Source organism: Oncorhynchus nerka, linkage group LG26 (assembly GCF_034236695.1).
Source record: "Oncorhynchus nerka isolate Pitt River linkage group LG26, Oner_Uvic_2.0, whole genome shotgun sequence".
Classification (NCBI taxonomy): domain Eukaryota; kingdom Metazoa; phylum Chordata; class Actinopteri; order Salmoniformes; family Salmonidae; genus Oncorhynchus; species Oncorhynchus nerka.
In genome coordinates this window covers 7,842,480-7,914,568 of record NC_088421.1, presented here as the reverse complement: position 1 = coordinate 7,914,568, position 72,089 = coordinate 7,842,480, and the positions used below count along the sequence as shown (strand labels likewise).

Sequence of the window (72,089 nt, the reverse complement as noted above, 5' to 3'; positions counted from 1 at the left end):
ATGCACGTCACTTTGTCACTATGCCGACAGCTACACTGTAACAGAGTACCAGTACCAGATCACTCCACGTGGAGTCATGTGCAGGATGTGTTGAGTGCTAAAAGTGGCATCTGAGCCTTGTAGCCTATCGTAGTTAGCCAGGCAAAGAAAACACACCAGATTTAGTTTCAGATCAACTTTATTATCCCACCAGGGAAAATTTATTTGGTCATGTGCTTATACCAACAGGGATAGGAAAAACAATGTACTCTTCATATGACATAATTGTTCCTTTGCCTTCTCAACAAGTTGTAGGGAGAGACAGGAGCAGGTTGTTAGTAGGTGTGAACAGTCAGTCCTGTTGAATTGATTTGGGTGTTAATAAGATTTCAGATAGATTTTAATTAAATGTTCACCATTCAAGGGAATGCAGTATGAATAGCACCCGTAATTAAATCCAATACCTTCAACACATACACTTCATACTGTACATGTACATTACATCAGGTCCTATGGGTAATTTATTACTAATTGCGTTTGGAAATGTTTCTATAGTGATTTACACTTAATTGACAGCAAAAGTAAATCTGAGCATAGGTATTGCAAGCGTTGATTATCAAAAGTGTTTATTATTCAAGTTGTTTCTCATGGCGTAGCAGTCAGACGTCTTTTGTCCTTGTCTTGTCGTGTCCCGTGTTTATTTTGTGTATATATCTTTTTATACTTTTTTTCTTCGCATATATTTTTGATATTTTTCTTAACCTCAACTTCAACATAGTCTCCTGCAATCTGCCTCATCCAATGTGGTATGGATCTGCTATTTTCTTAACTTTGAATCGGAATCCCCAACAGAAGCTAGCCAGCTAACTACCTACTAGCTAGTAGTCAGCTAGCCAATGCTAGTGGTCATCAGCTACCTTTAGCACGGACAACTCTCACCAGTCTGCACAGCGCGACTCAAACCAGAGCAAATCTGACTTATTTTTCTCCATATCTCCGGATACCTACAGCAAGCTCTGAACCTTTTCACCTGGATCATCGCAACTAGCTAGCTGCTATCCGAGTGGCCTCATCCCTTTACACTTGTGTGTATAAATTAGCTGTTGTGATATTGTTAGGTAAGATTATTCGTTGGTTATTACTGCATTGTTGGAACTAGAAGCACACGCATTTCGCTACACTCGCATTAACATCTGCTAACCATGTGTATGTGACAAATAAAATTTGATTTGATTTGATTTGACTGTCCTTACAGCACAGACCTGGTAGTTAACAGAGATTTTCTTATGTCAAGAGGCAAGTACGGGACCCAATGCTGTATTCCTGGAAACACTTTGCTTTTCCTGTCAACCTGTCAAGGAAGTGATATTTATGTCAATGTATCTTTGAATCCACCCTAAGGGTTACTTAAATACTCTTTGTCGGAAAAGTTCCAGATGAAATGGCTGCATACAATAATATGATAGTGATTTAACATCAAGCTGCCAGAAATAGATACTTCAATAGATACTTTTCCTTTAACTGATATGTAAAATTGTGGTCGCCGGTGTAATTAACCAGACTCATCTCCTAAAAAAACAGCTGTCCTTTTTAGCACAGGGCCCAACAGGAAGTGTTAGCCTCATTTGGTATGGACAGTCTTTATTTAAAAATCATCACTTTAAAGCTAAATAATAGGCATGAGAGACATGCCATTACACTCAACAGATATCACCAAAGCAGCCCTACTTTCTTTCACTGAGCTTGCATTGAATACCATTGGATAACAATTAAATGTTGTTCTAGTCTAATGCAAAGATTCCTCAAATCCATGCCTAAATCAATATCAAATCAAATCAAATGTTTTTTTGTCACATACACATGGTTAGCAGATGTTAATGCGAGTGTAGCGAAATGCTTGTGCTTCTAGTTCCGACAATGCAGTGATAACCAACAAGTAATCTAACTAACAATTCTAAAACTACTGTCTTATACACAGTGTAAGGGGATAAAGAATATGTACATAAGGATATATGAGTGAGTGATGGTACAGAGCAGCATACAGTAGATGGTATCGAGTACAGTATATACATATGAGATGAGTATGTAGACAAAGTAAACAAAGTGGCATAGTTAAAGTGGCTAGTGATACATGTATTACATAAGGATGCAGTCGATGATGTAGAGTACAGTATATACGTATGCATATGAGATGAATAATGTAGGGTAAGTAACATTATATAAGGTAGCATTGTTTAAAGTGGCTAGTGATATATTTACATCATTTCCCATCAATTCCCATTATTAAAGTGGCTGGAGTTGGGTCAGTGTCAATGACAGTGTGTTGGCAGCAGCCACTCAATGGTGGCTGTTTAACAGTCTGATAGCCTTGAGATAGAAGCTGTTTTCAGTCTCTCAGTCCCAGCTTTGATGCACCTGTACTGACCTCGCCTTCTGGATGATAGCGGGGGTGAACAGGCAGTGGTTCGGGTGGTTGATGTCCTTGATGATCTTTATGGCCTTCCTGTAACATCGGGTGGTGTAGGTGTCCTGGAGGGCAGCAATGGAGTTTGCCCCCGGTGATGCGTTGTGCAGACCTCACTACCCTCTGGAGAGCCTTACGGTTGAGGGCGGAGCAGTTGCCGTACCAGGCGGTGATACAGGCCAGGATGCTCTCGATTGTGCATCTGTAGAAGTTCGTGAGTGCTTTTGGTGACAAGCCGAATTTCTTCAGCCTCCTGAGGTTGAAGAGGCGCTGCTGTGCCTTCTTCATGACGCTGTCAGTGTGAGTGGACCAATTCAGTTTGTCTGTGATGTGTATGCCGAGGAACTTAAAACTTGCTACCCTCTCCACTACTGTTCCATCGATGTGGATAGGGGGTGTTCCCTCTGCTGTTTCCTGAAGTCCACAATCATCTCCTTAGTTTTGTTGACGTTGAGTGTGAGGTTATTTTCCTGACACCACATTTAGTTTCAGGGCCCTCACCTCCTCCCTGTAGGCCGAAAATGTTGTTGGTAATCAAGCCTACCACTGTTGTGGGATAGGAAAAACTTGATGATTGAGTTGGATATGACATAATTGGCCACGCAGTCGTGGGTGAACAGGGAGTAGGTTGGAGAGGGCTCAGAACAGTCTTGTGGGGCCCCGTGTTGAGGATCAGCGGGGAGGAGATGTTTTAATTAAACCCTCACCACCTGGGGGCGGCCCGTCAGGAAGTCCAGTACCCAGTTGCACAGGGCGGGGTCGAGACCCAGGGTCTCGAAAGCTTGATCTATAGTGAGCTTGGAGGGTACTATGGTGTTGAATGCCGAGCTGTAGTCGATGAACAGCATTCTCACAGGTATTCCTCTTGTCCAGGTGGGTTAGGGCAGTGTGCAGTGTGGTTGAGATTGCATCGTCTGTGGACCTATTTGGGCGGTAAGCTTTTGGAGTGGGTCTAGGGTGTCAGGTAGGGTGGAGGTGATATGGTCCTTGACTAGTCTCTCAAAGCACTTCATGATGACGGAAGTGAGTGCTGCGGGGCGGTAGTCGTTTAGCTCAGTTACCTTAGCTATTTTTTTGGGAACAGGAACAATGGTGGCCCTCTTGAAGCATGTGGGAACAGCAGACTGGTATAGGGATTGATTGAATATGTCCGTAAACACACCGGCCAGCTGGTCTGCGCATGCTTTGAGGGCGCGGCTGGGGATGCCGTCTGGGCCTGCAGCCTTGCGAGGGTTAACACGTTTAAATGTCTTACTCACCTCGCTGCTGCAGTGAAGGAGAGACCGCATGTTTTCGTTGCAGGCCGTGTCAGTGGCACTGTATTGTCCTCAGCGGGCAAAAAGTTATTTAGTCTGCCTGGGAGCAAGACATCCTGGTCCGTGACTGGGCTGGGTTTCTTCTTGTAGTCCGTGATTGACTGTAGACCCTGCCACATGCCTCTTGTGTCTGAGCCATTGAATTGAGATTCCACTTTGTCCCTGTACTGGATTTAGCTTGTTTAATAGCCTTGCGGAGGAACAAGCATTGTTTATATTCGGACATGTTACCAGACACCTTGCCCTGATTAAAAGCAGTGGTTTGGCTTATCAGTTTCACGTGTAATGCTGCCATCAATCCACGGTTTCTGGTTTGGGAATGTTTTTATAAAGACTGTCTATGGGAACGACATCTTCGACGCACGTTCTAATGAACCCGCACAAAATCAGCTGTTTTTCAATATTTTCATCTGACGCAATTTTAACCACGAAACATGTCCCAGTCCACGTGATGGAAGCAGTCTTGGAGTTGGAGTCAGCTATTGGTCTGACCAGCGTTGGACAGACCTCAGCGTGGGAGCCTCTTGTTTAAGTTTCTGCCTGTAGGCAGGGATCAACAAAATGGAGTCGTGGTCAGCTTTTCCTTAGGGGGCAAAGATAGGGCATTGACAAATATATCACTTCCTTGAAGTTAGAGTAACAATGATCCAAGGTTTTACCACCCCTGGTTGCGCAATCGATATGCTGATAAAATTTAGGGAGTCTTGTTTTCAGATTAGCTTTGTTAAAATCCAGTAGCAATGGAATGATGTTCTCTGATTCTTTCCACCACTCTACATAAGGCTTGTCGACAAGTGTTTACTGCAATGCTCTACCAACTTGTCAAGGGAATTTTTCAGAAGGCCCCACAAGGTGTGCCAACGGTATACCCGTGCTGCCAGAAAACACAAAGCATGTGTCCCTTTCACCCAGTGGGCTGGGACACCGATGACCTCAAATATGCACGTCACTTTGTCACTATGCCGACAGCTACACTGTAACAGAGTACCAGTACCAGATCACTCCACGTGGAGTCATGTGCAGGATGTGTTGAGTGCTAAAAGTGGCATCTGAGCCTTGTAGCCTATCGTAGTTAGCCAGGCAAAGAAAACACACCAGATTTAGTTTCAGATCAACTTTATTATCCCACCAGGGGAAAATTTATTTGGTCATGTGCTTATACCAACAGGGATAGGAAAAACAATGTACTCTTCATATGACATAATTGTTCCTTTGCCTTCTCAACAAGTTGTAGGGAGAGACAGGAACAGGTTGTTAGTAGGTGTGAACAGTCAGTCCTGTTGAATTGATTTGGGTGTTAATAAGATTTCAGATAGATTTTAATTAAATGTTCACCATTCAAGGGAATGCAGTATGAATAGCACCCGTAATTAAATCCAATACCTTCAACACATACACTTCATACTGTACATGTACATTACATCAGGTCCTATGGGTAATTTATTACTAATTGCGTTTGGAAATGTTTCTATAGTGATTTACACTTAATTGACAGCAAAAGTAAATCTGAGCATAGGTATTGCAAGCGTTGATTATCAAAAGTGTTTATTATTCAAGTTGTTTCTCATGGCGTAGCAGTCAGACGTCTTTTGTCCTTGTCTTGTCGTGTCCCGTGTTTATTTTGTGTATATATATTTTTATACTTTTTTTCTTCGCATATATTTTTGATATTTTTCTTAACCTCAACTTCAACATAGTCTCCTGCAATCTGCCTCATCCAATGTGGTATGGATCTGCTATTTTCTTAACTTTGAATCGGAATCCCCAACAGAAGCTAGCCAGCTAACTACCTACTAGCTAGTAGTCAGCTAGCCAATGCTAGTGGTCATCAGCTACCTTTAGCACGGACAACTCTCACCAGTCTGCACAGCGCGACTCAAACCAGAGCAAATCTGACTTATTTTTCTCCATATCTCCGGATACCTACAGCAAGCTCTGAACCTTTTCACCTGGATCATCGCAACTAGCTAGCTGCTATCCGAGTGGCCACATCCCTTTACACTTGTGTGTATAAATTAGCTGTTGTGATATTGTTAGGTAAGATTATTCGTTGGTTATTACTGCATTGTTGGAACTAGAAGCACACGCATTTCGCTACACTCGCATTAACATCTGCTAACCATGTGTATGTGACAAAAAACATTTGATTTGATTTGATATTGATTTAGGCATGGATTTGAGGAATCTTTGCACTAGACTAGAACAACATTTAATTGTTATCCAATGGTATTCAATGCAAGCTCAGTGAAAGAAAGTAGGGCTGCTTTGGTGATATCTGTTGAGTGTAATGGCATGTCTCTCATGCCTATTATTTAGCTTTAAAGTGATGTTTTTTAAATAAAGACTGTCCATACCAAATGAGGCTAACACTTCCCGTTGGGCCCTGTGCTAAAAAGGACAGCTGTTTTTTTAGGAGATGAGTCTGGTTAATTACACCGGCGACCACAATTTTACATATCAGTTAAAGGAAAAGTATCTATTGAAGTATCTATTTCTGGCAGCTTGATGTTAAGTCACTATCATATTATTGTATGCAGCCATTTCATCTGGGACTTTGCCGACAAAGAGTATTTAAGTAACCCTTAGGGTGGATTCAAAGATACATTGACAAAAATATCACTTCCTTGACAGGTTGACAGGAAAAGCAAAGGGTTTACAAGAATACATTATTGGGTCCCGTACTTGCCTCTTGACATAAGAAAATCTCTGGTAACTACCAGGTCTGTGCTGTAAGGACAGTAGCAATGGAATGATGTTCCCTGATTCTTTCCACCACTCTACATAAGGCTTGTCGACAAGTGTTTACTGCAATGCTCTACCAACTTGTCAAGGGAATTTTTCAGAAGGCCCCACGAGGTGTGCCAACGGTATACCCGTGCTGCCAGAAAACACAAAGCATGTGTCCCTTTCACCCAGTGGGCTGGGACACCGATGACCTCAAATATGCACGTCACTTTGTCACTATGCCGACAGCTACACTGTAACAGAGTACCAGTACCAGATCACTCCACGTGGAGTCATGTGCAGGATGTGTTGAGTGCTAAAAGTGGCATCTGAGCCTTGTAGCCTATCGTAGTTAGCCAGGCAAAGAAAACACACCAGATTTAGTTTCAGATCAACTTTATTATCCCACCAGGGGAAAATTAATTTGGCCATGTGCTTATACCAACAGGGATAGGAAAAACACTGTACTCTTCATATGACATAATTGTTCCTTTGCCTTCTCAACAAGTTGTAGGGAGAGACAGGAACAGGTTGTTAGTAGGTGGGAACAGTCAGTCCTGTTGACTTGATTTGGGTGTTAATAAGAATTCAGATTGATCTTAATTAAATGTTCACCATTCAAGGGAATGCAGTATGAATAGCACCCGTAATTAAATCCAATACCTTCAACACATACACTTCATACTGTACATGTACATTACATCAGGTCCTATGGGTAATTTATTACTAATTCCGTTTGGAAATGTTTCTATAGTGATTTACACTTAATTGACAGCAAAAGTAAATCTGAGCATAGGTATTGCAAGCGTTGATTATCAAAAGTGTTTATTATTCAAGTTGTTTCTCATGGCGTAGCAGTCAGACGTCTTTTGTCCTTGTCTTGTCGTGTCCCGTGTTTATTTTGTGTATATATATTTTTATATCTTTTTTCTTCGCATATATCTTTGATATTTTTCTTAACCTCAACTTCAACATAGTCTCCTGCAATCTGCCTCACCCAATGTGGTATGGATCTGCTATTTTCTTAACTTTGAATCGGAACCCCCAACAGAAGCTAGCCAGCTAACTAGCTACTAGCTAGTAGTCAGCTAGCCAATGCTAGTGGTCATCAGATACCTTTAGCCCGGACAACTCTCACCAGTCTGCACAGCGCGACTCAAACCAGAGCAAATCTGACTTTTTTTCCTCCATATCTCCGGAAACCTACAGCAAACTCTGAACCTTTTCACCTGGATCATCGCAGCTAGCTAGCTGCTATCCGAGTGACCCCTCCTGGCTAACGTCTCTGTCCCAAAGCAAGAGCCAATTAGCCTGGAGCTAGCCTTTGCTAGGCCCATCTCCCAGTTGGCCGAAGAGGTCCATCAGCCACTCCTTGGGCTACAATAACTATTTTGCCAATTGGCCTGGACCCCCGCCGACCCTTCACAACTGGACTACCGACGTAATTAATCCGAGGGGCTTTTCAACTGGCTCCTCCGTCACGACGTCCCCTGAATGCACATCTGCTAGCCGTAGCCCGCTAGCTGTCTAGAGCATATCGGACTGTTAGCTTAAGAGGCCCATCGGACAGATTCTTTGGCCACGATACCTATTTTGCCAATTGGCCTGGACCCTTTTACCACACTGAGCTCTGCGGATCCTCAACGACTGGTATGCCAAAGCAACAGCACGAGGGTGCTACAACTGACTTATTTCGTTGTGACGTCCCTCTAAGGCCCTTCTGCTAGCTTGCTATTACCCGGCTTGCTAGCTGCCTGAATCGCCGGCCCGCCAAGCCACTCACTGGACCCCTATGATCACCTGGCTACGCATGCCTCGCACTAATGTCAATATGCCGTGTCCATCGCTGTTTTGGTTAATACACTTTAGTTAACCCTTTAGTTCCACCTCCCACACATGTGGTGACCTCACCTGGTTTAAATTATATTTCTAGAGACAATATCTCTCTCATCGTCACTCAATGAATAGGTTTACCTCAACTGTATTCACATCCTACCATACCTTTGTCTCTACATTGTGCCTTGAATCTATTCTACCGTGCCCAGAAACCTGCTCCTTTTACTCTCTGTTCCAAAAGTATTATACGACCAGTCATGATAGCCTTTAGCCGTGCCCTTATCCTACTCCTCCTCTGTTCCTCTGGTAATGTAGAGGTTAATCAGGCCCTGCAATGCCTAGCTACACTCCCATTCTCCAGGCGCTCCCATTTGTCGACTTCTGTAACTGTAAAAGCCTTGGTTTCTTGCATGTTAACATTAGAAGCCTCCTCGCTAAGTTTGTTTTATACACTGCCTTAGCACACTCAGCCAACACGGATGTCCTAGCTGTGTGGGAATCCTGGCTTAGGAAGACCACCAAAAACCCTGAAATTTCCATCCCTAACTATAACATTTTCCGACAAGATAGAACTGCCAAAGGGGGCGGAGTTGCAATCTACTGCAGAGATAGCCTGCAGAGTTCTGTCTTACTATCCAGGTCTGTGCCCAAACAATTTGAGCTTCTACTTCTAAAAATACACCTTTCCAAAAACAAGTCTCTCACCGTTGGCACTTGCTATAGACCACCTTCTGCCCCCAGCTGTGCCCTGGACACCATATGTGAATTGATTGCCCCCATCTATCTTCAGAGCTCGTGCTGTTAGGTGACCTAAACTGGGACATGCTTAACACCCCGGCCAGCCTACAATCTAAGATTGATGCCCTCAATCTCACACAAATTATCAATGAACCTACCAGGTACAACCCCAAATCCATAATCACGGGCACCCTCATAGATATCATCCTAACCAACCTGCCCTCCAAATACACCTCTGCTGTCTTCAACCAGGATCTCAGCGATCACTGCCTCATTGCCTGCATCCGTAATGGGTCTGCGGTCAAACAGCCACCCCTCATCACTGTCAAACGCTCCCTAAAACACTTCAGCGAGCAGGCCTTTCTAATCAATCTGGCCTGGGTATCCTGGAAGGATATTGACCTCATTCCGTCAGTAGAGGATGCCTGGATATTTTATAAAAGTGCTTTCCTCACCATCTTAAATAAGCATACCCCGTTCAAAAAATGTAGAACCAGGAACAGATATAGCCCTTGGTTCACTCCAGACCTGACTGCCCTTGACCAGCACAAAAACATCCTGTGGCGTACTGCACTAGCATCGAATAGCCTCTGCAATATGCAACTTTTCAGGGAAGTTAGGAACCAATATACACAGGCAGTTAGGAAAGCAAAGGCTAGCTTTTTCAAACAGAATTTGCATCCTGTAGCACAAACTCCAAAAAGTTCTGGGACACAGTAAAGTCCATGGAGAATAAGAGCATCTCCTCCCAGCTGCCCACTGCACTGAGGCTAGGAAACACTGTCACCACCGATAAATCTGCGATAATTGAGAATTTCAATAAGCATTTTTCTACGGCTGGCCATGCTTTCCACCTGGCTACAACTACCCTGGTCAATAGCCCTGCGCCCCCCAAAGCAACTTGCCCAATCCTCCCCCATTTCTCCTTCACCCAAATCCAGATAGCTGATGTTCTGAAAGAGCGGCAAAATCTGGACCCCTACAAATCAGCCGAGCTAGACAATCTGGACCCTCTCTTTCTAAGATTATCCACCAAAATTATTGCAACCCCTGTTACTAGCCTGTTCAATCGCTCTTTCCTATCGTCTGAGATCCCCAAAGATTGGAAAGCTGCTGTGGTCATCCCCCTCTTCAAAGGGGGAGACACTCTAGACCCAAACTTCTACAGACCTATATCTATCCTACCATGCCTTTCTAAGGCCTTCAAAAGCCAAGTTAACAAACAGATCACTGACAATTTCGAATCCCTATGCAATCTGGTTTCCGAGCTGGTCATGGGCGCACCTCAGCCACGCTCAAGGTCCTAAACGATATCATAACCGCCATCAATAAGAGACATTACTGTGCAGCTGTATTCATTGACCTGGCCAAGGCTTTCAACTCTGTCAATCACCACATTCTTATCTGCAGACTCAACAGCCTTTTTTTCTCTCAAATGACTGCCTCGCCTGGTTCACCAACTACTTCTCTGATTGAGTTCAGTGTGTCAAATCGGAGGGCCTGTTGTCCGGACCTCTGGCAGTCTCTATGGGGGTGCCACAGGGTTAAATCTTCGGGACGACTCTTTTCTCTGTATACATCAATGATGTCGCTCTTGCTGCTGGTGATTCTCTGATCCACCTGTACGCAGACGACATAATTCTGAATACTTCTGGCCCTTCTTTGGACACTGTGTTAACCTCCAGACGAGCTTCAATGCCATACAACTCTCCTTCCGTGGCCTCCAACTGCTCTTAAATGCAAGTAAAGCTAAATGCATGCTCTTTAACCGATCGCTGCCCGCACCTGCCCGCCCGTCCAGCATCACTACTCTGGATGGTTCTGACTTAGAATATGAGGACAACTACAAATACCTAGGTGTCTGGTTAGACTGTAAACTCTCCTTCCAGACTCACATTAAGCATCTCCAATCCAAAAGCAAATCTAGAATCGGCTTCCTATTTTGCAGCAAAGTATCCTTCACTCATGCTGCAAAACATACCCTCGTAAATCTGACCATCCTACAGAACCTTGACTTTGGCGATGTCATTTACAAAATAGCCTCCAACACTCTACTCAACAAATTGGATGCAGTCTATTACAGTGCCGTCCATTTTGTCACCAAAGCTCCATATACTACCCACCACTGCGACCTGTATGCTCTCGTTGGCTGGCCCTCGCTTCATACTCGTCGCCAAACCCACTGGCTCCATGTCATCTATAAATATTTGCTAGCTAAAGCCCCGGCTTATCTCAGCTCACTGGTCACCATAGCAGCACCCACCCGTAGCATGCGCTCCAGCAGGTATATTTCACTGGTTGCCCCCAAAGCCAATTCCTCCTTTGGCCGCCTCTCCTTCCAGTTCTCTGCTGCCAATGACTGGAACAAACTGCAAAAATCACTGAAGCTGGAGACTCATATCTCGCTCACTAGCTTTATGCATCAGCTGTCAGAGCAGCTCACAGATCACTGCACCTGTACATAGCCCATCTGTAAATAGCCCATCCAACTCCCTTATCCCCATACTGTTATTTACTTTATTTATTTGCTCCTTTGCACCCCAGTATCTCTACTTGCATACTCATCTTCTGCACATTTATCACTCCAGTGTTTAATTGCTATATTGTAATTATTTAGCCACTATGGCCTATTTCATTGCCTTACCTCCCTTATCCTACCTCATTTGCACACTGTACAGTATATAGGGGGGTGGCAGGGTAGACTAGTGGTTAGAGCATTGGACTAGCAACCAGAAGGTTGCAAGTTCAAATCCCCGAGCTGACAAGGTACAAATCTGACATTCTGCCCCTGAAACAGGCAGTTAACCCACTGTTCCTAGGCCTTCATTGAAAATAAGAATTTGTTCTTAACTGAATAAAATAAAAATATACTTTTTCTATTGTATTATTGACTGTATGTTTGTTTATTCCATGTGTAACTCTGTGTTGTTGTTTGTGTCACACTGCTTTGCTTTATCTTGGCCAGGTCGCATTTGTAAATGAGAACTTGTTCTCAACTAGCCTACCTGGTTAAATAAAAGTGAAATAAATTAAATTTTAAAAGTTAATCAACTCATCCCTGGTCATGTTTAGCCTTGCCTTTACAGTAAGAGGGAGAGCCAAGTGGAAGTACTAAACACAGTTGTTGACCCCTCACCTTTCCCAATAATTTGTACTCTATTATAGAGGTTCGCATTGACCCTCAGTCACCTAGTCGTGGGAAAATGTAAATATTATTTTCACCTGCAGTGCACGGACCCTGACAAATATGAGGGGGTGGCACCCCCGTGTGGCTGTGATCTATAACTGCAGAAACATTTTCTCATTGGCTCTTAACAATACTCTCCAGGGGCCATGGCAAAGGCATTATATTAAGAAACAGTAGTGAGGCTATGGTGATATTATGGGGACATTATAGGAATATTAGAGTGGTGTTATGGGGAAGATATGGGGATGTTATGGGGACATTATGGTGAAACTGGGGGACATTGTATGGATATAAGGGGGACGTTATTCTGATATTAAGGGGAGGTTATTCCCGAGGTAAAAAGTCCATGAGCATTCGTATATGCATTTCTGAGTCTTTACTTATTACATTTAAGAGACATGTTGTTGACGCCAAGTTATTAGAAAGAAACACAATGAAATGGAACGCAATAAAATGACCTTTAGTTAAAGAGTGAAGTGAATTACATGGCCTTGTTGGAGAACTGTTGTTGGCTGAAAACGTCCTCACAAAGCCGGGAGCATTTGTGTGGTTTCTCCTGTGGTTGAGAGGTGGATGGAAGATCCTCCTCTAGTGGAGACACGGCAGCTTGCGGAACGACGTAGGGGGGCTGAAGACAGAACAGTGAGACTGACGTGAACATTAATTTGCGTCGATCAAACGTTTTCACTTCAACTTTTCCATTTACTGTGTTGACTATCCATGTTGAGGCATTGGATATACACCGTGACGTGCGGTCAGGATAGGCAGGCTAGACAGTGCATCCACTGTAATAATCTAACACAATAAAATTACATTCTCTATGATTCTGGTGGTCTTTATGCTCAAAATCCAAAAATGTGCTAAAACTGCATCAGACCTCAGGAAAGGTTCCAGGGTATGCATGCCCATCCATTCAAATCGTTGACGCACGCGACCATTCCCTACTCCAGTCATTGTCTATGAACAGGGTCAGTATCAGCTTCGCTGCTTTGCCTAGCATCATTCGTTGCATTGAGACGATTTCATATTTTGCGCATTGCCTAAACATATTGTGTGGGTAAGCTCTGCACATTTGGACGTGTCTTCAAATACTGAACAAAAATATCAATGCAACATGTAAAGTGTTGGTCCCATGTGTCATGAGCTGAAATAAAATATCCCAGAAAATGTTCATATGCACAAAAAGGTTATTTCTCTCGAATTCTGAGCACAAATGTGTTTTACATACCTTTAAGTGAGCATTTCTCCTTTGCCAAGATAATGATGTTGTCACGACTTCTGTCGAAGTCAATGCCTCTCCTTGTTCGGGCGATGCTTGGCGGTCGACGTTGCCGGTCTTCTAGCCATCGCCGATCCATTTTTAATTTTCCATTTGTCTTGTCTTGTTTTCACACACACCTGGTTCTCATTTCCCTCATTATGTGTTGTGTATTTAACCCTCTGTTTCCCTCATGTCTTTGTGTGGTATTGTTTATTCTGTTTCATGTATTGCGCACATTAGTCTGTTGCGCTGGGTTATGTTAACGCGTATTGTTATTTCGTGTTCACTTTGCCATGTGTTTTTGGTTCGCCAAAATAAAAGGCTCTGTTAGCTACACCATATCTGCTCTCCTGCACCTGACTCCTTTACAACCGCTTACGCATACCTGACAGGTGTGGCATATCAAGAAGCTGATTAAAAAGCATGATCATTACATGGGTGCTGCACAAACACAAACACACTGCCACAGTTGCCTCACGTTTTGAGGGAGCTGTTGACATGCGGAATGCAGTAATGCAGTAATGTCCACCAGAACTGTTGCCACATCGCCACCATAAGCCGCCTCCAATGTCGTTTTAAAGAATTTGCAGTACGTCAAACCCGCATCACAACCATAGAGCACGTATAACAATGCCAGCCCAGGAACTCCACATCTGGCTTCTTCACCTTCGGGATTGTCTGATTGGCTGGGCCTGGTTCCACAGTGGTGGGCCTGGCTCCCAAGTGGATAGTAATTGAGAATTTTCCAGACCATGTGTGTTAATTATTATTTACAGAAGAGCTAGTAAGATGGGTGCACTCTATATGTGCTCTGGGTCATTAGACACCAATAGACATGCACATGTCCGGAGGCTGGACACAACTGGTTATTCCTGGTTATAACTGTGTTATGACCTACTCTGTACTGATGCTGTGGTTACACCTATTGTTTTCTTCTCCAGAACATGGGTGTCCCTTTCAGAGGAGTTAGCAGGATGACATATCTGGTTATTTCTGTAAAGTACAAAGGACTGTTGCTCGGGTCCTACATGTATGCACCCGTCTTAGTCGAGAACAGGTCTGTCTTTTTGAACTATTGCTGTGGCTCTACGGGTTCCACGCCCAAATATGACACCAAACTAAAATTAGTGCAAGGCAATAAGATAACGGTGGCTAAATGCCTGAGGGGATGAGCCATTAAGAGGAGTTACTATGAATGTGACGTAAGGAGGAAAAATGTATGAGAAGATTGGAAAGGGAGTTGCTTCATGAATCAGCTCGGCTTTTGTTATATTGTAATAAAAGTCTATTTGAACGCACATACTCCGGTATTTGAGAAATATTATTGGCTGAATAGTTCCACGGCAATAGGCCTATGCCCTCCCAGGGCCCCTGCTCCTGCCCAGTCATGTGAAAACCATTGAATATGCGGGCCTAGTGAATTTATTTCAATTTATTGATTTCCTCATATGAACTGCAACTCAGTAAAATCATAGAAATTGTTACAGGTTGTGTTTATATTTTTGGTCAGTATAATTTGACGTTCGCATCCTTGGAACTCAATGAAACTAACTAGCTAGCAAAAACAACCTGACAAATGGACTGGACCTCAAACAATATTCCAAGTTGGATTTACAAGGAAAACTTGGTATAAATCAGAGAGGGAGACCAACACCTGCCCTTCCTGACCATCAGAGGGACAAAAAAAATGATCCGATCAGGACAACGATATGCTGCTGATGGTCTCCACATATGATACCTGACGGTCAAATCCTTCACCCATCTATGGGGAGATTTTCTGAGAAAATTATGCACTCTTTTGTGTTCTCCAGAATAAAATAATGGACATGGGGCTCTGCTGTGTACATATCAGCGACACGAAAACATCTGTGGACGCCCTTGAGACAAGACTTGGACACTTTCTATGATTGGTTTGAGGAGAAATGCACCACATTTGGACTGACAGACACAGCAATCCGAAGGAGACAGCCAATGAAAGGAATGTTTTTCTACATTTTGGACAATCTCAGTGTTCAAATGAAATCCAGGTTTGACTATTTTGTCATCCTTGCCCCTCATGTCAATCGAGACATAAACCTTTCAAACTCAAACGGAATAAAGAAGACTCCTACAGCGTTCTCACCGAGATGTTCCTCCTGAAGGACAGACGAATGGACTTCATTTACAAGTAAAGGTAGGCCTAAATGCATTTTCCTTTGCAATTTGTGGCTTATGCTACTGTTGAATGAACATGACAATATACGACATCCCTTTGATGCATTTGATTTATCAAGCTCAAATGTTTGTTTTGATGAGACACTTTTATGATGTTGTGAACTGCATTTTCCAGTAATTTCAATTCTTGATATGGACATTTCATTAGAACCTAAATTGTTTTATACACTGAGTATACCAAACATTAGAAACAACTTCCCCCCTTTTTGCCTTCAGAACAGCCTCACTTCGTCGGGGCATGGACTCTTCAAGGTGTCGAAAGCATTCCACAGGGATGCTGGCTCATGTTGACTCCAATGCTTCCCACAGTTGTGTCAAGTTGGCTGGATGTTCTTTGAGTGGTTCTTGATACACAAAGGAAACTGTTGAGCATAAAAACCCAGCAGCGTTGCAGTTCTGACACAAAGCGGTGCGCCTGGCACATACTACCACATCCCGTTCAAAGGCACCTCAATCTTTTGCCTTGCCTATTCATCCTCTGAATGGCACACATACACAATCCATGTCTTGTTTGTCTCAAGGCTTAAAAATCATTCTTTGACCTGTCTCCTCCCCTTCATCTACACTGATTGAAGTGGCATCAATAAGGGATCATAGCTTTCATCTGGATTCACCAGGTTCTTAACGTTTTGTACACTCAGTGTATATGCGTGTAATAATATTTTGGCAGGTAGCGGGGCGGCAGGTAGAGCGTTGGACTAGCAACCGGAAGGTTGCAAGATCGAATCCCCGAGCTGACAAGGTAAAAATCTGTCGTTCTGCCCCTGAACAAGGCAGTTAACCCACTGTTCCTAGGCAGTCATTGAAAATAAGAATTTGTTCTTTACTGACTTGCCTAGTTAAATAAAGATCAAATAAAACTGTAAAACATAATAATTATTAAGTGTGTGTGTTTGCGTGCGGTGCAGTGGAACAATTGTAAATCCATTTTGAAAGGCTATGGAGTTTGCGTTGCAAACTATTCGGATGAAATTTGTCCATATATTGGTCTTTTAGTTCAACCTATTGGTTGTAACTATGGATGCTACATCGGTCGATGGCAGAGCTGAGTTGAGCAGTGTGTCATTTTGTCAGATCGGAGGCTATCACTTGTATATCTTGGCTGCACTGGTATTTATATTTGGGGATTTCTTTTGTAAAATGCATGAGTTTATACTCACCAAATTAACAACACAGTGTGGTCAAATACTTTTTGTAATCAAATCAAATTTCATTGTTCACATACACATGGTTCGCAGATGTTAATGCGAGTGCAGCGAAATGCTTGTGCTTCTAGTTCCGACAGTGCAGAAATATTTAACATGTAATCTAACAATTCCACAACAACTACCTAATACACACAAATCTAAGTAAAGGAATGCAATAAGAATATATACACTAACGTTCAAAAGTTTGGGGTCTCTTAGAAATGTCCTTGTTTTTGAAAGAAAAACAATTTTTTTCGCCATCAACATAACGTCAAATTGATCAGAAATACAGTGTAGACATCTTTAATGTTGTAAATGACTATTGTGGCTGGAAACAGCAGATTTATTTATGGAATATCTACTTAGGCGTACAGAGGCCCATTATCAGCAACCATCACACCTGTGTTCCAATGGCACGTTGTGTTAGCTAATTCAAGTTTATCATTTTAAAAGGCTAATTCATCATTAGAAATCCCTTTTGCAATTATGTTAGCACAGCTGAAAACTATTGTTCTGATTAAAGAAGCAATAAAACTGGCCTTCTTTAGATTAGTTGAGTATCTGGAGCAACAGCATTTGTGGGTTCAATTACAGGCTTAAAATGGCCAGAAACAAAGAACTTAACTGAAACTTTTCTCTGAAGATCTCGTACAACGCTGCGTACTACTCCCTTCGCAGAACAGTGCAAACAGGCTCTAACCAGAATAGAAAGAGGAGTGGGAGGCTCCGGTGCACAACTAAGCAGGAGGACACAAGTCTCAACGTCATCAGTGAAGAGGCGACTCCGGGATGCTGGCCTTCTAGGCAGAATTCCTCTGTCCAGTGTCTGTGTTCTTTTGCCCATCTTAATCTTTTCTTTTTAGTGGCCAGTCTGAGATATGGCTTTTTCTTTGCAACTCTGCCTAGAAGGCCAGCATCCCGGAGTCGCCTCTTCACTGCAGTTGCCGTAATAACCATCATACGAAGTACATTTGGAGTCACCCGATAATATGGTGTGTTGTCCTCCCATTTCAACTTGGGAAACCATGCAGTTCATTAGGCTACAGACAAAATAAGTTATGATGAACTTCACAGAGTGGTGAAAGTTCACGGTGAAGAGCTTGATGCTGCTTTCCAATAAATATCGCACTGTACCTATCTGTGAGCTGTTGGTTGGAGCGCAGGTGCCACGACCAGAGTATTTTTTTGTTGTTTAACGAAACAGTTTTTGTGACCAAAAAGTTGAACATGCGATGGAAACACATTGAACTTTAAATTACATTACATTTTTCACATTGATTTGTATTTGGTACATGAACACTTATGTGAAATAGTACATTTTGTGTGCACTACATCACGCACTGTTTTTCTATCCACAACACGTCATTTTGGTGGAAACAGAGGCCTACAACTGGGAAAAATTGGCATAATTTATTTAGCCTATTTTAGAATATTCTCATGATAATCTGTCGCCAATTGGATGGAAACCTAGCTAATAACCAAGTTTCCACAGTTTTCATGTGAGTAACGTCATACAGTATATAAAATAAATCATGACTGCTGTGATGGAAATAGGACGTTTCGGTACAATTGACATGGTCTGATCTTTTTGTGTCGATAAAATTAATTATGTGAGAAATGGCTGTGGACACGCCTTTAGGCACAAATATGTATATAATAGCCATCATAGGATTTTGCCTGTGCAAGCATAACTATACCATGATGCAGCCACTACCATGCTTGAAAATAAGGAGGAAGTTACTCAGTCATGTGTTGTGTTCCATTTGTCCCAAACACAAGGCTTTGCATTTAGGCCAAAAAGTGTATTCCTTTCCCGTGTTTTTTCCCCCAGTATTACTTTATTGCCTTGTTGCAAACATATGCATGTTTTGGAATATTTTTATTCGGTATATTTGTATTATTATTTTCAAAATTGTGGAGTCCCTACAATGTTGTTGATCCATTTTCAGTTTTCTCCCATCACAGCCTGTAGCTGTAGCTCTGTAGCTGTTTTAACATCACCAATCCCTAAGCAGTTTCCTTCCTGTCCTGCAGCTCAGTTCAGAAGGACAACTGCCTCGTTGATGTGTCTGGGTGGTTTAATACATCGTCCACAGCATAATTATTAACATGACCATGCTTAAAGAGATATTCAATGTCCGATTTGTTTGTTATTACCCATCTACCAATCACTGCCCTTCTTTATGATGAATTTCAAAAAAGCTCTCTGGTCTATGTAGTTAAATCTGTGTTGAAATTCAGTACTTGACTGAGGGACCTTACAGATGTTGTATATATGGGGGAAGGATGAATAAAATCATGTCAACCACTATTATTTCACACAGAGTGAGTCTATAGAACATATTATGTGATTTGTATTACAATTACATCTATTTCAATCCCACCTTGTAATAAAAAAACATGAGGTGGCGCACACCCAGAAAAAAACATTTTATGTAGAGGTGTTGACTAATGGCGAATAAACTACAAGCTATAAAAATTAAGAGAGTCACACACTCCATATATACACTGTTGGGTAAAACTTTGTAACACAACAAAATGTGAAAGGCACTGTATGTAAATGACTCCAGTTGTGTTGGGCAGGGTAGAGGTGTAGAAGCTTGATGCTCTCTCTGCAACTGCTTGGAGAAGACTTAAGGAATTGGGGATCTAGAACCTGAGATGACTGCCTTTGACCCCACGGTGTGTTAAGAAGGCACCTGGCAACCTGGTCCCTAGCAAACAATCTACAGAGATTGTCTCTGAGAGAGGGCTGTGAGATGGTGTGCTAAGAGTCACCGGTAGGTCATTCTGTAGCACCACTTGTACAGCTGAAACTTGTATGTGTTATGTTTGTTCCTTATATAATGACAAACCGGGGCGTAGGTTTAACTACTTTTAATGAACATACTGTATATTTCAGCTAGAAGACTCCCTGTTTAGCCATGCAAGGCATTCTTCAACCTCCTGCCCTCCTGCATAGCCTGCTGGGTAACGTAGCCTAAATGTTATTAACACATAACAACACATTTTTTCCTTTAAAAAGTTAACTACTTTTCTATGTAACTACACATGTCACATCACATTTGTTTACTCGAGCTGCATAACATGCCATTTTCAAAAACACACATTTCTTTCCCCAATTTTTTTTTTTTAACATTGCTCTCATCACTTAAGAGGCAATAAACATCTTCTGATGTATTGTTATTATTTTTTTCAACTAAATATAGTCTGTCCAACAATACTTTATTGTGGCTCTATTTCTTTTCACATAAACAAAACATTCTGTCACGACTTCCGCTGAAGTTGGTCCCTCTCCTTGTTCGGGCGCCGTTCGGCGGTCGACGTCACCGGCCTTCTAGCCATCGCCGATCCACTTTTAATTTTCCATTTGTTTTGTCTTGTTTCCTTCACAACTGGTTTGCATTCCCTAATCACACTGCATGTATTTATTCCTCTGTTCCCCTCCATGTCTTTGTGTGAAATTGTTTTGTGTTACGTGGTGTTTCGCGTATAGCTGGTTTGTTCGTGTATTGTGTACACGTAGATGGTTTGTTTGTTAAAAACCTTATTCAGGTTGTGATTTCTCGCGCTGAACACTATTCCTGCCAAATAAAGTGTGCGCTTGTTTCACAACTCTCTGCTCTCCTGCACTTGTCTTCTTCACCAGCAGCGCCCAGCCTTAACAAAAACTTAGAGCATTGTATTTGGTACAAATCATATCCTATATTCTAGACCTCAGTTGAATCTGGTAATGAATGGTGTGGCTGTTGAACAAGTTGAGGAGACTAAATTACTTGGCGTTATCTTAGAGTGTATACTGTCATGGTCAAAATATATAGATTCCATGGTTGTAAAATTAAATGGTTGTAAAGATGGGAGACGGCTGTCCATAACAAGGAGATACTCTGCTTTTTTGACACCACACTCCAAAAAGAAAGTTCTGCAGGCTCTAGTTTAGTCTAATCTTGATTATTGTCCAGTTGTGTGGTCCAGAGCTGCAAGGAAAGACCTAGTTAAGCTACAGCTGGCCCAGAACAGAGCGGCAAGTCTTGCTCTTCATTGTAATCAAAGGGCTGATATAAATACTATGCATTTTTTCACCTTTATTTAATTAACCTTCTAAGAGCAGGCATTCCGCTAGCGGAACCCCTCGACAACATTCCACTGAAAAGGCAACGCGCGAAATTCCAAAATATTTGTTTTAAATATGTAACTTTCACACATTAACAAGTCCAATACAGCAAATGAAAGATAACCTTCTTGTTAATCTACCCATCATGTCCGATTACAAAATGCTTTACAGAGAAAGCACAACATATGATTATGTTAGATCACCGCCAAGTCAAAAAAACACAGCCATTTTCCCGGCCAAAGATAGGAGTCACAAAAAGCAATAATATAGATAAAATTATTCACTAACCTTTGATGATCTTCATCAGATGACACTCATAGGACATCATGTTACACAATACATGTATGTTTTGTTCGATAATGTGCATATTTATATCCAAATATCTCAGTTTACATTGGTGCGTTACATGCTGTAATGTTTTGATTCCAAAACATCCAGTGATTTTGCAGAAATAGTCATAATAAACATTGATAAAAGATACAAGTGTTATTCACAGAATTAAAGATAGACTTCTCCTTAATGCAACCGCTGTGTCAGATTTTTAAAAAACTTTACGGAAAAAACATAAATCTGAGAACGGCGCTCAGAGCCCAATCCAGCCAGAGAAATATCCGCCATTTTGGAGTCAACAGAAGTTAGAAATAACACTATAAATATTCACTTACCTTTGATGATCTTCATCAGAAGGCACTCCCAGGAACCCCAGTTCGACAATAAATGACTGATTTGTTCCATAAAGTCCATCATTTATGTCTAAATAGCCACTTGTTGTTAGCGTGTTCAGCCCAGTAATCCATCTTCATGAGGCGCAAGCACTTCGTCCAGATAAAAACTCGAAAAGTTCCGTTACAGGTCATAGAAACAAGTCAAACAATGTATGGAATCAATCTTTAGGATGTTTTCAACATAAAACATCAATAATGTTCCAACCGGAGAATTCTTATGTCTGAAGAAAAGCACTGGAACGAGAGCTAACTCTGCTGGGAGACTGGGACACTCTGCCAGACCACTGACTCAATCAGGTCTCATGAGCCCCTCCTTTATAGTAGAATCCTCATTCAAGTTTCTAAAGACAGTTGACATCTAGTGGAAGTCGTAGGAAGTGCAACTTGACTCCATAGACACTGGTAGGCGAAGCTTTGAAAAACTACAAACCTCAGATTTCCCACTTCCTGGTTGGATTTTTCTCAGGTTTTCACCTGCCATATGAGTTATGTTATACTCACAGACATCATTCAAACAGTTTTAGAAACTTCATAGTGTTTTCTATCCAATAATAATAATACTATGCATATATTAGCATCTGGGACAGAGTAGGAGGCAGTTCACTCTGGGCATGCTATTCAGCCAAAAGTGAAAATGCTGCCCCCTATCCCAAAAAGGTTGGAAGGCCAATTGAGAACAAGTTCTCATTTACAACTTCGATCTGGCCAAGATAAAGCAAAGGAGTGTAACACAAACAACAACACAGAGTTCCACATGGAATAAACAAACGTAAAGTCAGTAACACAATAGAAAAGTATATATACAGTGTGTGCAAATGAAGTAAGATTTAGGGAGGTAAGACAATAACATTTAACATTTACATTTAAGTCATTTAGCAGACGCTCTTATCCAGAGCGACTTACAAATTGGTGCGTTCACCTTAAGACATCCAGTGGAACAGCCACTTTACAATAGTGCATCTAAATCTTTTAAGAGGGGGTGAGAAGGATTACTTTATCCTATCCTAGGTATTCCTGAAAGAGGTGGGGTTTCAGGTGTCTCCGGAAGGTGGTGATTGACTCCGCTGTCCTGGCGTCGTGAGGGAGTTTGTTCCACCATTGGGGGGCCAGAGCAGCGAACAGTTTTGACTGGGCTGCGCGGGAACTGTACTTCCTCAGTGGTAGGGAGGCGAGCAGGCCAGAGGTGGATGAACGCAGTGCCCTTGTTTGGGTGTAGGGCCTGATCAGAGCCTGGAGGTACTGAGGTGCCGTTCCCCTCACAGCTCCGTAGGCAAGCACCATGGTCTTGTAGCGGATGCGAGCTTCAACTGGAAGCCAGTGGAGAGAGCGGAGGAGCGGGGTGACGTGAGAGAACTTGGGAAGGTTGAACACCAGACGGGCTGCGGCGTTCTGGATGAGTTGTAGGGGTTTAGTGGCACAGGCAGGGAGCCCAGCCAACAGCGAGTTGCAGTAATCCAGACGGGAGATGACAAGTGCCTGGATTAGGACCTGCGCCACTTCCTGTGTGAGGCAGGGTCGTACTCTGCGGATGTTGTAGAGCATGAACCTACAAGAACGGGCCACCGCCTTGATGTTAGTTGAGAACGACAGGGTGTTGTCCAGGATCACGCCAAGGTTCTTAGCGCTCTGGGAGGAGGACACAATGGAGTTGTCAACCGTGATGGCGAGATCATGGAACGGGCAGTCCTTCCCCGGGAGGAAGAGCAGCTCCGTCTTGCCGAGGTTCAGCTTGAGGTGGTGATCCGTCATCCACACTGATATGTCTGCCAGACATGCAGAGATGCGATTCGCCACCTGGTCATCAGAAGGGGGAAAGGAGAAGATTAATTGTGTGTCGTCTGCATAGCAATGATAGGAGAGACCATGTGAGGTTATGACAGAGCCAAGTGACTTGGTGTATAGCGAGAATAGGAGAGGGCCTAGAACAGAGCCCTGGGGGACGCCAGTGGTGAGAGCGCGTGGTGAGGAGACAGATTCTCGCCACGCCACCTGGTAGGAGCGACCTGTCGGGTAGGACGCAATCGAAGCGTGGGCCGCGCCGGAGATGCCCAACTCGGAGAGGGTGGAGAGGAGGATCTGATGGTTCACAGTATCGAAGGCAGCCGATAGGTCTAGAAGGATGAGAGCAGAGGAGAGAGAGTTAGCTTTAGCAGTGCGGAGGGCCTCCGTGATACAGAGAAGAGCAGTCTCAGTTGAATGACTAGTCTTGAAACCTGACTGATTTGGATCAAGAAGGTCATTCTGAGAGAGATAGCGGGAGAGCTGGCCAAGGACGGCACGTTCAAGAGTTTTGGAGAGAAAAGAAAGAAGGGATACTGGTCTGTAGTTGTTGACATCGGAGGGATCGAGTGTAGGTTTTTTCAGAAGGGGTGCAACTCTCGCTCTCTTGAAGACAGAAGGGACGTAGCCAGCGGTCAGGGATGAGTTGATGAGCGAGGTAAATAAATAGGCCATAGCGGCGAAATAATTACAATTTAGCAATTAAACACTGGAGTGATAGATGTGCAGAAGATGAATGTGCAAGTAGAGATACTGGGGTGCAAAAGAGCACAAAAAATATATTATCAATATGGGGATGAGGTAGTTGGGTGGGCTAAATAAAGATGGGCTATGTACAGGTGCAATGATCTGTGAGCTGCTCTGACAGCTGATGCTTAAAGCTAGTGAGGGAAATATGAGTCTCCAGCTTTCAGAGATTTTTGCAAATTGTTCCAGTCATTGGCAGCAGAGAACTGGAAGGAGAGGTGCCAAAAGGAGGAATTGGCTTTGTGGGTGACCAGTGAAATATACCTGCTGGAGCGCGTGCTATGGGTGGGTGCTGTTATCGTGACCAGTGAGCTGAGATAAGGCGGTGCTTTAGCTAGCAAATATTTATAGATGACATGGAGCCAGTAGGTTTGGAAATGAATATGAAGCGAGGGCCAGCCAAAGAGAGCATACAGGTCGCAGTGGTGGGTAGTATATGTGGCATTGGTGACAAAAAGGTTGGCACTGTGATAGACTGTATCCAATTTGTTGAGTAGAGTGTTGGAGGCTATTTTGAAAATGACATCGCCGAAGTCAAGAATCGGTAGCATAGTCAGTTCTACGAGGGTATGTTTGGCAGCATGAGTGAAGGATGCTTTGTGAAATAGGAAGCCAATTCTAGATTTTATTTTGGATTGGAGATATTTAATGTGAGTCTGGAAGGAGAGTTTACAGTAACCAGACACCTAGGTACAGTGGGGCAAAAAAGTATTTAGTCAGCCACCAATTGTGCAAGTTCTCCCACTTAAAAAGATGAGACAGGCCTGTAATTTTCATCATAGGTACACTTCAACTATGACAGACAAATTTAGAAAAACAATCCAGAAAAACACATTGTAGGATTTTTTATGAATTTATTTGCAAATTATGGTGGAAATTAAGTATTTGGTCACCTACAAACAAGCAAGATTTCTGGCTCTCACAGACCTGTAACTTCTTCTTTAAGAGGCCCCTCTGTCCTCCACTCATTACCTGTATTATTGGCACCTGTTTGAACTTGTTATCAGTATAAAGGACACCTGTCCACAACCTCAAACAGTCACACTCCAAACTCCACTATGGCCAAGACCAAAGAGCTGTTAAGGGACACCAGAAACAAAATTGTAGACCTGCACCAGGCTGGGAAGACTGAATCTGCAATAGGTAAGCGGCTTGGTTTGAAGATATCAACTGTGGGAGCAATTATTAGGAAATGGAAGACGTACAAGACCACTGATAATCTCCCTCGATCTGGGGCTCCACGCAAGATCTCACCACGTGGGGTCAAAATGATCACAAGAACGGTGAGCAAAAATCCCAGAACCACACAGGGGGACCTAGTGAATGACCTGCAGAGAGCTGGGACCAAAGTAACAAAGCCTACCATCAGTAACACACTACGCCGCCAGGGACTCAAATCCTGCAGTGACAGACGTGTCCCCCTGCTTAAGCCAGTACATGTCCAGGCCCGTCTGAAGTTTGCTAGAGAGCATTTGGATGACCCAGAAGAAGATTGGGAGAATGTCATATGGTCAGATGAAACCAAAATAGAGGACAAAGAATGCTGAGTTGCATCCAAAGAACACCATATCTACTGTGAAGCATGGGCGTGGAAACATCATGCTTTGAGGCTGTTTTTCTGCAAAGGGACCAGGACGACTGATCCGTGTAAAGGAAAGAATGAATGGGGCCTTGTATCGTGAGATTTTGAGTGAAAACCTCCTTCCATCAGCAAGGGCATTGAAGATGAAACGTGGCTGGGTCTTTCAGCATGACAATGATCCCAAACACACCGCCCGGGCAACGAAGGAGTGGCTTCGTAAGAAGCATTCCAAGGTCCTGGAGTGGCCTAGCCAGTCTCCAGATCTCAACCCCATAGAAAGTCTTTGGAGGGAGTTGAAAGTCCGTGTTGCCCAGCAACAGCCCCAAAACATCACTGCTCTAGAGGAGATCTGCATGGAGGAATGGGCCAAAATACCAGCAACAGTGTGTGAAGACTTACAGAAAACATTTGACCTCTGTCATTGCCAACAAAGGGTATATAACAAAGTATTGAGATACATTTTTGTTATTGACCAAATACTTATCTTCCGCCATAATTTGCAAATAAATAAATTAAAAATCCTACAATGTGATTTTCGGGATTTTCTTTCTCATTTTGTCTGTCATAGTTGAAGTGTACCTATGATGAAAATTACAGGCCTCTGTCATCTTTTTAAGTGGGAGAACTTGCACAATTGTTGGCTGACTAAATACTTTTTTGCCCCACTGTATTTGTAGTTGTCCACATATTCTAAGTCAGAACCGTTCACAGTAGTGATGCTAGACGGATGGGCAGGTGCGGGCAGTGATGGGTTGAAGAGCATGCACTTTGTTTTACTTGCATTTAAGAGCAGTTGGAAGCCACGGAAGGAGAGTTGTATGGCATTGAAGCTCGTCTGGAGGTTTGTTAACACAGTGTCCAAAAAAAGGCCAGAAGTATACAGAATGGTGTCGTCTGCGTAGAGGTGGATCGAGAATCACCAGCATCAAGAGCGACATCATTGATGTATACAGAGAAAATAGTCGGCCCGAGAATTGAACACTGTGTCACCCCCATAGAGACTGCTAGAGGTCCAGACAACAGGCCCTTCGATTTGACACACTAAACTCTGTCTGAGAAGTAGTTGGTGAACCAGGCTTGGCAGACATTTGAGAAACCAAGGCTGTTGAGTCTGCCGATAAGAATGTGGTGATTGACAGATTCGAAAGCCTTGGCCAGGTTGATGAATACGGCTGCACAGTATTGTATTTTATCGATGGCAGTTATGATATAATTTAGGACCTTGAGCGTGGAAGAGGTGCACCCATGACCAGCTCGGAAACCAGATTGCATAGCGACGAAGGTACGGTGAGAATCGAAATGGTCGGTGATCTGTTTGTTAACTTAGTTTTTGAAGACCTTAGAAAGGCAGGGTAGGATAGATATAGGTCTGTAACATTTTGGGTCTAGAGTGTCACCCCCTTTGAAGAGAGGGATGACCGCAGCAGCTTTCCAATCTTTGGGAATCTCAGACGATACGAAAGTGAGGTTGAACAGGCTAGCAATAGGGGTTGCAACAATTGCGGCGGATCATTTTAGAAAGAAAGGGTCCTGATTGTCTAGCCCAGCTGATTTGTAGGTATCCAGATTTTGCAGCTCTTTCAGAACATCAGCTCTCTGGATTTGGGTGAAGGAGAAATGGGGAAGGATTGGGCAAGTTGCTGTGGGGGTGCAGAGCTGTTGACCGGGGTAGCCAGGTGGAATGCATGCCAGTATCTATTGGCTAAGGGTTGAGGTGAGACTGAATTCATCACTCTCATCTCTTCTTTTTATAAGAAACATTAATCTGATGAACATGGCAAATTGTTTGCATAGTCAATTTACACACAGCTCTTACCCCACCAGACATGTATACTTTTTTTTCCACAGTCCCCGAATCCAGAACAAATTCAAGAAAGTGTACAGTGTTATATAGAGCCATTATTACATGGAACTCTGTTCCATCTTACATGAACGATGCGACTACGTGTCTCAGCAGCATGCCGAAAACCAGCCCAGCCTCACACATTAAATTCGCGCATATATGTACACAATGTATTTCAACAGATTTCGTGCGTTTTTGTTTATTTTTTGTGTGGTTCAATTCGTGCGAAAAAACACGAATTTAACCAGTAGGCGACACACAAGCCTTTGCAACAACCGTACATTTCTAAGCACCAAAATAACAAGGGTTACAAAAGCATCTATCTCCATTGAATATACAGGCGGTTGACGTCAACAACCCTTATTGAATATTCAAAAATCAATTACAATAATGACGTAACACCAATATAAAGAAAGGATAGACGGGAGATAGATAGACATCCGCTATGCTGCTTTGCGGACATAGACTCCCATTGTTAGGGCAGAGAGACGTGTTCCTGGTCCATAATCTTTGGTTTACCCTCTGATTATATCTGCTGTGGATTTTCTTTTTTCAATAGTTAAATGACTAGACAGACTGGACCATCGTATAATTGTGTGCAAAAAGGTTTGTATTTTAGCCTTACTTTTCACTTAGCAGTTTTACAATTTTGTTAGATTTTTCCGTTTGTATAGACTAGTAGGCTTAAATAGTTTTAAATGACTGTTTTGTATTGTCTGGAAACTCACTTGTAGAATTCGCTTGCAGTAGGTCTCTTAAAAAAGAGAAGCCGTGCAAGGTTATTAAACAGAGGTGCCTAGTTTTTCTTATTTTGTTGATATCAAGTAACGTGCAACCGAACCCTGGCCCTGATATGCAATGTCTCCAAACCCCCTCTGATTTTAAATCAAGGTCTGGTTATGGTATTTTTCATTTAAATGTACGCAGCCCGTTGTCAAAAATTGATGGGGTTGGGATTTTGGCTAAATCAACTGATGCAATTGTGTTTTCTGAAACCTGGCTGAGCAAGTCTGTTTTTGATAAGGATATTTGTACAAATGGTTACAATGTTTATCGCACTGATCGAGTTAAGAAAGGTGGGGGTGTGGCTATATATGTAAAAACTAAATTCCCTGTAAGTGTGGCAAAGTGTGAAACTATTTGTAAACAGTTAGAATTTCTTGCTTTGAATATTGAGGTTTCAAATAGTCTCTCTATTACTGTGATTTGGCTGTTATAGGACCCCCCTCTGTTCTCGGTGATGCATTTTCTTCTTTGACGCACCTTATGTCTATACTTCTTTACAGTGAAATGATCTTGATTGGTGATCTCAACTGGTGTTGGTTAAAGCCGGTGTCTGATGATTTAAAAATGTTTTGTAATTCTATGAATCTTACCCAGTTGATTAACTCCCCCACTCGCCCAAATCTTTAAATGCCCAGATAAATCTACCCTGATTGATTTGATATTGACAAATGTTCCACAGTGACCAATGTGCTGTTGTTGCTGTTAGAGATACCACGGTTCCTAAGACAAACCCACGTTTTATTCGTAAGAGAAATTTGAAGTGTTTTAATGAGCAGGCTTTCTTTCATGATTTGTTTTATTTTGACTGGAGGAAGATTGAGTTTATCCCGGATGTGGAAACTGCCTGGGAATTCTTTTATGATGTTTTTTTCCAAATAGCAAACAAACATGCCCCATTCCGCAGGTTCAGGGTTAAAGGGCAGGATAATCCATGGTTTTCTTCTGAGCTGTCTTGTATTATTCACGGCCGTAATGTAGCCTGGGCTAAAGCAAGGAAATCATGTTCTGATGCTGATTGGCTTCTTTTTAGGCAGTTACGAAACAAGTGTTCTTTTCTTCTCAGGAAGGCCAAGTCTGAATATTTTATGTCTGTTACCACTGATAACCCGAATGACCCTAGACCGTTTTGGAAGGCTATTAAGTCTTATGTCTGTTAACAGAAATGTTAATGAATTACCTTCATGTGTTTTGAAGGACTCTGTTGCTGTATATGACAACTGAAATGCTGAATTGTTTCAATGAGCACTTTGCATCATCTGGTAGGCTGCTTGATTCAGTGTCCTCTGTCTCTGTACAACCCTGTGTGGATGAACCAGTGAGAGCTGGTCAAACTTTTAGCTTTTTGCCATTCTCAGTGCAGGTGGTACATAAAGCCCTGAAATCTTTAGATCAGAGAGAGCCTGCAGGTCCTGATCTTTTGGATCCCTGCTTTTTAAATCTGGCAGTTGATTTCATAGCTGAGCCACTTACAGATCTGTTCAATCTAACCCTGGAATGTAATGAAAATCTGGAAATCAGCATTTGTCCTACCACTTTTAAAAGGTGGAGATCCAACTCTTTTAAATAATTATAGGCCAATCTCAAAGCTGTCACCTCTGGTGAAAATACTTGAAACCCTTGTGAGTGAACAGCTAAAATAGTTTTTATTTACTAACTCTATTTTATCAATAATCCAAGATGGCGTAGCAGTCAGACGTCTTTGTCCTGTCGTGTCCCTTGTATATATCGTTTTACATATATATTTTTTCCGTCACATATCCTTTAAAATATTTTGCTAAACCTCAACTTCTAAATACTCCCCTGCAACCCGCCTCACCCAATGTGGCGTGGATCGTTTTTCTAAAGTATTTATATTTACTTCGGATCTGGAATCCCTCAACTGAAGCTAGCCAGCTAACTACCAACTATCAGTTAGCAAATCATTGCCAGCGGTCATCAGCTAACCTTCAGCTCGGAAAGCTCTCGCCAGTTCGAACAACGTGACTCTAACCAGAGCATAACGGACCTATTATTTTTATCCCCGGATTCCTACTGCAAACTGAACATTTTCATCTGGATATTCACAACTAGCTAATCGCAATCCCGGATGACTACTCCTGGCTAGCGTTTCCATCCCAGAGTACGCACCAATTAGCTTGAAGCTAGCCCGACCAGGGCTCCTGTGCTACCACCGAAGCACACTCCTGGGCTACAGTATCCGGACCCCTTCTACAGCCGGTACGGGGCATGGAACCCCGCAGATCCCCTACGACTGGAATACCGACATAATCTGCCCGAGGACTCCAACAGGCCCCTCAGATGCGACGCCCGCTGAAGGCCCATTAGGCCTGCTAGCTACCTAGAGCTACTTGGAACCCTACTAATTCCACGACTGGTCTATCAACGTCACCGCACAAAGAGGCAAAAGAAAAACAGACTTACCCCCATCGCAACGTCCCCCAAAGGCTAACTTTCTAGCCCCTGCTATCTGCTTGCTTGCTAACCCAGTCTGCTAGCTTGCCAGGCCCGGTCTGCTAACTGCTAGCTTGCCTCCCCGGTCTGCTAACTGCTAGCCCCTGCTAACTGCTTGCTTGCTAACTCGGCCTGCTAGCTGCTAGCCTGCCCCGGTCTACACTCTGCCAACCCAGATGTCTTAGCCGTGTCTGAATCCTGGCTTATGAAAACCACCAAAAACCCTGAAATAGCCCCCGTGATATGCGACTTTTCAGTGAAGTTAGGAACAAATATACACAGGCAGTTTTTGAAACAGAAATTTGCATCCTGTAATACTAACTCAAAAAATTCTGGGACACTGTAAAGTCCATGGAGAATAAGAGCACCTCCTCCCAGCTGCCCACTGCTCTGAGGCTAGGAAACACTGTCACCACCGATAAATCCACCATAATTGAGAATTTCAATAAGCATTTCTCTACGGCTGGCCATGCTTTCCACACAAAGCATCCTTCACTCATGCTGCCAAACATATACCCTCGTAAAACTGACCATCCTACCGATCCTTGACTTCTGTGATGTCATTTACAAAATAGCCTCCAACACTCTACTCAGCAAACTGGATGCAGTCTATCGCAGTGCCATCCGTTTTGTCACCAAAGCCCCATACACTCCCACCATTGCGACCTGTACGCTCTCGTTGGTTGGCCCTCGCTTCATACTCGTCGCCAAACCCACTGGCTACAGGTTATCTACAAGTCTCAGCTAGGTAAAGCCCCGCCTTATCTCAGCTCACTGGTCACCATAGCAGCACCCACTCGTAGCATGCGCTCCAGCAGGTATAATCTCACTGGTCACCCCCAAAGCCAATTCCTCATTTGGCCGTCTTTCCAGTTCTCTGCTGCCCATGACTGGAACGAATTGCAAAAATCTCTGAAGCTGGAGACTCACATCTCCCTCTGGTGCTTTAAGCACCAGCTGTCAGAGCAGCTTACAGATCACTGCACCAGTACATAAGATGGGCTGTTTACAGATGGGCTATCTACCTACCTCATCACCATACGGGTATTTATTTATTTATTTATTTATTTTGCTCCTTTGCACCCCAGTATCTCTACCTGCACATTCATCTTCTGCCGATCTACAATTCCAGTGTTTAATTGCTATATTGTAATTACTTCGCCACCATGGCCTATTTATTTCCTCAACTTACTTCATTTGCACTCACTGTATATAGACTTTTTGTTTTCTTTTGTTCTACTGTATTATTTTTTTATTTTACCTTTATTTTACTAGGCAAGTCAGTTAAGAACAAATTCTTATTTTCAATGACGGCCTAGGAACAGTGGGTTAACTGCCTGTTCAGGGGCAGAACGACAGATTTGTACCTTGTCAGCTCGGGGATTTGAACTTGCAACCTTTCGGTTACTAGTCCAACGCTCTAACCACTAGGCTACCCTGCCGCCCCCCTATTGACTGTATGTTTAGTTTATTCCACGTGTAACTCTGTTGTTGTATGTGTCGAATTGCTACACTTTATCTTGGCCAGGTCGCAGTTGCAAATGAGAACTTGTTCTCAACTAGCTTACCTGGTTAAATAAAGGTGAAATAAAAATAAAAATGTACAAATCGGGCTTCAGGAAGAAGCATAGCACAATTACAGCAGCCATGAAGGTTTTAAATGATATCACTGAAGCCCTTGACAAAAAACAGCACTGTGTCTCACTTTGTATTTGTCTCTTAAGGCTTTTGTTACAGTTGATCATGCTATACTAATGCAGAGATTGTCGAGTGTAGGTCTTTCAGAGCATGCAGTTGCATGGTTTGCTAACTATGTCAGATAGAACTCAGTGCACTCAATTTGATGGGCTTCTGTCTGTTAAATTGTCTGTTTAATGGTGTGCCCCAAGGCTCTGTACTTGGTCCTCTCTTATTCACTATTTATATAAATGATTTAGACAAAAATGTTCAAAATGCGCAACTTAATTTTTATGCTGATGATACTGTTATTTACTGTTGTGCCTCGTCTCTTACAAAAGCTTTCCAGAACTTGCAAACAGCTTTTTATACTGTTCAACATACCTTGTGTCAATTGAAGCTTCCTCAATACTGACAACTAAACTAATGGTGTTTTCTAAAGCAAGAAATAGACCTCTGAACCTTTCACCTATTACTACCTGTCAGGGCAAGGAGATTGAGTTTGTAACATCATAATAATATATTGGAATTTTAATTGATGACTGCCTCTCTTTTAAATTGCATATTCAACAACTTACAAAAAAATTGAAGCTGAAATTGCGATTTTATTTTAGGAATAAATCCTGTTTTTCTTTTGAAGCCAGAAGGAGGCTAGTATTAGCTACATTTATGCCTTTACTAGACTATGGGGATATTTTATATATGAATGCTTCCGCTCAGTCATTGAGATCAATTGAGATTTATTTTAAACGGCAAAACCCTTACGCACCACTGCACTTTGTATACCACTTTGTATTCCCTAGTCACTCGTAGGCTCAGACACTGGTATACTTTTATTTACAAAGCCATTTTGGGTTTACTACCTTTTTATTTGGGGATTTATATTGTTCAGAATATGGTGGGTACTCTATTTGTTCGCTGGACTTTATCCTGCTAACTGTTCCAAATGTCCGAACTGAATTTGGTAAAAGGGCTTTTATGTACTCTGCGCCATCGTCTTGGAACGCCTTACAAAATACATTTAAACTGGAAGAACTTGTCCCGATTGGTATTTTTAAATCACAGATGAATGATCTTGAGACTGATTCCCTGACCTGTCAATGTTTTTAATTTGCTGTTTTTGATTTTTGTTATACTCTTGTGAATTCTATGGTTTTCACTAGATTACTTGTAGTTTTTCATGTTTGTCTGTAATTTTTGTAATGACTTGGTGCTGCCCATCTTGGCCAGGACGCTCTTGAAAAATAGATTTTAAATCTCAATGAGCCCTTCCTGGTTAAATAAAGGTTTAAGAAATAATAGTAAACCTACGGAACATTCATTAAATGAATAGTAAACATTTGCATATTGTCTTATCCAAATGTAAATGTTTATTATTATAGGGCTATGGATATATTATTATAACACGTTTTTTTTGTATTTACATTAGGCTATACAACTTACATTTTATTGTGGTTTATCCATTTAATGAGGATCTGTAAGCCATTCTTTAAAATCGGTCGATTAAAAAAAAACACGCATCACGACAAGGGAGACATCACAACACTACATAAAGAGAGACATATAAGACAACAACATAGCATGTTAAACAACATGACAACAACATAGTAGCAACACAACATGGCAACACCACAAAACAGAGTATAAACATGATTGGGCACAGACAACAGCACAAAGGGCAATAATTTAGAGACAACACAATACATCATGCAAAGCAGCCACAGCAGTCAGTAAGTGTCCATGATTGATTCTTTGAATGAAGAAATTGAAATAAAACTGTGTAGTTTTAGTGTTTTCATGCAACTTGTTCCAGTAGCTAGCTGCAGCGAACTGAAAAGACGAGTGACCCAGGGATGCGTGTGATTCAGGCCACCAGAGGTACCGACTCCTGGAAATTAGGTTCCGCAACGAAACAGTCCAAAACTGAAATTTATTTAGATATGATTATTATATCAATATTTCCGCATACAGCCGTTTCCACCGCCATTTCTTGCATAATTACTTTTACAGAGACAAAAAGATCCCATGTTAACGAACAAATTAGGTCGGCATTTATAAAACTGTACCGAAACTTCCTGTTTTCATCACAGCTGTCATTACTTTTTTTTTTTATATATGGTATGCCTTTATTTGTATAAAAACTTGCATAAAAACTGTGGTTGGAAACGTGATGATTGAAACTTTTGGCAAAACAATAATAAGCTGCTACTAACACTTCACTTTTGTTTTTCATGACCCTGTCATTCAAAGATAATTTGTAAAAATCCAAATAACTTCACAGATCTTCATTGTAAAGGGTTTAAACACTGTTTCCCATGCTTGTTCAATGAACCAAACAATTAATGAACATGAACCTGTGGAACGGTCATTAAGAAAGTAACAGCTTACAGATGGTAGGCAATTAAGGTCACAGTTATGAAAACTTAGGACACTAAAGAGGCCTTTCTACTGACTCTGGAAAAACACTAAAAGAAAGATGCCCAGGATCCCTGCTCATCTGCGTGAACATGCCTTAGGCATGCTGCAAGGAAGCATGAGGACTGCAGATGTGGCCAGGGCAGTAAATTGCAATGTCCGTACTGTAAGACAGTGCTACAGGGAAACAGGATGGACAGCTGATCGTCCTCGCAGTGGCAGACCACGTGTAACAACACCTGCACATGATCGGTACATCCGAACATCACACCTGCGGGACAGGTACAGGATGGTAACAATAACTGGCCGAGTTACACCAGGAACGCACAATCCCACCATCAGTGCTCAGAATGTCCGCAAAAGGCGGAGAGAGGCTGGACTGAGGGCTTGTAGGCCTGTAGGAAGGCAGGTCCTCACCAGACAACACCGGCAACAACGTCGCCTATGGGCACAAACCCACCGTCGCTGGACCAGACAGGACTGGCAAAGAGTGCTCTTCACTGACTATTCGTGGTTTTGTCTCACCAGGGTTGGTGGTCGGATTCGCGTTTATTGTCGAAGGAATGAGCATTACACCGAGGCCTGTACTCTGGAGCGGGATCGATTTGGAGGTGGAGGCTCCGTCATGGTCTGGGGCAGTGTGTACCAGCATCATCGGACTGAGCTTGTTGTCAATGCAGGCAATCTCAATGCTGTGCGTTACAGGGAAGACATCCTCCTCCCTCATGTGGTACCCTTCCTGCAGGCTCATCCTGACATGACCTTCCAGCATGACAATGCCACCAGCCATACTGCTCATTCTGTGCTTGATTTCCTGCAAGACAGGAATGTCAGTGTTCTGCCATGGCCAGCGAAGAGCCCAGATCTCAATCCCATTGAGTACGTCTGGGACCTGTTGGATCGGAGGGTGAGGGCTAGGGCCATTCCCTACAGAAATGTCAGGGAACTTGCAGGTGCCTTGGTGGAAGAGTGGGGTAACATCTCACAGCAAGAACGGGCAAATCTGGTGCAGTCCATGAGGAGGAGATGCACTGCGGTACTTAATGCAGCTGGTGGCCACACCAGATACTGACTGTTACTTTTTATTTTGACCCCACCTTTTTAATGCAGCTGGTGGCCATACAAGATACTGACTGTTACTTTTGATTTTGACCCCCCCCCCTTTTGTTCAGGGACACATTATTCCATTTCTGTTAGTCACATGTCTGTGGAACCTGTTCAGTTTGTCTCAGTTGTTGAATCTTATGTTCATACAAATATTTACACATGTTACGTTTGCTGAAAATAAATGCAGTTGACAGTGAAAGGGCGGTTCTTTTTTTGCTGCGTTTATATATATATATGATGGCAATAACGCTGATTTTTGATGCTCTTGTCTTCTACAGATGGGCAGTCTTCGACAGATGGGTAGAGGCACGCAGATACTTGTCCTAGCTATTTTCTGTCTGTCAGCATCAGTGATGTACTCCTTCATATTCCACTATAGCGCAAAAGAGGAAGACACAGATCAATTAGTTCCTCAGCAAATAAGGTACATTTTTTTTTTCAGCAACTGTTTGTTTGAGCTAAGTTATCGTGAAGGCTGAAATCACTTAGACATTTCAAAATGTAAAGGTACAACATACTTGTTTTTAAGACCGTTCTGCCATCGTGAAAATTAATAAAGTACTATACCAGTTTTAAAATGGTATATCTTCAGCAATGGAACCTGTCCAGTTCTTGTAGACTATGTTCTATTTGTCCCTGTGAATCAATAGAGCCTTACCATCCAGCAGTCCCAGACAACCCAATTGCATCTGTCAGGGAAGCGGAGTGTTTGTACTGAAAGATCATATTCCAAAAGACCAGTATGATGACATAGTCAAACGAAGAGCTGAGGAGTACAGGAAGCATCATATCAGGTGGGTAAAATACTACAAATGTAATCTGGTGTTACGGAAATCAAGTAGCTTGATTCCCCCCCTTAAATGTCTTAAATATGCACATGCATGCTGTCCTCAGGAAACATTTATGGGACCATTTGATCTTCTCCTAGGACAAGCTCCAGTCTGAACAGGCTTATCTTTGCTCCATCCAACTCCCCTCTTCAGTATCCAATCCAGGGGTTCACTGTTGTCCCACTTCGGAAGACATTGATACCAGGTAGTCTATGCAAGAACCGCTTGTTTACGTAGCCTCCATCATCAACAAAGAAAAACTGTATACAGTATGTTCTCTGCAAAGCAGTTACACAATAGATTAGTAACTCAATATTTAAATTGTGCTATAAAAATATTATTTCAGGTTTAGCTCTCCATGCAGCAAAAAGACAAAATTACAAGGTTGGTTCGAAACACTTTGAATGGATAATGGACTTGAGGGTCTTATGTTCTCCATGTTGTAATGAACAACTGTTTGTTGGTGTTTGATTGGAATCTTTGGTAAGACTTTACAGTAAGGGTAAGGGCAGGACACAAACAATGTCAATTTTACCCTTAATGTTAAGAGTTACCTGCTCTTTTTGGTGGTGGTTCTTTACATCAGGTGTCATATCTACCATTTTCTGCTTAGCTTTTACTTCATGTAGGGAGGAACCGGGATGAAAGTAACACTTAGTTTTTTCCTATTTACTCAGAGATCGATAGTGCTAGAGAAACCATATTTTATGATAAGCAACTTACAGTATATATGTCCTCTACCATTAGCAACTGTAATTAAATGTCTAGGACTAATGACTTTTAACTAAAAATACAGAACGAAACTAGCATAATGCTACTTTTGTACTAGCCAGGCGGGTCTAAACTAAAAACAGGTTTGGGTCAAAATTAACAGCTGGCAAAAAGTGCACAATATCTGTCTTATTTAAATTGTTCTGGTTTGTAATGCCCCTTACTTTCAACAAAGATACTATCAGCCATAGGTTCTTGTTTGTGTCGATTCAATAAATAAGTATATGGGTTCGAAATTCATTCAAATTAACCATGCGTCAACATCACAATGTTGCGCAAGCACTATTTTCATTTATTTAGCCTATTAATCGGACTAAAATGATCATATAATAGCAATATTAGCCATCATTTCTTTAATGGAAACGTTCAATGACTATTCATGTTTATCCCTACAAATCATGACTAAATGTTTAGCGCTACAAATCAATTGTCTTTGTCAAGTGTGCTCCTCGTGTCTTGATATAAATGTATATTCTATTCTCTTCACAAATGGCAAACTCATCTTGCTTATCACATTTCCATGGCTTGAGGTAATTGACCCCCAGAATCATAGCTATATTTTCTTTTAAACCACTAACCTATCGATAAAAGCAAATGGTCAATTAAGGCATTATTTTAATGAGGTCATATGCGATTTTTAAACATTTATAACATTATGAAAGCAATATGAACTATCAGAGACAATGGCCAGTGCTTAAACATTTATTTTATTTTATTCCAGGTCATCAATTTTGTCCCACCTGGCTCTCCTGTAACTTCTCCCAGGCTAACACCCAAGACTAGCTAGCATGATACTTAAAACCTATGCTGTTGTTTAGTCACTAGATGGGTTAAGACATATGTATGCACATATGCAAACATTTTGGGGTCCGATGCAGGGAGGTCATCCTCCGCATTAGGGATGTGCTGATTTCAAATTCTAGCTTCTGTGTTATCTGAGAAAATGGGCATGTTACTTTCGCCCTGTGTTACTTTCATCCAAGTGTTATGATACTCCTGATTTGTCCCACAGATGGTCTGTTTTATGTTTCTACCGTTGTGACTAGATGGAGTAGAAGAAGAATAGAAGCCTACACCAGCTTAATCTCGTGGACACATCTGTTGTTGACAACTGTAGCAAACCCTAACCTATTCTCCTAACCTGCTGCGTTACTTCTCCTAACCTACCACGTTAATTATCCTAACCTACTATGTAAACAAACCATCTGTGATGACAAATCATCAGTACCATCACACCAGTTCTCCCTGTGTTCCTTTCCTTTTTGCAATGAAGTAAGTAGCAAATCATTTTTCCCCCACTGGTCCATTCCTCAGTCACCGTATGTCTGTTTGAGACTGCATTGATATGAACTGGATTGACAAGGTAAATATTTTACATATATAACTGCCTTCCACAGACTGTTGCACAAATATTAAAGGCACTAAAGGCCCATGTTCAAATGAAAGTTTGACCATATAGAACAAATTAATCCACCTTTTTTTCACATTTGTTTACAATGACAGAAATGCCTGCAACTTTTGTGCTTCAAAAGATACAAATCATTTTTGAACTATACATCTAAATGCTAAATCTCAATTCACATGGTGTTGTTCAGCTTCAATCTAACTTCTAACAACCAAACTTAATTTGAATACACCTTTTGAGGAACTCAATTGATTAGAGAGAGAAGTATGCAAATGCTAACAAGAACCACATTGATTCAACAACTGTACAATCACATAAGTTCCATAGAAGTGGAAAATGGTCCTTCTCAACCTTTGACCTGAGTTTATGAAAACTCTATGGTGTTATGTACCTGCAGGTGACTCTGAGTGTGTCCAGTGGTGTCCTGGCCATCGAGGCCCTTGGAGAGGGGGACAAAGAGGGACCGGGAGAGAAAGAGATCACTGTCCAGTCTACCAGCCTATCTGACCTCAACAATCTTCTGGGACAAATTACCTACACCAGCACTGTGTACCGAATGAGGACTGGAGATCTGGGTAAGGCCGTAGATCCAGGTTTCCTACCATACCCATGGCTTCCTCTCTACATCTGAGACCATCATATGACACCACCCTTCCCTGCTCTTTCACCAGCTCACTTCACGTTTGAACACCATGAGGCTGTCTTCCCCATTGTCATCCAGCAGACATCAGTGCCTGTTTTATATGACATAGGAAATGGTGAGATCCCCTTTATTCCCTTGTAATGTAGCCAGTATCTGAATGTGAAATTGGGGAGAAGGAATCAACCATAGGGTGAGGATCAAGACTGGTGATCAGAGTAGTGGGATATAAATAAAGGCTACACGAAAGATAATGTGATTATTAATCCATTGTTTTTGGTCATGAAGCTTCTACAGATATGAGCAAATGGCAGCGTCTTTCAACTGCAAAACTTAGGGCTATCATCAGGTACCAAGATTAGGTCATTAGGAAGAATTATGACATCACCCCTCATAAACTCAGCAAAAAAAGAAACGTCCTCTCACTGTCGATTGCGTTAATTTTCTGCAAAGTTAGCATGTGTAAATATTTGTATGAACATAACAAGATTCAACAACTGAGACATAAACTGAACAAGTTCCACAGACATGTGACTAACATAAATGGAGTAATGTGTCCCTGAACAAAGGGGGGAACAAAATCAAAAGTAACAGTCAGTATCTGGTGTGGCCACCAGCTGCATTAAGTACTGCAGTGCATCTTGTCCTCATGGACTGCACCAGGTTTGCCAGTTCTTGCTGTGAGATGTTACCCCACTCTTCCACCAAGGCACCTGCAAGTTCCCAGATATTTCTATGGGGAATGGCCCTAGCCCTCACCCTCCGATCCAGCAGGTCCCAGACGTGCTCAATGGGATTAAGATCCGGGCTCTTCGCCGGCCATGGCAGAACACTGACATTCCTGTCTTGCAGGAAATCACGCACAGAACAAGCAGTATGGGTTGTGGCATTGTCATGCTGGAGGGTCATGTCAGGATGAGCCTGCAGGAAGGGTACCACATGAGGGAGGAGGATCTCTTCCCTGTAACACACAGCGTTGAGATTGCCTGCAACGACAACAAGCTCAGTCCGATGATGCTGTGACACACCGCCCCAGACCATGACGGAGCCTCCACCTCTAAATCGATCCCGCTCCAGAGTACAGGCCTCGGTGTAACACTCATTCCTTCGATGATAAACGCGAATCCGAACATCAACCCTGGTGAGACAAAACCGCGAATCGTCAGTGAAGAGCATCTTTTGGCAGTCCTGTCTGGTCCAGCGACGGTGGGTTTGTGCCCAACGTTGTTGTCGGTGATGTCTGATGAGGACCTGCCTTACAACAGGCCTACGAGCCCTCAGTCTAGCCTCTCTCAGCCTATTGCGGACAATCTGAGCACTGATGGAGGGATTGTGCGTTCCTGGTGTAACTCAGACAGTTATTGTTGCCATCCTGTACCTGTCCCGCAGGTGTGATGTTCGGATGTACCAATCCTGTGCAGGTGTTGTTACACGTGATCTGCCACTGCGAGGACGATCAGCTGTCCGTCCTGTCACCCTGTAGCGTTGTTTTAGGCATCATGCATCATGACTTCTTGCAGCATGCCTAAGGCACGTTCACGCGGATAAGCAGGGACCCTGGGCATCTTTCTTTTTGTGTTTTTCAGAGTCAGTAGAAAGGCCTCTTTAGTGTCCTAAGTTTTCATAACTGTAACCTTAATTGCCTACCATATGTAAGCTGTTAGTGTCTTAATGACCGTTCCACAGGTGCATGTTCATTAATTGTTTATGGTTCATTGAACAAGCATGGGAAACAGTGTTTAGACCCTTTACAATAAAGATCTGTGAAGTTATTTGGATTTTTACGAATTATCTTTGAATGACAGGGTCCTGAAAGTGGGACGTTTCTTTTTTTGCTGAGTTTATAATGAAAATATGAAAGCAGAGCAAACATGCTGTCAGCTTGCCAACTTCAACATTCCATAACCCTACTTCGTCCATTCCTGAAAATTGGGCTTTAAGCATCTTCATCATGAGCTCCACAAACTCTGCTGGCTTACCAACTTCAACATGCCATCACCTAACTGCTATCAGCAAGGCTAGTGTATTGACATAGTCAGGTCATAAAAGTATTGGCACCCTTGATAAAGATGAGCTGAAAAGACTATAATATAAAACACTGAGTTGCTGTATATTGTATGCAAGAAAAGAGAGGTTATGTTATAGTAATACAATTGCTCAGATAATGAGATTTTGTTTAAGAACTAAAAAAGCTGGGGTCAAAATGATTATTTTCAACATTCCTCCATACAGTATCTTTGATGTCCTGGTACTTGGTAAAGTTAACGATGCCATTGACCTTAAGGGCCCCTGGACCAGTGGAAGCAAAAATAGCCCCATAATATCAAAGATCCACCACCATGCTCAATGGGTGATTATGATATATGGGTGACATATGGTGAGTATGCAGGCCATGGAAGAACTGGGGCATTTTCAGCTTCCAGGAAGTGTACAGATCCTTGCGACATGGGGCTGTGCATTATCAAACATGAGGTAATGGCGGGCAAGTTGCACGACAATGGGCCTCAGGATCTTGTTACGGTATCTCTGTGCATTAAATTGCCATCGATAAAATGCTATTGTGTTCGTAGCTTATGCCTGCCCATACCATAACCCCACCGCCACCATGGGGCACTTTGTTCACAGTGTTGACATCAGCAAACTGCTCGCCAACACAACGCCATACGCTGTCTGCCATCTGCCTGGTCCATTTGAAACCGGGATTTATCCATGAAGAGTAAAATTCTGTAATATGCCAGTAGCATTTGCCCACAGAAGTTGGTGACGACGCCAAACTGCAGTCAGGTCACCTGCAGCTTCCTTGAGGTGGTTTCTGACAGTTTGTGCAGAAATTCTTCGGTTGTGCAAACTCAGTTTCATCAGCTGTCTGGGTAGCTGGTCTCAGAAAATCCTGCAGGTAAAGAAGACAGATGTGAAGGTCCTGGGCTGGTGTGGTTGCATGTGCTCTGTGGTTGTGAAGCCGGTTGGATGTACTGCCAAATTCTCTAGAATGACATTGGAGGTGGCTTATGGTAGAGAAATTAACATTAAATTATTTGGCAACACCTCTGGTGGACATTCCTGCAGTCAGCATGCCAATTGCACGCTCCCTCAACTTGAGACATCTGTGAAATTGTGTTGTGTGATATAACGGCACATTTTAGTGGCCTTTTATTGTCCCCAGCACAAGGTACACCTGTGTAATAATCATGCTGTTTAATCAGCTTCTTGATATGCCACACCTGTCTGGTGGATGGATTATCTTGGCAAAGGAGAAATGCTCACTAACAGGGATGTAAACAAATTTGTGCACAACATTTGAGAGAAATAAGCTTTTTGTGCATATGGAACATTTCTGGGATCTTTTATTTGAGTTCATGAAACCAACACTTTACATGTTGCGTTTATATTTTTGTTAAGTATACAAATCAAACAGACACGTCTACCTCCAATTGCAGTAGGATCTAGGATGTCGCTGCGTTAAACCAGAGATTATCTCTCATTGCAGATATCAACTCCCGGGTGACCATCGTCACCAAGACGTTTCTGAGATACACCGAGCTGCAGGCCCTCATCAGTAGCATAAGGACCTATTACAAGGACATCAAAATCATCATCGCCGACGACAGCCTGGAGCCACAGAAAGTGAACGGCTCCAACATTGAGCAGTACATCATGCCCCCAGCACAGGTACAAGCTGGTTTTGGTAAAATTGAAAACCTCAAAGTGGACATTCAATGTGAATTGATGATGAACATAACATACATATTGAGCATGTGTGATTGAATTTCTGAGTTGAAAGGAACAGAAATAAGATTTTATTGAATTGTTAATTATTGTGATGTGCATGTCTTAAATAACTCAGGTATACAGTGGGGCAAAAAAAGTATTTAGTCTGCCACCAATTGTGCAAGTTCTCCCACTTAAAAAGATGAGAGGCCTGTAATTTTCATCATAGCTACACTTCAACTATGACAAACAAAATGAGAAAAAAAATCCAGAAAATCACATTGTAGGATTTTTAATGAATTTATTTGCAAATTATGGTGGAAAATAAGTATTTGGTCAATAACAAAAGTTTCTCAATACTTTGTTATATACCCTTTGTTGGCAATGACAGAGGTCAAATGTTTTATGTAAGTCTTCACACACTGTTGCTGGTATTTTGGCCCATTCCTCCATGCAGATCTCCTCTAGAGCAGTGATGTTTTGGGGCTGTTGCTGGGCAACAGGGACATTCAACTCCCTCCAAAGATTTTCTATGGGGTTGAGATCTGGAGACTGGCTAGGCCACTCCAGGACCTTGGAATGCTTCTTACGAAGCCACTCCTTCGTTGCCCGGGCGGTGTGTTTGGGATCATTGTCATGCTGAAAGACCCAGCCACGTTTCATCTTCAATGCCCTTGCTGATGGAAGGAGGTCTTCACTCAAAATCTCACGATACATGACCCCATTCATTCTTTCCTTTACACGGATCAGTCGTCCTGGTCCCTTTGCAGAAAAACAGCCCCAAAGCATGATGTTTCCACCCCCATGCTTCACAGTAGGTATGGTGTTCTTAATTATACTTTACCGTTCAAAAATTTGGGGTCACTTAGAAATGTCCTTGTTTTTGAAAGAAAAGCACATTTATTTTGAACGGTAGTGTATAAACATTTATTGGGTATTAAAGTGTAGGATTGTATAATAATAATAATGTGTATGATTTTATATAAAGGTTTAGTAAAAACATTAAGGTTATAGTTTAACATTGCACAGTAAAAGTTTTAATAATTGTAATATGTATGCATTTCTGTACTAAAGATTTTGAAGAAAATAAAGGGTTTTAAAGGTAAATTACATTTTCTTTTAATGAAATCTCTGTCTTTCTCTGTCTCCCCAAGCTGTTTCTATCTCTTTCTCTACACAAGAGCGCTTGGTTCTTGGGATGTGTGCATGTGTGTGTGTGTGTAGTGTCTTTGAAGCAACTGTTTTACACACAAAAAAAAGAGTTCTCAGCTATCCAGATGAAATGGTCAACACGTTGTTAATCTAGGTGGTCCTAACACACAAGGGGCCAATATGTACACAAGGGGCACCCCTAATTGTCTTTGAAACAACTGTTTTAAACCTGTTTAACCTTTACCCTTATAAAAATAGTTCTCAGGGTGGGCAAGATATACCCTTTACTGCTGATCCTAATAAAATAACAAACCTTTACCTTTAACCTCAAGGGGGGCATCCGGGGATGTCCGTGGAATGTCCGGTGGATCTCCCCAAAACCCCAAAATAACCCAGATGCCTCACACCATTATTGAAAGGGTTATTGTAATCTTAAAGATGTATCCTTTACTGCTGGCCTTAACAGATACATTTTACCCCCCCCCCAAGGTCTTTATTCATACTGTTTGTAGACAATAGATTCTGCCTTCTTACACTGAACCCAAACCGGCTGCGCGCGTCCGCCATCGTGCATAAATGTATTTTGTCCCCCTACACCAAAAGCGATCACTGTACGCAGGTTAAAATATCAAAACAAACTCTGAACCAATTACATTAATTTGGGGACAGGTCGAAAAGCATGAAAAGTTTATGGCAATTTAGCTAGTTAGCTTGCACTTGCTAGCTAATTTGTCCTATTTAGCTAGCTTGCTGTTGATAGTTAATTTGTCCTGGGATATGAACATTGAGTTGTTATTTTACCTGAAATGCACAAGGTCCTCTACTTCGACAATGAATCCACACATAAAACGGTCAACGGAATCGTTTATAGTCATCTCCTTCCAGGCTTTTTCATCTATGAACTATGGTGAAATGGTGATTGGCATCTAAACTTTCATAGTATTACTACAACGACCGGAAACACAGTTCGTCTTTCAATCATCCACATGGGGATAACCAATGAGGAGATGGCATGTGGGTACCCGCTTCAATAAACCAATGAGGAGATGGGAGAGGCAGGACTTGCAGCGCGATCAGCGACAGAAATAGAAAGGACTTCTATTTCAGCCCTTGGCAACGCAGACGCTCATTGATGTGCGTGATTTGATTTGAGCAGTGTGCGTACAGTAATTGAATAACAGATTGCGAAATATATTTTGCACGCGACGCGAGCAGTGTGGTCAGCCTGTTAGGTTCTAACTGTTAGAAACTGGGACATGCTGGGACATGCTTAACACCCCGGCCGTCCTACAATCTAAACTAGATGCCCTCAATCTCACACAAATTATCAAGGAACCTAACAGGTACAACCCTAAAACCATAACCATGGACAGCCTCTTAGATATCATCCTGACCAACTTTCCCTCTAAATACACCTCTGTTGTCTTCAACCAGGATCTCAGCGATCATTGCCTCATTGCCTGCGTGCGTAATGGGTCCGCGGTCAAACAAACACCCCTCATCACTGTCAAACGCTCTCTAAAACACTTTCAGTGAGCAGGCCTTTCTAATCGACCTGGCCCGGGTATCCTGGAAGGATATTGACCTCATCCCGTCAGTAGGGGATGCCTGGTTGCTCTTTAAAAGTGCTTTCCTCTTCATCTTAAATAAGCATGCCCCATTCAAAAAATGTAGAACTAAGAACAGATATCACCCCAGACTTGACTGCCCTTGACCACCACAAAAACATCCTGTGGCGTTCTGCATTAGCATCGAATAGCCCCCACGATATGCAGCTTTTCAGGGAAGTCAGGAACCAATACACTCAGTCAGTTAGGAAAGCTAAGGCTAGCTTTTTCAAACAGAAATTTGCTTCCTGTAGCACTAATTCCGAAACGCTTTGGGACACTGTAAAGTCCATGGAGATTAAGAGCACCTCCTCCCAGCTGCCCACTGCACTGAGGGTGGGAAACATTGTTACCACAGATAAAACTACTAATCGATAATTTCAATAAGCATTTTTCTACGGCTAGCCATGCTTTCCACCTGGCTAGCCTTACCCCGGCCAAGATCTCAGCACCCCCTGCAGCAATTTGCCCAAGCCCCCCACTCTTCTCCTTCACCCAAATCCAGACAGCTGATGTTCTGAAAGAGCTGCAAAATCTGGATCCCTACAAATCAGCTGGGCTAGACAATCTGGACCCTCTCTGTCTAAAATTATCATCCAAAATTGTTGTAATCCCATTACTAGCCTATTCAACCTCTCTTTCTTATCGTCTGAGATCCCCGAAGATTGGAAAGCTGCCGCGGTCCTCCTCCTCTTCAAAGGTTGAGACACTCTAGACCCAAAGTGTTATAGACCAATATTCATCCTGCCCTGCCTTTCTAATCTTCAAAAACCAAGTTAAAACTTGTTCAGTATAGGGGGCGATATTTCCCCTTTGGATGAATTGCGTGCCCATAGTAAACTGCATGAAAATCTGTCCTAAATTGCTAATATATGCAAATTATTATTATTATTGGATAGAAAACACGCTGAAGCTTCTAAAACCGTTTGAATTATGTCTGTGAGTATAACAGAACTCACAGGGCAGGCAATCTTCCAAACTAGTTTTGAGATCCTGAAAGTTGGGGCAACTTATTTTCCACACTCTCATTTTGTGAAAATGATGAAAATTACAGGCCTCTCTCATCTTTTTAAGTGGGAGAACCTGCACAATTGGTGGCTGACTAAATACTGTTTTGCCCCACTGTACATCCGGCCCTTCTTTGGACACTGTGCTAACAAACCTCCAAATGAACTTAATGCCATACAGCACTCCTTCCGAGGTCTCCAACTGCTTTTAAATACAAGTTAAACTAAGTGCACGCTCTTCAACCGATCACTGCCTGCACCCTCCTGCCTGACTAGCATCACTACTCTGGACGGTTCTGACTTAGAGTATGTGGACAACTACAAATACCTAGGTGTCTGGTTAGACCGTAAACTCTCCTTCCAGACTCACGTTAAACATCTCCAATCCAAAATAAAATCTAGAATTGGCTTCCTATTTCACAACAAAGCCTCCTTCACTCATGCTGCTAAACATACCCTCGTAAAACTGACTATCCTACCAATCCTTGACTTCAGCGATTTCATTTACAAAATAGCCTCCAACACTCTACTCAGACTACATCCAATTTGCTATCACAGTGCCTTTCGATTTGTCACCAAAGCCCCATACACAACCCACCATTGCAACCTGTATGCTCTCGTTGGCTGGCCCTCACTACATATTCGTCGCCAAACCCACTGGCTCCAGGTCATCAATAAGTCTTTGCTAAGTAAAGCACCGCCTTATCTCAGCTCACTGGTCACCATAGCAACACCCACCCGTAGCACGCGCTCCAGCAGGGATGTTTCACTGGTCATCCCCAAAGCCAACACTTCCTTTTGCCGCCTTTCCTTCCAGTTCTCTGCTGCCAATGACTTGAACGAATTGCATAAATCACTGAAGCTGGAGTCTTATATCTCCCTCTTTAACTTTAAGCATCAGCTGTCAGAGCAGCTCGCAAGATCACTGTACCTGTACACAGCCAATCTATAAATAGCACACCCGATTACCTCATCCCCATATTGTTACTTACCCTCTTGCTCTTTTGCACCCCAGTATCTCTATTCTCTACTTGCACATCATCATCTGCACATCTGTCATTCCAGTGTAAATACTAAATTGTAATTATTTTGCCTCCATGGCCTTTATTGCTTTACCTCCCGACTCTTCTACATTTGCACATACTGTACATAGATTTTTCTATTGTGTTAATGACTGTAGGTTTGTTTATGTGTAACTCTGTGTTGTTGTTTTGTCGCACTGCTTTGCTTTATCTTGGCCAGGTCGAGGTAAATGAGAACTTGTTCTCAACTGGCCTACCTGGTGGAAAAAAAAACTCTCAGACTAGAAACTATAATAATAAACTATGACCAAATATGAAGCCGTGTGTGTAAGTGAGGATCTATTATTTAATTGTGTAATATTTCTCTTTTTCTCTCTACTACCTCTCTCAATGTATACCAAAGTAACAAATATTTAACAACTTTTCAATGTTTTGTATTGCAATTATTAATATGTTACATAGTGTGCATCTGTGATAACTTTATGTAATAGATTCTGTCTGTCTCTCTGTCTGTCTGTCTGTCTGTCTGTCTGTCTGTGTCTCTCTGTGTCTCTGTGTCTCTCTGTGTCTGTCTGTCTGTGTCTGTCTGTCTGTGTCTCTCTCTCTCTGTGTCTCTGTGTCTCTCTGTGTCTGTCTGTCTGTGTCTGTCTGTCTGTCTGTGTCTGTCTGTCTGTGTCTGTCTGTGTGTGTGTGTGGAAAAGACAAATTACATGACATTGACTCCTGAGTGTTGAACTTTTGCCTTCTCTATAGCCACCCTGGTTATTATCTGACCATGCTGGTAATCTAGGAACGTAGGAATATCTTGAATAACAATAAGGGGCACACCCCTAAAATGGCGCCACCAAACTCTGCACCACCTGTACTCTACACACAGAGACGCATACAAAGCTCTCCCTCGTCCTCCATTTGGCAAATCTGACCATAATTCTATCCACCTGATTCCTGCTTACAAGCAAAAATTAAAGTAGAGAGCACCAGTGATTAGATAAAAAAAAGTGGTCAAGTGAAGCAGATGCTAAGCTACAGGACTGTTTTGCTAGCACAGACTGGAATATGTTCCGAGATTCCTCCGATGGCATTGAGGAGTACACCACATCAGTCATTGGCTTCATCAATAACTGCATCGATGACGTCACCCTCACAGTGACTGTACGTACATACCCCAACCAGAAGCCATGGATTACAAGCAATATCCGCACGGAGCTAAAGGCTAGAGCTGCCACATTCAAGAAGCGGGACTAACCAGGAAGCTTAAAATAAATCCCGCTCTGCCTTCTGGCGAACTATCAAACAGGACTAAGATCAAATCATACTACACCGGCTCTGACTGTCGTCAGATGTGGCAGTTCTTGCAAACCATTACAGACTACAAAGGGAAAAAAAGTAGAGAGCTGCCCAGTGACACGAGCCTACCAGACGAGCTAAACTACTTCTATGCTCGCTTCGAGGCAAATAACACTGAAACATTCATGAGAGTACCAGATGTTCTGGAAGACTGTGTGATCATAATCTCCGCAATCGATGTGAGTAAGACCGTTAAACAGGTCAACATTCACAAGGCTGCAGGGCCAGACGGATTACCAGGGCGTGTACTCTGAGCATGAGCTGACCAACTGGCAAGTGTCTTCACTAACATTTTTAACCTCTACCTGTCGAATCTGTAATACCAAAATGTTTAAGGCAGACCACCATAGTACCTGTGCCCAAGAACACAAAGTTAACCTGCCGAAAGGACTACCGACCCGTAGCACCCACGTCTGTAGCAATGAAATGCTTTGAAAGGCTGATCATGGCTCACATCAACACCATTATCCCAGAAACACAAGACCCACTCCAATTTGCATACCGCTCCAACAGATCCACAGATGATGCAATCTCTATTGCACTCCACCCTACCCTTTCCCACATGGACAAAATGAACACCTATGTGAGAATGCTATTCATTGACTACAGCTACGCGTTCAACGCCATAGTGCCCTCAAAGCTCATAAATAAGCTAAGGACCCTGGGACTAAACAACTGGATCCTGGACTTCCTGACGGGCCGCCCCCAGGTGGTAAGAGTAGGTAACAACACATCCGTCACGCTGATCCTCAATACAGGGGCCCCTCAGGGGTACGTGCTCAGTCCCCTCCTGTACTCCCTGTTCACTCATGACTGCACAGCCAGGCACGACTCGGGAGGTCAGAGACCTGGCCGCGTAGTGCCAGGACAACAACCTCTCCCTCAATGTGATTAAGACAAAGTAGATGATTGTAGACTACAGGAAAAAGCATTCCCCCGAGCATGCCCCCAATCTCATCGACAGGGCTGCAGTGGAGCAGGTTGAGAGCTTCAAGTTCCTTGGTGTCCACATCACCAACAAACTAACATGGTCCAAGCACACCAAGACAGTCGTGAAGAGGGCACAACAAAACCTATTCCCCTCAGGAGACTGACAAGATTTTATTTCTTATTCGTAACTTTTAAACTGCATTGTTAGTTAAGGGCTTGTAAGTAAGCATTTCACTGTAAGGTCTGCACCTGTTGTATTCGGCGCATGTGACTAATACAATTTGATTTGTTTTGAGGTAATGAGTAATAAGATGTTTGACTGTTTATCGTTGTGAAAGACATATAACTTATAGAGTTTATTTCGGGAGATGGTAATTCTTCCATAGTGCCCCAAATCTTAATGACATAATTGTTACATTATTAATTTAATTGGGTAACAATTAAACATAGTTATTGAATTAAATAAATAACAGTCATCAGATTAATGAACGTAAAGTCAAGACACATTAAATTAATAATTCTCCAAAAATGTGATGTCATTGTCTTTCAGAACTGTTCCAATTTGAAACATTGTTAATATTTGTTACTTAGAGAGAGAGAATTACACAATTAGATCATCAATGATACTCAATGATACGCTTCATAGTTTGTTATAGTTTATTATTCTAGTTTCTAATCATAGTTTCTAATCATATTTTGAACATAGTTAGCCATAGTTTTAAATCATACTTTCTAATCATATTTTCTAGTCTGAAAGGTTTTGATATAATAAGAGGGTCAAATAGAACCTAAGAGGGCAGAATCTATTGTCTACAAACAGTATGAATAAAAACAATGGGGGTCGGGGGAGTAAAATGTGGAAATGCTCGCAGCCGAGCGGAAATGGAGGAAAACTCGCCTCCCTGCGGACCTGACATCCTTTCACTCCCTCCTCTCTACATTTTCCTCTTCTCTCTCTGCTGCTAAAGCCACTTTCTACCACTCTAAATTCCAAGCATCTGCCTCTAACCCTAGGAAGCTCTTTGCAACCTTCTCCTCCCTCCTGAATCCTCCTCCCCCTCCCCCTCCTCCCTCTCTGCAGATGACTTCGTCAACCATTTTGAAAAGAAGGTCGACGACATCCGATCCTCGTTTGCTAAGTCAAACGACACCGCTGGTTCTGCTCACACTGCCCTACCCTGTGCTCTGACCTCTTTCTCCCCTCTCTCTCCAGATGAAATCTCGCGTCTTGTGACGGCCGGCCGCCCAACAACCTGCCCGCTTGACCCTATCCCCTCCTCTCTTCTCCAGACCATTTCCGGAGACCTTCTCCCTTACCTCACCTCGCTCATCAACTCATCCCTGACCGCTGGCTACGTCCCTTCCGTCTTCAAGAGAGCGAGAGTTGCACCCCTTCTGAAAAAACCTACACTCGATCCCTCCGATGTCAACAACTACAGACCAGTATCCCTTCTTTCTTTTCTCTCCAAAACTCTTGAACGTGCCGTCCTTGGCCAGCTCTCCCGCTATCTCTCTCAGAATGACCTTCTTGATCCAAATCAGTCAGGTTTCAAGACTAGTCATTCAACTGAGACTGCTCTTCTCTGTATCACGGAGGCGCTCCGCACTGCTAAAGCTAACTCTCTCTCCTCTGCTCTCATCCTTCTAGACCTATCGGCTGCCTTCGATACTGTGAACCATCAGATCCTCCTCTCCACCCTCTCCGAGTTGGGCATCTCCGGCGCGGCCCACGCTTGGATTGCGTCCTACCTGACAGGTCGCTCCTACCAGGTGGCGTGGCGAGAATCCGTCTCCACACCACGTGCTCTCACCACTGGTGTCCCCAGGGCTCTGTTCTAGGCCCTCTCCTATTCTCGCTATACACCAAGTCACTTGGCTCTGTCATAAGCTCACATGGTCTCTCCTATCATTGCTATGCAGACGACACACAATTAATCTTCTCCTTTCCCCCTTCTGATGACCAGGTGGCGAATCGCATCTCTGCATGTCTGGCAGACATATCAGTGTGGATGACGGATCACCACCTCAAGCTGAACCTCGGCAAGACGGAGCTGCTCTTCCTCCCGGGAAGGACTGCCCGTTCCATGATCTCGCCATCACGGTTGACAACTCCATTGTGTCCTCCTCCCAGAGCGCTAAGAACCTTGGCGTGATCCTGGACAACACCCTGTCGTTCTCAACTAACATCAAGGCGGTGGCCCGTTCCTGTAGGTTCATGCTCTACAACATCCGCAGAGTACGACCCTGCCTCACACAGGAAGCGGCGCAGGTCCTAATCCAGGCACTTGTCATCTCCCGTCTGGATTACTGCAACTCGCTGTTGGCTGGGCTCCCTGTCTGTGCCATTAAACCCCTACAACTCATCCAGAACGCCGCAGCCCGTCTGGTGTTCAACCTTCCCAAGTTCTCTCACGTCACCCCGCTCCTCCGCTCTCTCCACTGGCTTCCAGTTGAAGCTCGCATCCGCTACAAGACCATGGTGCTTGCCTACGGAGCTGTGAGGGGAACGGCACCTCAGTACCTCCAGGCTCTGATCAGGCCCTACACCCAAACAAGGGCACTGCGTTCATCCACCTCTGGCCTGCTCGCCTCCCTACCACTGAGGAAGTACAGTTCCCGCTCAGCCCAGTCAAAACTGTTCGCTGCTCTGGCCCCCCAATGGTGGAACAAACTCCCTCACGACGCCAGGACAGCGGAGTCAATCACCACCTTCCGGAGACACCTGAAACCCCACCTCTTTAAGGAATACCTAGGATAGGATAAAGTAATCCCTCTCCCCCCCCCTTAAAAGATTTAGATGCACTACTGTTCCACTGGATGTCATAAGGTGAATGCACCAATTTGTAAGTCGCTCTGGACAAGAGCGTCTGCTAAATGACTTAAATGTAAATGTAAATGTAATGTATCTGTTAAGGTCAGCATTAAAGTGTATATCTTTAAGATTACAATAACACTTTCAATAATGGTATGAGGCATCTGGATTATTTTGGGGGGATTGACTGAGACATCCACCGGACATTCCACGGACATCCCCGGATACCCCCCTGAGAACTCTTTTTAAAAGGGTAAATGTTTGGTATTTGGCAGAACAAATCATTGTTTTACAAGTCACAAATAAGTCTCAAGTCTTAGCACTCAAGTCCCAAGTAAAGTCCCAAGTCCAGACAGGCAGGTCCGAGTCAAGTCTCAAGTCAAGACCGTCAAGTCTCAAGTCCTAAACTTTGAGTTTCGAGTTCTAAACAAGTCATAATGTGTCCTTCACCAAATGTAATAGCATTTCCTATTTTTAACAAGAGTAATAGTTAGTATATTACATTTACGCAAATCATGAATGCTTTTAAAAATATCTATATATTTATTACTTTCCAAATAAACATTATATTTCCATGGAAATACATGGGTAGCCCCCCCATGAAAAGCATTAAACATTTATGGCAATTTAGCTAGCTAGCTTGCACTTGCTAGCTAATTTGTCCTATTTAGCTAGCTTTCTGTTGCTAGCTAATTTGTCCTGGGATATAAACATTGAGTTGTTATTTTACCTGAAATGCAGAAGGTCCTCTACTCCACCACTTAATCCACACAAAACGGTCAACCGAATTGCTTATAGTCATGTCTCCTCCTTCCAGCCTTTTTCTTCTCTTGACTTTATATTGCGGTTGGCAACTTTCATAAATTACATTCATTACCGCCACCGGTCTATTTCGTCTTTCAGTACCTGCTTCTGTAAACCAATGAGGAGATGGGAGAGGCAGGACTTGCACCGGCGATCTGCATCAGAAATAGAACTGACTTCTATTTTAACCATTGGCAATGCAGACGCTCGTTGGCGCATGCGAGCAGTGTGGGTGCAATAATTGAATAATATAGATTTCTAAATGTATTTTGCAACGCTCGCACGTATGTCAGTGGGTTTAGGAACAGCAGTAACATCAGGCAGGATTTAGGCTACCAACTGCCTCGCCAGTTGTAGCTCACTCTTGGTTGCAATGATCACGTTCCTGCACTGACTGTGTGGAGGCTCATTGATTTAACATTAAGTTAGCCTACATGATACACTAGTAAAGTAATAAAATATATAGCTGTCGGCTATATTATCCACAACTTACCGTTCTTTGTGCAGCTTAAAATGTCAAACAAAATTGGAAATTGTTGCACATCCGTCTGCAATTTTCTTCTCGCATGTTTTGCAAGTTGCATCTGTTTTTTTTGTTGATACAGCATCGTCTCTATATCTGGGTATCATCTTTTCAAGGGCTCCATCTGAATTCATCCGCCGACGTTCCTCTGCACTGCCACACACTTTTTCTCAGCTGGCACAGTTTTATTGGCTGCTGTCTGTTTCAAACTGTAATCCGTTAAATGAAGAGTTGATGCACTGCACACTTTTTTAAATAGCATAATTTAAATGACTTGGGCTTGGGGAGGGAATCAAGTCAGGTCGAGTCGTAAGGCTCAAGTCCAAGTCAAATCACAAGTCATTGGTGTTAAAGTCAAAGTTGAGTTGCAAGTCATCATATTTGTGACTCGAGTCTGACTCGAGTCCAAGTCATGTGACTCGAGTCCATACCTCTGGTATTTGTTATTTTATTAGGATCCCCATTAGCTGTTGCAAAAGCAGCAGCTGCTCTTCCTGGGGTCCACACAAAACATAAAACATGACACAATACAGAACATCAATAGACAAGACCATCTCAAGGACAGAACTACATAAACTTCTTTTAAAGGCACACGTAGCCTACATATCAATGCATACACACAAACTATCTAGGTCAAATAGGGGAGAGGTGTTGTGAGGTGTTGCTTTATCAGTGTTTTGAAACCAGGTTTGCTGTTTATTTGAGCAGTATGAGATGGAAGGAAGTTCCATGCAATAAGTGCACTATATAATACTGTACGCTTTCTTGAATTTGTTCTGGATTTGGGGTCTGTGAAAAGACCCCTGGTGGCATGCCAGCCGTGTAAGTGTGTGTGTCAGAGCTGTGTGTAAGTTGACTATGCAAACATTTTGCGATTTCCAACACAATGTTTCTTATCAAAAGAAGTGATGCAGTCAGTCTCTCCTCAACTCTTGGCCAAGAGACAGGCATGCATAGTATTAATATCAGCCCTCTGATTACAATGAAGAGCAAAACGTGCCACTCTGTTCTGGGCCAGCTGCAGCTTAACTAGATGTTTCCTTGCACCACTGGACCACACGACTAGACAATAATCAAGATTAGACAAAACTAGAGCCTGCGGGACTTGCATTTTGGAGTGCGGTGTCAAAAATCACAGCATCTCTTTACTACGGACAGACCTCTCCCTATCTTTACAACCATTGAATCTATATGTTTTGACCATGACAGTTTACAATCTAAGGTAACACCAAGTAATTTAGTCTCCTCAACTTGCTCAACAGCCACAACATTCATTACCAGATTCAGCTGAGGTCTAGAACTTAAGGAATGATTTATACCAAATAAAATGCTCTAAGGTTTAGAGATGTTCAGGACCAGTTTATTACTGGTCACCCATTTCAAAACAGACTGCAACTCTTTGTTAAGGGTTTCACTGACTTCATTTGCTGTGGTTGCTGATGCGTATATGGTTGAATCATCAGCATTCATGAACACACTTGCTTTGTTTAATGCCAGTGACAGGTCATAGGTAAAAATAGAAAAGAGTAGAGGGACTAGAGAGCTGCCCTGCGGTACACCACACTTTACATGTTTGGCATTAGAGAAGCTTCCATTAAAGAAAACCCATTGAGTTCTGTTAGATAGATAGCTCTGAATCCACGATATGGCAGAGGTTGAAAAGCCATAACACATACGTTTTTTCAACAACAGGTTATGGTCAATAATATCAAAGGCTGCACTGAAATCTAACAGTACAGGTCCCACAATTGTCTTATCACTTTCTTTCAACCAATCATCTGTCATTTGTGTCAGTGTTGAGTGCCCTTCTCTATAAGCATGCTGAAAGTCTGTTGTTATTTTGTTTACAGAGAAAGAGCATTGTATTTGGTCGAACACCATTTTTAGCAACAGTTTGCTAAGAGCTGGCAGCAAGCTTTTACAGGTCTGCTGTTAGAACCAGTAAAGGCCCCTTTACCACTCTTGGGTAGCGGAATTACTTGGCTTCCCTCCAGGCCTGAGGACAAAGACGTTCCTTCAGGATTCAGGTGAAAAATATGACAGATAGGAGGGTCTATATAGTCTCTCAATTTGCAGTAAACATGCTAGTCAGATATGCAGCCAGACTTATTAGCCACTCGTTTTGCCCCGTCTCTTTCAACCACACAGTTTTCCAATTCCTCATCAACCCATGGAATCTTAACAGTTCTAACAGTCAGTTTCTTAACAGGTGCATGTTTATCAATAATTGGAAGAAGCAATTTCATAAATCCATCAAGTGCAGCGTCTGGATGCTCCTCATTAATCACATCAGACCAACAAATATGTTTAACATCATCCACATAATAGTCACAGCAAAATATTTTGCATGATCTCTTACACACTTTAGGCCCAGCTGTTGGAACTTTGATTTCCTGGATATAGCCACTGTATTGTGACCACTGCATCCAATGGGTACAGACACAGCTTTAGAACAAAGTTCTACAATATTAGTAAAAATGTGATCAATACAAGTGGATGATCTTGTTCCTGTAGTGTTTGTAAACACCCTGGTAGGTTGATTAATAACCTGAACCAGATTACAGGCACTGGTTACAGTGAAAATCTTCCTCTTGAGCAGACAGCGTGATGAAAACCAGTCAATATTCAGGTCCCCAAGAAGGTAGACCTCTCTGTTTACATCACATACACTATCAAGCATTTCACACATATCATTTAGATACCGACTGTTAGCACTTGGTGGCCTTTAGCAACACCCCAAAAGAAAAGGCTTTAGATGTGCCAAATCAACCTGCAACCACAACACTTCAAAAACACTTGACATAAGTTCTTCTCTAAGCATTACAGGGATATGGCTCTGAATATATACAGAAACTCCTCCCCCATAAGCATTTATGTCTCTTCTATAGATGGTATATCCTTGTATTGCTACTGCTGTATCATCAAATGAATTATCTAGGTGAGTCTCAGAAATTGTTAATATATGAATGTTATCTGATGTTATCAAGTTATTGATTTCATTAACCTCATTTCTAAGGCTATGTTATGGATACCAGTATCCTGTGTGTGTGTATCCTGTGTGTGTGTGTATGTATCCTGTGTTGTTTTCTCTCCTTCTCCCCTCACAGGTGAAAATCATCACTCCCCAATCAGTCACCAATCCAATCATCAATCAGAAGACACACCTCCTCCTGTTTCCTACCCTATCACAGTTCCTTTCCCTTGGTTTAAAAACCCCATCAGTTGTTTGCTCTAGAGCTCAATCTCTTTGTAAATGCCATGTCTGTAGGTATCGGTGTTCCACTCTCTCTTTGTGTGTTAACCTCTCTTTTGTTTGAGCACCTCCATAGCACTTTGTCCTCACCAGTGAGTATTGTTTTTGGTTATGGTGTTTTTGTTTGATTGCTGGTGGGAAAAGGGGAAACCAAGACAAGTCACCCATGGGCATACACTACCCGTAGGTAGACTTTGTTAAATACACTAGTTAGAACTGGGCGGACCACCCACTGTATTTTTGGTTAGTTAGCTGTTGTTAAAGTAGTCTAGCTTAGGGGTGTTTTTGAATACTTATTGTTTCTTTCCTTGGGTCCAGCTCAGCCCCTTTTCCTGCTCCCCCCATTACCGTGTGTTTTACAATAAACCCTGAGTTTGACGGTAGATTTCAGTTGTCCTGGTTATTTCGTTCTCACAATTATAATTTGCATGAGTTATGTTACGGGTCTCACTACCATCCCCCCCTAGACTGTCGGGCCAAAAGGGATTCGTAACAGGCTACATATATTAATATGGGCTATTTTCAGCCCTTTCCTGGGTTGCTTATCAGAGATAGACATAATATAGAAAATAGCAAACAAAGCAAGAGAAAAAAATATACATTCAGCAGTCCATTAATCAATTGGTGTGTGTGCTGCAGGGTTGAACTTATGAACCCATAGGCTTGGCTCTCTCATCCCTTCCAGGCTTCTGGATAGTCCTCATTGAGGAAGATATACGCTCCTCTCAAGTTATTGGCTCTTTCCAGAACAGCTACCTTGTCCTTGAACCTCAGGAACTTGACTACTATCGGCCTATCACCTGGGCCGGTGGTGGGTTTTCCGTCCTGTGGGTGTGCTCCACCTCAATCTTCCTGTGGTCCATCTTCAATTTCTCAGAGATCCGTCCAGGTCTCATGGAGATTCTGCAATTCCGTCCACAACCATGTTCCTGTTTCAACTCATCAGGGTGAACCTGGGAAAACTGTTCTTCAGGTTCTGGACCTCTCTTGGCAGGTCGTCCATTCCTTTATTAGTTGAATCCACACTTGAAGCTATTTTGTTGTTGTAACAATTGCTTGTGGGACTTTTTGATCATTTAAAAGATCCTTCACGTGCGTCCTCAACGGTACTGCCACCGGCTTTGGTCTTTGTCATGGTAGCTAGCGACGTAGGTTACGCTGTTACTCCTCGCAGCTCCAGACATGGCAGGGCAGCGTGTCCAGTCCTGCTCCAGGACAGGAGCCTTCCTCTGCACCGGTGCCCAGTCCAGGCAAGGCATCCAGTCCCGCTCCAAGGTCGGAGCCTTCCTCTGTGCCAAGTCCGGGCACGGCAGTGTGTGTGTGTGTGTGTGATGGAAGAAAAAAAAGCTATGTGTATTGTAACACAATGGTCACGCAATGTTCTATTTTAGTTTACCCCTCCCCCCCACACAAACACATACAAGAGGAAGTTACAGGGTTCAGTCATTAATCTAATGGATTAAGTCGGACAAGACTCTGAAATGGGATTGGGAGGATTTGACTCAGGAAGTGTTCTGTCTCTGGGCTAAAAGGGTTGGTCTGGGGCAATCTGGGATTGATACACAATTTGATTGTTTATATATAGCCATTGATAGTTGATGAATATCAATAATAAATGCCTCATGAGATTAGTTCAACTGTCTTTCTCCATCACAATCCAAAATATTAGATTTTTAACAAAATTATTGTAAGCTTCAAAACATTAATTTTGATAAAATAGATCAAGAAAATACCATCTATACATGTGACATTGTTACATTTCTCCAGCCCTACAGATGCAGGATCTTCATTTGAGCCAGTTTGCTACAGCAAGAAAATAAGAGTGGTTGATGCAATTTCCGTTAGGGCAAATCAAGTCGGACATTTTAAAGTGAAAATTATAAACTTTAGAAGCCTTTTTTAACATTGAATACACTTTAAGTTTGCATTTCCGGCTCTTCAGGAAAATTCTCAACAACAAAAGACTGATCAAATTAAGATAAATCTGTATTCATCGATCCTACGTCTCTATCTGTCTGAGATTGCTCCTTTAATAAGATGACGTGGGGCCAGATACCAAATGGGACAGGCCTCAGGTCCAGGTGGGACAGAAGCAGACGACCAAGGTCACTGTTAAGATGCAAAACATGTGAGGGATTGGAATTGTTTGAGCAAGTGAAGTCCTGAAGGATTTAGAAAAGTTTGAATGGGCCTTGCCTAGAAACCAACTAAAAGATGCCTGACAATTAAACAATATGTCTTTGTTACTTTGTTATACTGTATAGGTCTTACAGTACAGTGTTCTTATTACCCCCCCCCCCCCCCCCAATTCAATCCATCACAAGGTCTGTAAGTGGACAGTTTTAAAATGATTTCCTGGTCAATCAGAATGCTCATATCCGTGTTCCATTTCAAACTTTTTTTCTCCCGTTTCGACCTCTGAGAGTGGCCCAGGTGAGAGTGGAAGTTGCTCATAATCAGCACAGATCTAGGGCCAGTTTAAACTTTGAAACCCCATGATAAAGGTCAGGATTGGCATTGTGAGAGCTGATCCAGGACCTGTGGTTTGGGAGCATTTGGCTGGAGCTGATACTCTCTCTGTCCTCCTGTGATACTCAAAGGTAATTTGTGATTTGAGGTTGACATTTGGCGCAGCTAATTATAATAGACTAATCTGATTAGGAGGTGGGGGTTGGGGGGGGTCTGTACAAGAGTCTCCTCCCAATCTGTCATCGTGCCATCTGGAGAACGTCCTGAAGAGGAGAGTTGAGGAACAGGGTAATCCAGTTGGACAACCCGAACACTGCGGTCCCATAGAGGGCGAGAGACTACACTTTCCCTGCATCGACTGTCCCCACAACCAATAGGTGAGTGTCGGCCCGAGGAGAGGAAGTAGCGACTAACTTCAGTCTTGGCCATTAGCCTGGACCAGTGTTCAGGGAGATTCTAGCTCAACTGAGCAATTCACTCAGTTAAATGTATGCATTTAGAATGTCTTTTTCGATTTTTTTTATTGGGGATGGATTTATTTTTATTGACGGGAGTCAACAAAGCCATACTACATTTTATGTATTTTTATCAAAATTCGAATAGGATCAATTAATCGATGTGTTTGTATAATTGACTACTCTGAGTTGTTTTCACTATTGTTAGACATAACTCAGAGGTCTCTTTCTAGACTCATAGGCCATATCAATGGCCTTTTTGGGACAGAAATAAATGGATGAGTGCGGTGTGTGTTTCCTCAGTGTGGCCAGAAGTCACAATGTAATAAATCTGTTGTTTGCACAACCCACTGTCACAGTGGCTTTCCTTACCTGTTATAATTGTTCATGTGACATAAATGCTCGTTTTGGGTTTGGCTGGTTGCCTGATTATGTAGGCACAGCGTGTTGGTAGAGGGTAGGACTGAAGTAGTACCCAAAAAAGAACACCAACCACGTAGCCTTCATGTTTTTCCAAAGTTCAGCTATATGACGTATTCTTTTAGGATAGGGAAGAGTCAACAAGGCCATGGAAACAGACATGTCAATAGTTAATTGGGTTTGTTCATACACTCAGATGTCTAAGGCTCTCATTTTGCAGGCCAGCAGATTCATTTCCCTCCCCCCAAAAATATAATATGTACTGTATATATTTTGGAACTCAGTCGGGGTATTCTCACATCCCCATGGCAAAACGTGTAGAATTGCAGGAAATTAACTCTACAACTTAATAAAATGTCTCTCTGCTGTCAAGTGACCAGCGAGCCACTGCGGCCCCTCGTGATCAGTTCAGTTCAGTTTTTTTGTGGCCCCCACCCCATCAAAGCTGCCCATCCCTGACCTGACATGTCTTTTACTGTGTCAGTGCAAACCCATCGAGGTCAACTCTACTTAAAAACAAGACTTTATTCGAGTAGAATTCCTGGCGACTAGCCATACAAAGTTACACAATGGATAGGGTGTGGTCTTATTGGGTAATCCTGTCCCGCAACGTTCTTTAGCTTGCTGTGACATCCTACAGTTATTTCACCACACATGACATTCTTAAGAAAGAGGAATTCTATGGATTGGAAAGGTAAAGATTAAGGTCTGGGTTCAACCCACTGGAAGCACCTTGTTCAAGACTGATACAAGAATATCAAACAAGTATGTGCCAATCTGGTCAATAAGTGAATTCATTCACAAATCCAGAAGGATTTAGATTCATTTGGATCTTTACTGACGAGCAACTGACGATCAGAGTTACTTGATGTTTAGTTAGTGTGCCCTCTCACTGATCCTCTCCCCCTCCTTCCTTCTCAGGGAAAGATGGCTCGGGATATGTCAGACATTGACATCCTTAAGATGGAGCTGGAACAGCTGAAGAAAGAAGTCTCGACACCCAGGGAGCCTGTACGTAAAATCAATGGGTCCATAAAGAGAAGCTCTGTAGCATTACAAAAGGCATCACCGTGCACTGATACAGTCCCATTGAACTGAATTAGAATGCTTCTATTGACCCCTCTCCGTTTCTCTTAGGTGTCCAAGACATCCAAGGACACCATGGACTGGTGTGAGGCTGCGTCTGGTACCGACCTCCTGATAACTGGAGTACCAGATGATAAGAACCCCTATAAGCCTGAGAAGGGAGGCTGCATAATCACCTAGCCCTCCCGGGGGACAAACAGCCCCGGGCGGGACACAGGGAAAACCATCATGTTGTACTTACATAGGAACACATGGCAAACTTATTGCAGCTATTTATCGCTCTTTACAGTGCTGAAGAGGCTGACACTGGAGAGAAAAAATCTGAGAGACATCCACTAAGTTAGCCAGTTTAGGACAACACAACATGTCACACTGACTAGGCTACACAAGGTCACCCGAGGCCACTGGGAGCTGAGGAGGAGATTTATCCAGAGACGATTCAGGGGATTAGAGGGATCACTTGGTTACAATGGTGTCCTTCCTTTCTCCTTTCTCCTCCCTCTCACCTGTCAGTTGCCTCTGGCGGTTATAGAGCTTCCAAACAGGCTCTGGAATGTTCCAATTGCACCCACCACTGACTGGCTTTTGTTTTGCTTGTGAATAAAGTGTACCCAGTACAGCAGTTTCTTTGATGTCTTTTGGTTCTCTCTGTGACTCCTCTCTTGTTTTGCACCTCATATGAACATGGATCCTCTCATGCTGCACGTGTCCCTTGATTCAATCGAGATGTAATGTACATTTTAGAAATAAAAATTTGTATCAGGAGGTGGGTTGATGTCTGATATATCACCGTGAGCTGATACAGACGCATTTATTTTTAATTTTTTTATTTCACCTTTATTTAACCAGGTAGGCTAGTTGAGAACAAGTTCTCATTTGCAACTGCGACCTGGCCAAGATAAAGCATAGCAGTGTGAACAGACAACACAGAGTTACACATGGAGTAAACAATTAACAAGTCAATAACACAGTAGAAAAAAAAGGGTAGTCTATATACATTGTGTGCGAAAGGCATGAGGAGGTAGACGAATAATTACAATTTTGCAGATTAACACTGGAGTGATAAATGATCAGATGGTCATGTACAGGTAGAGATATTGGTGTGCAAAAGAGCAGAAAAGTAAATAAATAAAAACAGTATGGGGATGAGGTAGGTAAAAATGGGTGGGCTATTTACCGATAGACTATGTACAGCTGCAGAGATCGGTTAGCTGCTCAGATAGCAGATGTTTGAAGTTGGCGAGGGAGATAAAAGTCTCCAACTTCAGCGATTTTTGCAATTCGTTCCAGTCACAGGCAGCAGAGAACTGGAATGAAAGGCGGCCAAATGAGGTGTTGGCTTTAGGGATGATCAGTGAGATACACCTGCTGGAGCGCGTGCTACGGATGGGTGTTGCCATCGTGACCAGTGAACTGAGATAAGGCGGAGCTTTACCTAGCATGGACTTGTAGATGACCTGGAGCCAGTGGGTCTGGCGACGAATATGTAGCGAGGACCAGCCGACTAGAGCATACAGGTCGCAGTGGTGGGTGGTATAAGGTGCTTTAGTGACAAAAAGGATGGCACTGTGATAAACTGCATCCAGTTTGCTGAGTAGAGTATTGGAAGCTATTTTGTAGATGACATCGCCGAAGTCGAGGATCGGTAGGATAGTCAGTTTTACTAGGGTAAGTTTGGCGGCGTGAGTGAAGGAGGCTTTGTTGCGGAATAGAAAGCCGACTCTAGATTTGATTTTCGATTGGAGATATTTGATATGAGTCTGGAAGGAGAGTTTACAGTCCAGCCAGACACCTAGGTACTTATAGATGTCCACATATTCAAGGTCGGAACCATTGAACTAGAACGTTGAATTGTAAGAATTCAAACTCTTTTTCAGTCACTTTTTTTGGATAGTCCCATAATGATGATCTACAGATTGGCATACTATCAACAAACAATCTCTTGATATCCAACAGCTTGATAAGGTTCCAGTTAAGGTTTGAATAAGGGTAAGGGTTAAGGTAAGGGTAACAGTTACCTTTAGGGTTAGGATAAAGGTTAAGGTTAGTAGTTAGTTAGTTGAAATGTTGAAAGTGGTCAGGATTAGCCGGATCAAGTGGGCCGACTGCACCCTCTCCTGGAGGTGGGCCGCTGTACAGCCACTACTGATGAGCTCACCTGAGGCCAATTGACTGATTATTGTTTGTGCTATCTTAAGGACCTGACTGAAGGGGCAGAATGATTATGAACCGGAGATGGTGAATTCCAGGGACAGTAGGATGCCCTGTTATAGGTTCAGCTCAAGCTGTTGGATTGGCGTGTGGTACCAACTGTTAGTTCTTTTTTTTTGGTTTTGTTTGGATAGCCATTACCCTGGCCTTTGTTTGTACGGTCCCGGGGAGAGTTGAAAGAATAACTCCCGAAACAGTTTCCTTCTTTTTGTTGAAGTCACGTCTCTGTGTCTCATTTCGTGCTGTCCCGCCCAGGATTTTGTCAGTGGATAGGTATGGCCTTTCACAAAAGTTAATGAACTACAAAGCATATACTTGGGACTATCCAAATAAGTGGTGTCACTCTCTCTCTCACTGCATGAATGGCAAAACTACTGTTGTTAAAGCAAAGTGAGATAATGAGAATAACAGTAAAAAACAAATAATAGTCATGGTGATTAGAGAGGAAATATATACAGTTAAAGTTGGAAGTTTACATACACCTTAGCCAAATACATTTAAACTCAGTTTGACATTTAATCCAAGTAAAAATTACCAGGTTTAGGTCAGTTAGGATCACCACTTTATTTCAAGAATGTGAAATGTCAGAATAATAGTAGAGAGAATTATTTATTTCAGCTTTTATTTATTTCATCACATTCCCAGTGGGTCAGAAGTTTACATAAACTCAATTAGCATTTGGTAGCATTGCCTTTAAATTGTTTAACTTGGGTCAAATGTTTTGGGTAGCCTTCCACAGCTTCCCACAATAAGGGGTGCATTTTGGACCATTCCTCTTGACAGAGCTGGTGTAACTGAGTCAGGTTTGTAGGCCTCCTTGATCGCACACGCTTTTTCAGTTCTGCCCACAGATTTTCTATAGGATTGAGGTCAGGGCTTTGTGATGGCCACTCCAATACCTTGACTTTTTTGTCCTTAAGCCATTTTGCCACAACTTTGGAAGTATGCTTGGGGTCATTGTCCAGAAGACCCATTTGCAACCAAGCTTTAACTTCCTGACTGATGTATTGAGATTTTGCTTCAATATTTCTACATAATTTTCCTCCCTCATGATGCCATCTATGTTGTGAAGTACACCAGTCCCTCCTGCAGCAAAGCACCACCACAACATGATGCTACCACCCCTGTGCTTCACGGTTGGGATGGTGTTCTTCGGCTTGCAAGCCTCCCCCTTTTCACTCCAAACATAACGATGATCTATTTTTTTTCATCAGACCAGAGGACATTTGTCCAAAAAGTACAATCTTTGTCCCCATGTGCAGTTGCAAACCGCAGTCTGGCTTTTTTATGGCGGTTTTGGAGCAGTGACTTCTTCCTTGCTGAGTGGCCTTTCAGGTTATGTTGATATAGGACTCGTTTTAGTGTGGATATAGATACTTTTGTACCCGTTTCCTCCAGCATCTTCACAAGGTCCTTTGCTGTTGTTTTGGGATTGATTTGCACTTTTCACACCAAAGTACGTTCATCTCTAGGAGACAGAACATGTCTCCTTCCTGAATGGTATGACGGCTGTGTGGTCCCATGGTGTTTATACTTGGATACTATTGTTTGTACAGGTGAACGTGGTACCTTCAGGCGTTTGGAAATTGCTCCCAAGGATGAACTAGATTTGTGGAGGCTTACATTTTTTTCTGGCTGATTTATTTGGATTTTCCCATGATGTCAAGCAAAGAGGCACTGGGTTAGAATGTAGGCCTTGAAATACATCCACAGGTACACCTACACCTTCTAAAGCCATGACATAATTTTCTGGAATTTTCCAAGCTGTTTAAAGGCACAGTCAACTTAGTGTATGTAAACTTCTGACCCACTGGAATAGTGATACAATGAATTATATGTGAAATAATCTGTCTGTAATCAATTGTTGGAGAAATTACTTGTGTCGTGCACAAAGCAGATGTCCTAACCGACTTACAAAACTATAGTTTGTTAACAAGAAATTTGTGGAGTGGTTGAAAAAATGCATTTTAATGACTCCAACCTAAGTGTATGTAAACTTCCGACTTCAACTGTATATATACGTATATATACAAGTAACATAAAGGAAACACCAACATAAAGTGTCTTAATAATAGGGTTTTGGGCCACCCTCCCTCTATTAGGGGGATGCGACACCATTCTTCCACAATAAAGTCCACAATTTGGTGTTTTGCTGACGGTTGTGGAAAACACTGTCTCAGGTGCCGCTCCAGAATCTCCCAGAAGTGTTCATTTGGGTTGAGATCTGGTAACTGAGACGGCCATATGGTTTACATCGTTTTGATGCTCATCAAACCAATCAGTGACCACTCGTGCCCTGTGGACAGGAGCATTGTCATCTTGGAAGAGACCCCTCTCTTAAGGATATAAAGTATTCACCATTGGTTGAGGGTGATTGTAACGGTTTTCCTCCTCTTCTGAGGAGGAGTAGGAAGGATCGGACCAATATGCAGCGTGGTAAGTGTTTGTCATTTTATTAAACTGAACTCTACAACGTGAACAACCGAAACATGGGATATTGCTACATTGCTCAACTGTTCTTTATGCATCTAGCATGTGTTTGGGTCCACAGTCTGTTTCGTTGTTGACATGCAAATAGGCATATCTTTTCCCATAATGTGCTATAGCCTAAGTTCTCCTCTTTTCTTTACAGAACCACAATTAATATCAGAGAGAGTGGTGTTGTGGGTGGGTGCCGGGGTGTGTGTGTGGATCTTCATTCAACCCTTGAACTGGAACTACTGCTTGTGTTCTGAATGGACACCCTGTGGTGGTTGCTACCAGCCTCAAATCCAGCACCTACGTTTTTTTCTATCCCTTTTTATTGGTCCTTCCGATTCATAAACAAACCATATTTTTCACTACCAATAGGGGCCCTTCTTTACTAGGCATTGGAAACCCTCCCTGGTCTTTGTGGTTGAGTCTGTGCTTGAAATCCAATGCTCAATTAAAGGACCTTACAGATAATTGTATGTGTGAGTTACAGAGACGAGGTAGTCATTCAAAACTCATGTTAAACGTCATTATTGCAAAGGGGTTGAATGCTTATAGACTCAAGACATTTCAACTCTTCAATTAATGTTTACAAATTTCAAAAAACAGAATTCCATGTTGACATTATGGGGTATTGTATGTAGGCCAGTGACAAAACAAATCTCAATTTAATCCATTATATATTTAGGCCGTAACACAACAAAATATGGATAAAATCAACACCTCCTGTATTGAGTTGCACCCCCCCCATTTTGCCCTATGAACAGCCTCAATTCGCCAGGGCGTGGACTTTACAAGGTGTCCAAAGCGTTCCACGGGGATGCTGGCCCATGTTGACTCCAATGTGTCCCACAGTTGTCAAGTTGTCTGGGTGTCCTTTGGGTGGTGGACCGTTCTTGATTCCCACGGGAAACCCAGCTGTGTTCCAGTTCCTGACACAGACCGGCGAGCCTGGTACCTACTACCGTACCTTGTTCAAAGGCACTTAAATCTTTTGTCTTGCCCATTCAGTCTCTGAATGGTGCACATGCACAATCCATGTCTCAATTGTCTTGAGGCTTAAAATCCCTTCTTTAACCTGTCTCCTCCCCTTCATCTACACTGATTTGAAGTGGATTTAACAAGTGACACCGATAAGGGATCATAGCTTTCACCTGGACTCACCTGGTCAGTCTATGTCATGAAAAGAGCGGGTGTTCTGAAGGTTTTGTGTACTCAGTGTCTATAGATACAATGAGATCATGCAGTATACGTGGAACAACATTGAACAGATACAATGAGATAATCTATGAAATACAGCCGTGCTTGCAGGTCAGTAGTGGGTGTCTGCGTTTTGTGTTTTTGTGTGTAGGTGTGTGTGTGCGACGTATGCACATGGTTCTGTATGGGTGTGTCTCTCTCGCGCTCCCTCTCTATCATGCTTTCTTGCCCATATATATGTCTTTGAACGTAGTCTCTGGGACTTAACGAAGAGTGTTGCCCTCTAGACTCTCAATATTAATGTGCATCTTTCTACTGGTCGTACTGGAACCCTTAATCTGATTAATTCATTCTGTAATCTATTCATGGTCAGGATCAACCCCTTCCCCCTCGCTCTCAGTAAATAATGTACTACCCTCCCACATGCCAACTTTCTTGAAAAAGTGTGTTGAATCATCCCTTTGTCCCTGTATTCATTTGAATATTAACTATGATATGTAGTTGTTTTATCTACCTTAGTTGCATACGCTTGACTGTAAGTCACTGTGGATAACGGTGTCTGCTAAATGGCAAATGTAAATGTTACAATTCATCAGTACATAATTTTCTATTGAGGTCAGCCTAATGACAAGCTTTGTTTGTTGTTTGTGTCTGAAGCTCCCATTTGAAATAGAATGACTAAGTGAACAGATGCAGTTGTTTGTAAAGTGGGAATCATGACACCTTGCGACCTGTTTTTTCAAAAGCAAGCACACGAATGGAACGTCTGGCTCTTTTTGACATTACATGGTACCAACACTAGGTGGTGCTGTTGACCACGTTTTCAATGGTAAACTTCCAGCCATAACAGACTGTTTTGGTATGGTTCCAGATTACTTGCATTGGAAACTCAGCCCAAGGCTAGATATCTGTACCCTTTATCTAAACTCTCTGAAATCGGTGAGTGGAGGAAAATGTATTCTCCAAAATGGCTTAATTTGCAAACCAGGCCCAAATATTAAGGACATAATCTAACATGATTTAAAGCTGTCTTTTTTTCCCCTTTTCTTTTACTGAATGGTGAATCTGAAAGCCATCTAAAATACAGTATGGCCTTCAGTGTACTCCTCTCATATGAAGTACATCAGTTTTGGATGGCTTTATCCCAGAGATTTTGAAATTGTGTGAGCGTGCATGCGTGCGTAAGTGATTGGTGCATGGGTGTATGTGAGCAGGCATGTGAGCAAGTGGGCATGTGTGTCCGAGCCAGCTCTGGAAACACTTGCTATCCTACTGTGTGCGAACTGCAGATCTGTGTATGTGGCAGACTTGTGACAGTGAGAGACAACCTCCTTGAACCTTCATTCACTTCACTGCTATTTCCCCTTAAAGGAGTGATGGTGGTGACTAACAGGCTTGGAGCTCCCCCTGCAGGTCAAACAGCCTCATAGCTTGCAGAGACATTTCCCCCCTGCTGAGACTTTCCAAAGCTGGGCTAGTATACAGGGTCGCATCCCAAATGGTACCCTATTCCCGTTACACTGCACTACTTTTGAGGTCTCTGGTCAAAAGTGGTGGGCTATATAGGAAATAGGGTTCCATTTTTGACGTAGAGAATAATAGTATGAAACAAATGCTGAGAGGGTATATTCTGAGACCTTAGTAGAGGACACATTGAATGCATTTGAACAAGAAACAACAGGCCCTTGTTGCAGCTTGTATCACAGCTTTCATAGCCACACCAAGCGGCCTACATCACAGAAAAGTAATTGTATGGAGTTGCTGACACCAGTTCCTCCCAATAAAGAAGTTGCAAGTGAACAATTAGGTGAAGTGTTTAGTGGGCCTTTAAGCATCAATTGATCCTAGGTAAAGTGGACTTGGAGCAAGATCTTAAGCATGAATCTGCTGAGGGCTCCGAGGAAAAAAAGTGTTAATCATTGCTTTAGCTCAGGCACATATGGTGTCGTGGGGGTGGTCTCACAGTAGGCTGCTCCTGCCACAGCACAGGCTCCAGTTCAAAACCTATGGGTCTGCACTGTAGAACCTGACACACACAGGGATTAGAAATGGAACAGCAACTTCTAGCAGTTTAAGGTTTGAAATATGCGTATTTGTGTATTTTTTGTATGATTGTGCTTTATTTTTTATATTTCTTATTGTTCTTTGTTTTTCTTATGCTCCTGCCTTGATTGTGTACGTGTTTGGTCTTGCCATGCAGGCCTCCCTCGCAAAAGAGACCTTGGTCTCAATGGGACTCCCCTGCCTAAATGAAGGTTACATAGATAAATAATACATACTGTGGTCATGTATCAACATTCACTTATGGACACATCAGCATTTGACGACACCCTACTGTTCACGCAGCAGATTCATCTCTCCTCATATTTCCCTGGTGATGTCATATCATTTGGTTACAATCCGTTAACTATTGCAACTGAAGAGCTTCAAGTTGTCAAGGAGAGAACTAAATGAGTCAAGCGCATGCTTGTCTGTAGCCTTTGATGTTTCTCGGCAAAATATTGACAGAAGAAATGGGTGTCTTCTCTGTTATTCATTTTAAAAAATGCCAGCAATGGAGTGACAGATCTGTTTATGAGTGTCGCTATGTCTCCTTAGTTCTGTAACTAGGATTGAAGTATTGTAAGAGTGTAATTCCTTGATACAAGTCTGTATTATCTTTATTCTACAGGTACGTCGACCACAATGCATCTGCATTTTGTGCACAAAACAGGATTTGATGCAGAGGCATTTGATGCAAAGCGAGTTGATGCCCTTTGCTACACTGTGAGGTAGAAGGACCGATGGACGGACACACACACACACACACACACACACTCCACCAGAACATCTGATGATACTCATGTCTCATATCCTGGAACAGCTCTGTTGCCATTATAAGATAAGACACTATGGAACATATCACTGGCCAATCAATATTCACCAGATGGGTGGCTACTAGCTACTGGCTAATGCCCTCATACAACCCTCTCGAAATATATGTTTTACCTCAAGTTCACAGCATTAGGTACAGTAGGCCTCTTCATGAAACATGGGAAAAATGTAAAGTGGTGAAAGTGAGCGGTTACAAGGCTGGCATTTGAATATGAAAACAGGTTACCTTTGGAGGTGTCTGAAGGCATCCTCATGAGAATTTGTCTTCGCCCAGTACGTTTGTTTACCAGGGGCCTCGCGGGGCTCGTCCCCCCCAGGTCGCCCTGACCCGTGTAATCGCCCAGGCAACTATTTTGACTGGGCCAGAATCAAAGGTGCTGTGGGAAGCCGTCGACTTCCTAGGACTAAGTGGACATTTCCTAAGGAAACACGGAACAGGTTGACTGCGCCCAGTGTGGCAACCTGGAGGATAATGTCCTCTTTGTGAGGAACTGGCTAGCAGCAGCTCACCTACCCCTCCTCTCTTCTCTTTTACTCTCCATCTCTCTCTCTCTCTGTCTCGTGAATTAACGGAAATATATGCAAATTATTTTTAATACCATTTAAATGTAGATGTTTTTTGCATTGGATATAGTTACCATAACATATGGAGACAGAAACATAAACCTTTTACCTTATCATAAGTAGAAATAATTTCAAATGATTAAATCCTTCCAATAGACATTGAACTGTAATTAAATGAGTTGACTCTTCACATGGGATGATTTCACTGAACAACAAAATAAAGGAAATATTGAATGATCCCCAATGATCCATCGCATTACCCATCTATAAAATGAAACTAAGCTTTGGTTGTCTTCCTTTCAGGCTTCCATGTCTTCTCCCTGGACCTCCTCAATGTCTACCTCTTGAACATCAGACTCTGAGGTCTCATCTTCACTGCCACTTCCCAACCTTGT

At 42.6% G+C, this 72,089-nt stretch overlaps 2 protein-coding genes across 2 annotated transcripts; both read left to right on the top strand.

The window, feature by feature from the left end:
• Window positions 1-28,148: 28,148 nt before the first annotated feature.
• Window positions 28,149-44,587, top strand: LOC135564936 (beta-1,4 N-acetylgalactosaminyltransferase 1-like). The gene is made up of 9 exons (XM_065011015.1): window positions 28,149-28,302; window positions 36,411-36,556; window positions 36,783-36,926; window positions 37,061-37,167; window positions 37,309-37,346; window positions 39,536-39,713; window positions 39,810-39,896; window positions 43,266-43,447; window positions 43,944-44,587. The coding sequence occupies exons 2-9, from the start codon at window positions 36,411-36,413 to the stop codon at window positions 44,127-44,129; spliced, it is 1,068 nt and encodes a 355-aa protein (XP_064867087.1). The 5' UTR covers window positions 28,149-28,302; the 3' UTR covers window positions 44,130-44,587.
• Window positions 44,588-60,664: 16,077 nt separating this feature from the next.
• Window positions 60,665-63,005, top strand: LOC115109859 (guanine nucleotide-binding protein G(I)/G(S)/G(O) subunit gamma-T2-like). The gene is made up of 3 exons (XM_029635105.2): window positions 60,665-60,789; window positions 62,209-62,298; window positions 62,425-63,005. Exons 2-3 carry the CDS (start codon window positions 62,215-62,217, stop codon window positions 62,551-62,553), a joined length of 213 nt encoding a protein of 70 aa, XP_029490965.1. The 5' UTR covers window positions 60,665-60,789; window positions 62,209-62,214; the 3' UTR covers window positions 62,554-63,005.
• The last annotated feature ends 9,084 nt before the right edge of the window (window positions 63,006-72,089 follow it).

Excerpts from the sequence above, each read along its gene's own strand:
- LOC135564936 (XM_065011015.1), top strand. The coding sequence starts at position 36,411 with ATGGGCAGTCTTCGACAGATGGGTAGAGGCACGCAGATACTTGTCCTA. Across the intron at positions 36,557-36,782 it reads TTAGTTCCTCAGCAAATAAG|AGCCTTACCATCCAGCAGTC; the intron begins GTACATTTTTTT and ends GTGAATCAATAG. Across the intron at positions 43,448-43,943 it reads ACATCATGCCCCCAGCACAG|ATCTCCTCTAGAGCAGTGAT; the intron begins GTACAAGCTGGT and ends TCCTCCATGCAG.
- LOC115109859 (XM_029635105.2), top strand. The coding sequence starts at position 62,215 with ATGGCTCGGGATATGTCAGACATTGACATCCTTAAGATGGAGCTGGAA. Across the intron at positions 62,299-62,424 it reads TCTCGACACCCAGGGAGCCT|GTGTCCAAGACATCCAAGGA; the intron begins GTACGTAAAATC and ends CGTTTCTCTTAG.